The sequence below is a fragment of the Danio aesculapii genome, chromosome 21 (assembly GCF_903798145.1).
Source record: "Danio aesculapii chromosome 21, fDanAes4.1, whole genome shotgun sequence".
In the NCBI taxonomy this organism is placed as follows: Eukaryota; Metazoa; Chordata; class Actinopteri; order Cypriniformes; family Danionidae; genus Danio; species Danio aesculapii.
Genome location: NC_079455.1, coordinates 17,140,513 through 17,212,601, shown reverse-complemented (window position 1 = coordinate 17,212,601; position 72,089 = coordinate 17,140,513). Strand labels below are relative to the sequence as shown.

The window sequence follows — 72,089 nt, the reverse complement described above, 5'->3', positions numbered from 1 at the left end:
TCTTTGGTTACTCTTCTACTTGTCTTATCTGTTGGTTCCCACTTGCTCAATTTGTCATGTAAACAGAATGTTCATCCTTTGTCCCACTCAACAGCTAAGCCTGCCGTCAGTAATTATGCCTTAAAATCATTAATTTTCCATAATCCCCTCCCCTTTCACATTCATAATGAGACATAAAGTCCCGGACACTAATCTACCCCAAGTAGTGCTCGGCTCCTCACAGTAAGAACCCACCAGCGGGACACTGAACCAGCTTCAGGACTCAGAGGTTAGTGAAGGATTCCAGAGGCAGAACAACTTTATCTTTGCCTGGACTTCATGGAGCTGTAATCTACAGCAAACCTGTTGTGGTTTATTTCCACCCAAAAGCCTGAGGAATTTCAGAGCTGATTACACAACCGAGCATAACAGTTACTGTATTCATTTCTCTGAATGAGAATCATTTTGTAGCTCTGTTTTTTTTTTTTCTCAAGGGGAAAATCTCAGGACATCCTTCGAGCAGGTGTGTGTGTGCACTCGGTTATTTATGTCTTATTTTTATTACCTTTTTTTGCATTTTAGGCATAAGCCAAAAGTCATAGTGTATTTTTTAACAATTAATTGCCTATTAACAAAAACAAAAAGCAACACAGCGAATTAGACTAAAACAGCTTTTACTTGTGAAACTACAATACTTATAAAAAACATTGCTTATAATGCATAAAATGGTTATAGGCATTACATACAAATGACTGTTTTTAAATGTAGTTTAATGCAGTTTCATCTGGTATTCAATTTGCCTAACGTTTTAAGCTAATGTGCTGCATACACAAAAAATATGTAAAATAAATTTTTGCTCAGATATTACTAGTACCTTAAGAAATTATTCAAATAATGCAGTGAATTAAAGGTGAATGCTTGAAGTAGAAGGACTTAAATATTTTCCTTGTAAAACTACGTTGTAACTTGCTTGCAGCTTTGAAAAGCCCTTTTAAAATATACAGTACCTGTATAAAATCATCATGTTCTTTTGAATTAATTACTTTATTTGTCATACAGCCTCAAATCAAATCAAATTCTAAATAACTTTTCCTGCATTTGAAATGTTTTAGTAGCCTTCTTCTAACCTGTGCCAGCTTATCTATATTTATGCAAATTTTAGCTTTGAAAGCAGGCTGTTATGTGAGTAAAAGTGTAGATTTTCACAGGGTATGATGATTTTCTATAAGCACTGCACATTGAAAAACATTATTCAAAGATAATTCCTTGGATTTACTCAATTTTTTTACGTTAAGTGGTTGTAAACAATTTATTTGGGCTGAATTTAAACAAACAAATTAAGTTGAACATTATTAAATTTAATTTGTTTGTTTAAATTCAACACAAATAAATTGTTTGCAACAGTTTTGCATGCAACACTTTTTTTAGTGTACATAAAATCTCCATGTTTATAATTATATTTTAAAGCTAAAAAATATTAAGTTATATGTTTTATCCATTGTTGTATCTTTCTTTGTCTTATTTATTCAATGTAATGTAATGCATTATACATAATATAGCATATGGAATTAACATATTAATAATATATAATATAAAAATCTAAAATCTCTATTCAGTTGTATTGAATTTAAGGTATAATATCTTAATAAACTTATAAAACTTGAGTTTTGATATTGCTTTTAAATTAATGAGAAGTTTTTCCAGCGCAATATCACGGCAATTCGTAACTTTGATTTAGTGGCTAATTCATATGAACTCATGTGATCTCATTCATACAATTTAGTCCGATTTGCTCATCCCCAATGATGGTTGGGTTTAGGGGCGGGGTTGGGTACATTTTCGTACGACTGAACTACGAATTAACCACTAAACTGAAAGACTGAAATAGTATTTTCTTATAAAAATACTTATAAAGTAACGCCTTACAATAAGGTTGTGTTAGTCAATGTTAGGTAATGCATTTACTAACATGAACAAACAATGAACAATACATTTACTACAGTACTGGTTCAAGTTAGTTAACGTTAGTTAATGAAAATAGAGTTGTTCATCATCAGTTCATGTTAACTCACATTGCATTAACCAGTGTTAACTAGCAGGAATTTGGATGTTTATAATGCATTAGTAAATGTTGAATTATGATTAATAAATGCTGTACAAGTATTGTTCATACATAGTTCATATTAGTAAATGCATTAACTAATGAACCCTATTGTACAGTGTGACCAAATACTATAACAAACTCTGTCCTGTTTGCAAGTTTAAAAAAAAGATGTTATCCCCATTATGGTTACAAGCAAATATTGCCGAGCTTGTACACAGAAACTAATAACCACGCACACTGAATTAACTTTGACTGAGGCACTGGATGCGCCGCTCGAAGCCGCGACACGGCACACCAGACACTCTCTGTGGCACACCAGAAACATGAAGTGTCCCGAATTGTCGCGCCACGCATTTTTTAATTCTAAACATAGGTTTCTATCAGCCCAGCCGTCGACTTGAGTGTACCCTGATAGAAACCTATGTTTAGAATTCTAAAACGCATGCTAGTTAAGATCACAGGGAGCTTCTGTGATCGCGAGAAATGCAAAAGACTGAAGTATAAGGTAGACTCAATGAGAAGTACACATGTTTGCAAACCTACTTAAAGATACAACCAATAATTCCGATTAGAGCGATAATGTGGAGAATATTGCTCTTGTGTTGAGCCCAATGAGCCTTGCATCTAAAAATAGAGCTAGGGTGTTCCTTTAGTGATATCACTTCAACTCACGCTGAAAATGGCGGACGTGAATCAACAAACTGAGGATATGATGATGCACCTGTCAATCAATATTGGTGGGCGGGGGGACCGCACTCCTACGTAAAGATGCGGTCGGTTTGAAAACTGCTCCAATTGGTCCACTGTTTTTTATGTTGTTAAATTGAAAAAAAGCACTGGGTGTGCTTATAACACCCCAATATGACGGTCTATACACCATACATGCACATATGTCTGTCCAAACAGCTTGAAAAGTAGACTTTTTTACCATAGGTGCCCTTTAAATGATTATAAAAATAAATTATTCATCATTTCATTTGTTCATGCTGCAGCATAATTACTTTATGAACGCAATATAATTATATTTTGAGAACAAACAAATACAGGGCATTTGATAAATGTATCTTATCTTACTCCCACAGATTGTACGTTTTTACGACCGACTCGCTCCTCAAAGCAGAACATTAGGTTATAAAGCACACATTCGTCACGTGAGCCCTCATACCTGTGAAATCCCATGGCGTTCTCCGACCTGTTGGAGCAGGTAGGCAGCACGGGACGTTTCCAAGTCCTGCATGTGACCCTGTTGAGCATGCCAATCCTGATGATGGCCAGCCATAACCTGCTGCAGAACTTTGTGGCCGCTGTGCCCCCTCACCACTGCCAACCTCATGCCAACCTCTCCATGTCCTCCACTGATGCTGTGGATGTGCTACGGGCCACGGTGCCGCTGGGTCTAAATGGCAAACTGGAGCGGTGCAAACGCTATGCCACTCCTCAGTGGCAGATCCTGAGCCTCAACACTTCGGAGAGCCTGTGGGACGAGAGCATGACAGAGACAGAGACGCAGAGCTGTGAGGACGGATGGTTCTACAACATGACTGAAATGAGCAGTACTATTATTACTGAGGCAAGTAATTTATTAATAATTATTAACAAAAACAGCTTAAAGAAATAATGGGCCTGTCTGTGCAGTGATTCAATAAAAGTGCTTTGAGTCCAAATAATGTCATAGGACAATATTAGAAATAAAACAGCAGGATGTTTCTAGGGTTCACTTGAGGGCATCTTCACTCTCTCAAGGTGGTCTCAAATTACTTAAAATATGAAAAAAGGGCTTTAGAATAAGTTTCAATGGCTAAAACTCAAGATATAAGCTGATAACAACACCCAAATGGAGATGGGTCTGGATGCAGACCTGGTGCAGTGCAATCTGGGCTGCATACAATTCTTTTTAACGCGCTCACCTAACACCACCCCTAACCCTACCCCTCACAGTGACGTCGCTCGCTCCATTTAAGTGCATTGTGTCTGACATTGCATCGATGAATGATGCAATCTCAGCTTGCATCATAAAGGCTGCATCCGGATACTATTGCCCAAATGGGTGAAATGGCCTGAAATGGGTACGCACAAAAAGCAGGCAAAATGAGGATACACTGAAAAAAAGGTTCATTGCAAATTATTGCAAACAATTTATATAAGCTGAATTTAAACAAACCAAAGAAGTGAATTCAATACAAGTGCTTTGAGTCCAAATAATATTATAGCACAACATTAGAAATAAAACAGCAGGATGTTTCTAGGGTTCACTTGAGGGCATCTTCACACTCTCAAGGTGGTCTCAAATTACTTAAAATATGAAAAAAAGGCTTTAGAATAAGTTTCAATGGCTAAAACTCAAGACATAAGCTGATAACATAGTTTATTTCCGCCAAATGGGGGAAATGGCCTGAAATGGGTACGCACAAAAAGCAGACAAAATGAGGATACACTGAAAAAAAGTTTCATTGCAAATTATTGCAAACAATTTATATAAGCTGAATTTAATCAAACCAAAGAAGTTAATTCAATAAAAGTGCTTTGAGTCCAAATAATGTAACAGCATGTATTAGAAATAACAATCAGAATATTGGAAAAAACATAAAAAATATTAGAAATAAAATGTTAGAACTAAAACAATGTTTCCAGGGTTAACTAGATGGCATCTTCACATTCTCAAGGTGGTCTCAAATTACTTAACACATAAAAAAATGGGTAACACTTGATAATAACTACACGCTATGAATCATCTATTAAGCATTAGCAACTAGTGAATTCATCATTTGTTAAGCATTAACTCTACATTAATAAAGGTTAGTTTTATAACGTTAGGTTTATAAATACAGCTACAAATGCTGTATTCTTGACTTGCCAGCATATTTATAATGTGTTTAATAGTTGTAATTTCATACTTGTCTTACTTATAAATTGTTCATTGCTAAATTTAGTATAGCATTATTTACAACTCATTTGTATAAGAGTAGTTGGTGGCTTTTAGAATAATTCAGAATGAGTCAGTAAACGATTAATAAACTATTCAAATCAAGAAGCATATAGTAATAGTTACTATGTATGTCAATGGTTAATGAATGCTTTATTAACTCAATTTTATGCAGTTTTGTGACCTAATCTAAAGTGAGGACAATTTATGCTTTATAAATCACTGATAAATGCCAATTAAAGGCTTGGTATCAGATGAATAATTGTTTGCAATTGTATCTAAAAAAAATTAAATTACTGGAAACTTTAAACATTGCCAAATAACAGTAGTGTCAAAATACAATTAGAAATAAATACAATTAAATAAAATTGAATAAGACAACGACAATATATTAATTTAACGATATAGCATGATACAACATTCTTTTTTTCCAGTTTAGAATAAAACTGAGCCTTTAGTTCTCATTTATAAGGGATTTATAAAGTCCTCACTTTAGATTAGGTCACAAAAACTGCATGAAGTTGTGTTAATAAAGCATTTATTAACATACATAGTAACAATGAATATATGCCTGAATAATAAGACGTATGAACATTGATTTTAATAGTTTATTAATCATTTACTAACTCATTCTGAATGATCTTAAAATAGCACCAACTATTCTTAAATTACCAATTTGTAAATCATGTAATTTATTATGAAGTAATGAAAAAATCATCATTAACAACATATGAAAATACAATCATTAAGCACATTATAAACATTCTTATAAGTCAAGAATACAGCATTTGTAGCTGTATTTATAAACTGCTTACTAACGTGCGTAAATGTAGAGATAATGCTTAACCAAAGATGAATTTACTATTTGCTAATGCTTAATAAATGATTCATAGTGTGTAGTTATTATCAAGTGTTACCAAAAAAAGGCTTTAAAATAAGTTTCAACAGCTAAAACTCAAGATATAAGCTGATCATATTTTATCCCTCCAAATGGGGGGAAATTTACTAAAATGGATGTGCAGAAAAATCAGGCAAAACGAGCATACAGGGTGATGACAACATACCCGGCTGCAGAAAGCACCACATTTTCTTGTTCTTTTTTTTTTTTTACAAACCAGCTGCTTTGGATTTAGAAATTTGTTTAAAGACAAATCTAGCCTGCACCTGGTTCACACCAGCGCAATCTGTGTAAAAAGAAACCAATACTGCTGTGAAATGATATACAATGTTACAAAAAACTACAGTGATACAAAGAACATAGCAGTGTTGGGAAGTAGCTAGCTACAAGAAGCTCACCTACTAGCTTGTCCACACTCCATTTTGTGAACCTGCAATGTTCTGAAGCATTACAGCATCATTTTACAAGATTGCTACACTAGTGTTTACAGCCATCTTTTGGCACATCACGTCAAGGTTTTACGTTTATTTTTTATTATTTTATTACTGTTCATATCGTTCAGGGAACAAAAGTTGAAATTCAATACATAATGTACTCAAACAGCTGGCAATTAAACTGAAGTAGAGTGTTGTGCAAGGGCTTCAATAAAATCAACTCTGGCACTGGAGCCATGTCATTTTGTTTGGAGAAAATGCTACCATGTGCTTTATCGAAGTTAATTATTTTGCTATTGAAATTTAAGTTAATTATTTTGCTATTGCATTTGTGGCAGTTTTGCACTTTGAGTCTTGACACAGTCTGATATATTTGAAAACTGTGTAATAAAACATTAAGCTTTGGCATTAAAATTGTATTACACTGTGGCGCAGTGGGTAGCACAATCGTCTCACAGCAAGAAGGTCGCTGGTTCAGTTGGCATTTCTGTGTGGAGTTTGCATGTTCTCTCTGGATTTACTCCAGGTGCTCCGGTTTCCCCCACAAGTCCAAAGACATGCGCTATAGGTGAATTGGATAAGCAAAATTGGCCAGTGTATGTGTGAATGAGAGTGTATGGGTGTTTCCAAGTGATGGGTTGCAGCTGGAAGGGCATCCGCTGCGTAAAACATATGCTGGATAAGTTGGCGGTTCATTCCGCTCTGGTGACCCCTGATTAATAAAGGGACTAATCCGAAAAGAAAATTAATGTATGAATGAATCAATGTTATAAGTATATTTTTATATACAAATATTTTTATATGAATGTTTATTCATATTTTTGAAATATATTTTCCTTTATGAAAAAAAATTGATTCAGTGTAGCTAGCTTATTTTTTCAAGACTGTAGTCTGACAGTAGCCGCTTTTGCTGATGAGTAGCTTGTAGCTTATCTAGCTCCTGTTTAAGAGTAGCTTCCGTCACACTGAGAAATATAACTGTTTATTTGGGTCAGTCCTGATAGCTGAATGATTGCCAAGCAACAATCACAGGGGTATGTTTGTAGAGTAATTTACAAACGCTTGGAACACCAGCTCAACCAATCAGAATCGTTAGCCAGAACTCTTTTATAACATTAATTTTAAAGGTTATTTAACATTATGAAAATTAACCATGGTTTTACAACCAAAGAAACAAACTAATAAAAGGCTTAAGATAAGAGTGTAATACTTACCACTTTCCATTTGAAGCATTCTTACAAATTTCCCCCTCCTGCAGAACATAAAAGAAAAAATAATGAAGAACATCACAATGACTTCCATAGTACATTAATAGTGACAATAAACGTTTTGGTTACTGACATTCTTCAAATTATCTTCTTTTGAAACTCATCCAATTTGAGGCTGAAGTAAATCAGTAACTATTTTTATGAAGCACAGTAACCACAAATGACAGTTTCTACACTAACTTAACCATATGTATAGTAAAGCTATGGTTATACAAACGATAATCTATCTTTTAAAACACATGGCTAATACACGTTCTGCTATTATAAAACCAACTGCATGTGTAGAAGATCTGCATATTTACCAAGTGGAAGGTTATATGTAAGGAACAATTGACAACAAGCTGTTGAATTGTTATAAAATAATAGCAAGTGATGTGGCCAGCATCCAAAGCAAAGTGTGCATTATTTTATATTAACTCAACCTTCTCTTAATCCACTAAGGTTACGCCGCAAAAAGACATTGTTCTGATGTTGCATTTTAAAACAATTTTTAGTTTTTTTCCCTCTGACCACTCATATGTGTAATACTAGTTTCGTATGTATTTCATTCAAAGCACTTTAATTGGATTTGATGTTTGATTGTTGTAGGCTGTAATTGTGCATTCAAGCATTCAACAGCCTCAGAGTGCAAGTGTTTAAAAAAATCATTCTCTTTCAGTGGGATTTGGTTTGTGACTACCGTGCGCTCAAGCAAATGAGTCAAACTACCTATATGGGAGGTGTCCTTGTTGGAGCAATAGTTTTTGGAGGACTTTCTGACAGGTTCTGACACCTTTTTACACTTCAGTATAATAACAATACAGTAATAAACTTCAGGTTGAATCCAGAAATGCAGCAACACACTCATTAAATTTTCTGCTTCTGATGTAGATTTGGCCGGCGTGTTTTACTACTGATCTCTAACCTGATGATGGCGATTGGAGGAACGTGTGTTGCCTTCTCCACCTCCTTCACCATGTTTTGTATTTTCCGTGTGTGCTGTGGCATGGCTCTGTCCGGCCTGGTGCTCAACTCCTTCTCTCTTAGTGAGTATGAACTGAATATGGCAGTAACGTGCATCTAGAAATATAAATTTAGAGACTGTTTGCATACTACTATTTGGCTAATTCATCTACAAATACTTTTTTCATTAAGTCCAAGTGCAAATTGGCCACTACTGATTTTACTAGTGCTTATTTGTTATTTTCTATTAATCATTCATTGGATGGACAGTACTTAGCAACCGAATACTAGTTGTTTGTATTGTACTAGTACTTATTCATTAGATCAGGGGTCAGAAAGCTTTTTTTAGCAAAGTGTCATTTCCTATTTTTTTATCAAATGCGTTTTTTAAAGAGCCATACGTGTGTATATAACAATACCTTTATTTATTTATAAACAAATCCATTATTTATGTCCATGCACAACTCAAAAATAAACAAATATGACGCATCAGAATGTATAAAGAAAGGACAATTTACATTTTTTTGCCATTGCTTGAAATGTTTAACTTTACGTGTGTGAGGTTACAATAAAAATGTAAATTACCACAGCACCACATATGCGCATGGTTGAAACGTCCTTTTATTGTCAACAGAGTTCTTATTCATTTTGCTGTGGAAAATACAATATAAAGGGAATTGTAATTATATTTTCAATAGGAAACTGATTTCTAGTAACAGTTCTATTTTTAAAAAATCTGAAATATTATTGAAGAAAAACAGCTGGAGAGCCACATGTGGCTCCCGAGCCTTAGGTTCCCCACCCCTGGATTAGATGCTACTACTTTGAGTAGTGACTAGCAAATAAATATTTGTAATTAGTAATAAATGTAAAACAATTGCCCATGGCTTCTATGGAAATCTGTCATTGAGAAACCAGATATTCAATTTTGACTAGTATGTTTCCAACTTCTGATACATATTTCTATAGTAGTTTTTCTGTTTTTTACATTCTATTAATTTCTGACAAGTAATCTAAAATAATCTGCCAATGGGGTAAGCAAAATAATCTTATGTCAAAAGGAAAAACTAGATTATTTTGCTTGTTTTAAAGGCAATGTCAATTAATTTTGGCTAATCTTTTCTTAACAAGACGATAAGTTTTGCTTTTCCAAAATATTATTTTTGATTTAAGAATTTTTAGATATTTGGACTAGAAACAAGAAAAAAAAGTCCAAGTAAGAAAAGTATTTTGCAGTGTAATATTAAAAGATTGGTCTCAGTGATGGGTTGCAGCTGGAAATGCATCCGCTGCCTAAAAGATATGCTGGATAAGTTGGCGGTTCATTCCGCTGTGGTGACCCCAGATTAATAAAGGGACTAAGCCGAAAAGAAAATGAATTAATGAATGAATGCCCTACTGAAAAATCCAGCTTAAACCAGTCTAGGCAGGTTGGCTGGTTTTAGCTGGTCGACCAGCCTGGTTTTAGAGGGGTTTTGGCCATTTCCAGGCTGGTTTCCAGCCATTTCCAGCCTGGTCTTAGCTGGTCAGGCTGGAAAATGACCAGCTAAAACCAGCTCGACCAGCCAAAACCAACTATGTCCAGCTTAAATCAGGCTGGTCAAGCTGGTTTTAGCTGGATTTTGCTGGTCTTTTTCCAGCTTGACCAGCTAAGACCAGGCTGGAAATGGATGGAAACCAGCCTGGAAATGGCCAAAACCCCTCTAAAACCAGGCTGGTCGACCAGCTAAAACCAGCCTGCTGGTTTAAGCTGGATTTTTCAGCAGGGCATGGTTACTAGTCATTCATGAAATAAGCATTTGTATTTTAAATGAGTACTAGCAACACAAAGAGCATAGAAAACGAGTTAGTACCTAAAGGAACCGAATTAAAAAAGATATTTGTGTCAAAAAATAGATAGCCTACTTAGATTTATTAAATAATAGAACAGCTTGCCATACGCTGCCGTCTATTAAAGGAAATGCAGCTTTGACTCACACTGTATTTGGTGCCATCTGGTGTCCTGAAATGTGACTGCTGTCCTTCTCAGTTGTGGAGTGGATCCCCACACGTGTGCGGACAGTGGTGGGCACTGGAACGGGATACTGCTACACCACAGGTCAGCTGATCCTGGCAGCCGTGGCCTACTGCATCAGAGACTGGCGCTGGCTCACACTGGCCGTCTCTCTGCCTTTCTACATCTCCTTCCTCTACTCATGGTGCGTCCCACACTTTCTGTTGAACAAACTCGGATTTTATATCATGTCAAGTACTGTCAGTGTTTACCACTCGATTACAGATGTAAAGAACAAATACATTAGCGTTTCAACATATGTTTTACTATTAAGGCAGCATTTATTTGAAACATTAAAAACAGTAATACTTTGGAATATTATTACAATTCAAATGAACGTTTTTCCATTTTCCAACTTATAATCTAGTTTATGTTTGCGATTGTAAAAGTTAAGCTTCAGTGTTACATAATTATTATGAAATAATTATTATATACATATTAATTTGGTGGTCAAGAACCTATTATTATAATTGTTTATAATTTATTAGTATTAGTCTTTAAAAAACTGGGAATAAATATAGTTAGTATATGTATATATATGTTGTATATTAGTGTTACACAACATACTATTAAGTTATTAATTTGAATAATAAGTGTTACATGTACTTTATCATCAAATTTTTTCATAAAATATTGTTATTGTAAATGTGTACTGTTACGTTGTTGAGATACTATTGTCGCTTTCATTAATAGATGATTTTTTTATTGTTTATTAGTTGTTTTATTTTGTTTTCATTTTACTTTAGATTTTCTGTGATTTTATTGTGCATTTTTGCCATTTCAGTTTTAATTATTTTAGTACTTTAAGTAAACTTATATTAAAGAGTGAAATATTAATTGTATGATGAAGAAACTATTTATGCAAATTATTTCAGTTAATACTAATTCCAAGTTTTATGATTTTCGATGTAACAAAGAAATGAAAATTGTGTAGTAAAATTCCTGATATTTAGTAGTCAACAGTTTTCAAAATTAGACAAGGATGGTTGTTGTACGATAGTTTTAGGATAATTTTGATGATGAGGTTTTGACAAACTTCAAATGTTGACCACTGTATACAAATCAACATATAATCAACAATAACAATATATCATATATTGTAAGTATAATTCTGCTATATGTACTGGCAAGCACTTCAAAGTTTCTCTCATCCACAGGTGGTTCTTAGAGTCCGCTCGCTGGCTGGTCCTGACCAAAAAACCAGAGCAAGCAGTCAAAAACCTCAAAACTGTGGCTCGCATTAATGGACGGCATGCAGAGGCCGATAAAATTGACCTTGAGGTACTGCATTATAAGAATTTGCATGTTTACATGCACATTCTTTTACCAATTTAGCTTTAACTGACAATGTGCATGGTCATATGAACACTTTAACCTGTTTTCCATAAACCCGTAATCTGCTTAAAGGGATAGTTCACCCAGAATTCTGTTTTCATTTATCCTCCCTCATGTGGTTTTAAACCTGTATGAGTTTCTTTCTTCTGTTGAACAGTAAAGAATATCTTTTGAAGAATGTTGGTTGCTGGGACCAATTGACTTATACTACAGAAGAAAAAATACAACAGAAGTCAATCGGTACAAGCTACCAGCATTTTTCAGAATATCTTCTATTGTGTTTAACAGAAATGAGAAACTCAAACAGGTTTTGAACAAGTAAAGGGTAAGAAAATAACTGAATTTTCTGTTTTTTTTTTCTGAATTTTGGGTGAACTATACCTTTAAGCATAAACCTATTTTTCCCACTGATTTCACCAAGCATTTAAACACATTGACCTGCCCTCTGTCTGCTTATTGATGTAAGCAATATGTGATACTGCGGATTTAAAGACATTCAGGCAGAGGAAACATTTTGCACTAAGAAAGAAGGAAGTATATTTCAAACTCACGCACATTCTTGACCCAAAGAATCAAAAAAATTATGTTTTCATCTTGTGCAGTATAAATAGAAGTGCTCTTGAGATGATAATATATGAGCAATTCAGTTTATATGTATTTACTTAATATGACAACGGACATAAACACTCAATTTATACTATTTTGGCATCATTACCACCAACTAAACCGATTTAATAAAGGCATAGTTTGCCCAAAAAATTACAATTGTGACATCATGTATTCACCCTTCACTTGTTCCAAACCTGTTTTATCTGTTGAACACAAAGCAGGATATTTTGAAGGATGCTGAACGTGCTCCATGTCAGCATGCTCTGAATAAATTGTAATGCTTACTCTGTTATGGTGGTGCATGCAGATGTTACAGGAGTCCATGAAGAAGGAGATGGCCTGTTCAAAAGGCTCTTACAGCGCTCTAGACCTCATGCGCACATCCACCATGAGGACCATCACCATCTGCCTCAGTGCTGTCTGGTCAGTCCGCCCCACTCATAAATTAACTGCAATATATCGTGACAATGAACATGCATGATATTGTTAATGTGGGCACTTGTGAATAAGTATTTCACTACCGTGTTTATCATAGCACCAAATGCTTGAAATCTTATTTTCAAACAAACATTTTCATATGTTAATCAGGCATACGACGTGCCCGAGAAATTGATTGAAAACAATTCTTTATTGGTCTATGCCACTGTCAAGACTTTACTATAAGAATACATTTTTGAACATTGGTTAATTAAACAAAACTGACAATAAAATCAACTTGTATAGCATTTATTAATCTGTTCATTTCTTAGTTAGTTTAATAACTTAATAAAAGGATAGGGTTTCATTCGTTAAACGATATTTATTACACTATTTATTCATCTTTGTTAATGTTACTTAGTGAAAATTCAGTCAATCATTGTTAATTCATGATAAAAGCTAATTAGTTCCTGTTACGTGGTTCATTTTTAGCTCATATTAGTAAATACATTAACTATGGAACCTTATTGTAAAGTGTGACCATTATGGGCAAAAGTCAACTATTTTAATGTAACAAAAATAATGACTAATACAGTTCAGGGTTGTTTATTTTATATTAAAGAATTAGTTCACTTCTAGAATAACATTTTTCAGCCACACTTTATTTTAGGGTACAATTATTACTATTAAAAAACCATTACCTAAGACTTATTGCACAAAACAATTACTAAAATGCTGCTTATTAATAGTTAGTAAGGTAGAAGTTGGGTTGAGGTATTGGTTAGGATAAGGAATGTAGAATAAAATCATACTTGATAAGTACTACTAAACAGCTAGTATCTTAATAATAAGCAGGTAGTAAGACTGTACTTAAGCTCAAGGTTGTCAAAATTAAGGTTTTTGAAAAATAATTTCAGGATTTTTCTCCATACACAGCTTTATCATAAATAAAAAGTTACAAAACCTATTACGGGAGCAGTAGCTTTTCAAACGCTACATTTTATTTATTTTATTAGGTGCACACTGGTAACTTTTGGGCACATTTTTGTACCTTTAAGGTAATATGAGGTACATATTTGTACTTTTTACAGTATGTATCAATATGCACCTTTAAGGTATAAATGTCGACCTAATAGGTAAAAAAGGGTACCTTTTAAAAGGGTTTGTTGAAAAACAGTGCCAGGTTTTATACCTTTGTTTCTGCGCATGTTCAGTAGACCGGAAAGTTATTAATTTTATTATATATATATATATATATATATATATATATATATATATATATATATATATATATATATATATATATATATATATATATAAGTAAGTACAAAAGATCCTTATTTCTCAGCTAAAGATCTTTTAGAACCCTTTGAAGCTGCATTTAAACTGCATTATAAAAATTGAACCATTGAGCACAATAAAAGTCGACTATATAGAGAAAACTGTTGAAATGTTCTCTTCAAAAACCTTTAATCGTTTTTGATTGAAGAAAGAAAGAAAGAAACTCTCTTAAATGACAAGAAAATGATCAGGAAATGTTATTCTGGAAGTGAACAGTCCTTAAACACAATAAATTCTGTACCAATTCTAGCTACAGTCATTTCATTCAGCTTCTGAACACTAGCACTCTCTGACACTGAACTGTACAATCACAGGTTCTCTACCAGCTTCGCCTACTACGGCCTCTCCATGGATCTGCAGAAATTTGGGGTCAGCATTTACCTCATCCAGATCATCTTTGGAGCGGTGGATATCCCAGCCAAAATCATTGTTACGATATGCATGAGCATGTTAGGACGACGGCCATCTCAGTGCGGCGCTCTGGTCCTGGCTGGCATAATGATACTCATTAATCTTCTGGTGCCTTATGGTGAGAATCAGAGCCTGGCTGTGCATGGAGTGCAGGAATAATACTAAAACTGCAGTCTCATTGTTTCATGGACAGATACTGGATTCAATTTTACTTAATTAATTATAATTATCTGGTCGAAAATATATTCAAGTGAATTTTTTTTTATATAGCTTCAAATTGTATATAAGTATTTTAAAAAAGGAGCATCTTTTAGCAAAATTGAAGATTTGTAATATTTGATGAGTATATTGTTTTATTTGGCACAAATATTAATGGATTTCATTTGCACTCAATATTGTGCATTCTGCTAATATACTAAAAACACAGCTAATGAACATAAAGCTTTGGGGGGAAAATAGATCACTTGAAAAATTCAAAGTTTCTCCAAATGAACTGTATGTTTCAGATATTACTGGCAGCTAGCTCTCTGTAACTCTCACACGGTCGCCCACTAAAGCTAAGCAGGGCTGTGACCGGTCAGTTACACATGGAAAAGCTAGGTTGCTGCCAGAAGTGGTGTTAGTGAGGCCAGCAGGGGCAATCAACCTGCGGTCTGTGTGGGTCCTAACGCCCCAGTATATTGATGGGGACTCTATACTGCTCAGTGAGCGCCATCAATCAGATGAGATGTTAAACCAAGTTCCTGACTCTCTGTGGTCGTTAAAAATCCCAGGATGTCCTTCGAAAAAGAATAGGGGTTTAACCCCGGCATCCTGGCCCAATTTGCCCACTGGCCTCTGTCCATCATGGCCTCCTAACCATCCATATCATAATTGGCTTCATCACTCTGTCAATCAGCTGGTGTGTGGTGTGCGGTCTGGCACAATATGGCTGCCATCGTGTCATCTAGGTGGATGCTGCACACTGGTGGTGGATGAGGAGATTCCCCTAAAGAATGTGTTTTGATTGTCCAGAAAAGCGCTATATAAATATAAGGAATTATTAGTAATTATTATTACTATTATTATTATTAGATATTGGTTTGAGTAAAATGTTAATATTTGTTATATTCTATATTAAATTTCTTTAAATTTTCTAACAAAACTGTTGTCATTATAGCATTTTATCCTCAGAAAGTCAGTCCCTTTAGGAATTTGTAAGTCAAAAATAAAAAATAAATAAAAAAATGTACAAGATTGTCATGTATTTTCACAGCAAAACACAAGATTTGAGGCAAATAATGCCATAAGGTTTGTGAAAAGCAAATGTGAAATACTGGAAAATGTCAATCGGTAAAAATAAAAAATATTTTCTTTTGTATAGATTGAAAATCTGTGTTATTCCACCAAATATAGACTCTTAAAGATCCTCTTGAGTTAAAACACGCTTACTGTGTTGTCTAAAATTCAGTATAAATTTTGTACCTCTTTGCAATTCTATGTAATTAAAAAAACCTTTAAAAACTTTTGGAACACTTTGTAAAAACAACAAAATTGGAACAAATGTCATCAGCAGTTGAAATAAAAACAGAAGAAAAAAAAACTATAAATCATAAATCCTAAACACTGAGAATTTTCAAGTAATCTCTTTTTCATGGCTGCAATACCAGCTGAAACAATGCTGTAGCTGTTTTTCCAGTGAGATCTGGATGTTAGTCTGAGCTTCAGCATCATAATGAAGACCCTGACATTGTGACGTGTGTGAGTTTGACATTCACAGAGCTGATCAGGGAACTGTGTGTTCGTGACTCTTGTTTTTGTGTGCATGTGCAGACCTGCAGATGTTACGCACCAGTCTGGCGGTGATAGGGAAGGGCTGTCTGGCTGCGTCCTTCAACTGTTGTTACCTGTACTCAGGAGAGCTGTATCCTACAGTCATCCGGTAATTACTCTGGAGCCAGCATCATCCTAAAACAAAAAAAAAAAAAAACTGAAATGCTCTTGTGCAAATGGTTGTAACGCTTCTTGAACATTGGGATAGATCATTTCCCCATTCTCTTCTCTTAACTGTTTACTGATGAACAAAGAGTCATTTTTCTTATAAAAGAAACCACTGCACTGAACATCACATATGAGAAGGAAAAGCAACTACACTATACAATAAGATTACACCTACATAATACTATTTTTCTTATGCTATTTTGTTTTGTGTCCTCTTAGTCAGAGCGGGATGGGGTGGGTGTCCATGATGGCTCGGTTTGGAGCGATGGTGGCTCCGATGGTTCTTCTTCTGGGAGATGATTATCCATGGATCCCTGGTTTCATATACGGCGGGGCTCCAATAGTCAGTGGAATCTTTGCCTTCTTTCTCCCAGAAACCCTTTCGCAACCTCTGCCCGATACTATCCAGGATATAGATGAAAGGTAATCTATAGCTTTAACTTCATTCATTCATTTTCTTTTCGGCTTAGTCCCTTTATTAATCAGGGGTTGCCACAGCGGAATGAACCGCCAACCTATCAAGCATATGTTTTACGCAGCGGATGCCCTTCCAGCTGCAACCCATCACTGGGAAACATCCCTACACACTCATTCACACACAAACACTACGGACAATTTTAGCTTACCCAATTCACCTAAACCACGTCTTTGGACTAGTGAGGGAAACCGGAGCTCCCAGAGGAAACCCACGCAAACACGGGGAGAACATGCAAACTCCACACACAAATGTCAACTGACCCAGCCAGGGCTTGATACACATTACTGTTGGATCTGATCCATGATGATGCAACAGAGAATGTAGCACTTAAAGTTAAAATGTGGATGACATTAGTGAAATAAGCATAAATGGGTAACCATAATGTGTCTTGTGTTTCTTTTACCCATTACAGAGGTTTGGCTCGGACAAATTCCAAAAGATCGCCTGAAAAAATAGATTTGGCCATGAAGGATCCCAGCTGTGTCCTCCTGAAAGAGTCTGTTTGAGAGGAGCGCTTCAGTACATCTGGAATACACAAATAGAGATGATAGCTGAACTACTTAAGAGGACTTGAATGGTAATATGAAACCACCAAAAGCTGTGAAGGGTTTCATTGAATTTGAATGATACATAGCATGTGGTTTTTCAAATCTTTCTGACTGCAGTTAATATGTTAAAAGTATTATTTACTTGTACAAACTGTGAAATGGAGCTTTGTGCTCTTTAGAATATTGTACTGTTTTATATACAGAGTGTATGTATGTATGTGTGTGTGTGCGTGCAGTTTTTTTTTATTAAATGAATGATGAAAAAGCATTAAGAATACAAAACCTAATAAATGAGTGGGTTGTATATATTTTAGATCTTTTATTAGGAGTCTTATGTTCAAATGGGCATTCAAATTGAAAAGGCAAAAATAATAAACAATATTAAACAAGTCATTTGCTCTGTTGGTTCTTTGTACGATTTATTACAGCAGATCACAGGCAGATTGCATACATTTGTATTTAAGTATTAAAAGAGTAAATAAGGATGTGGGCAAATGTATATATGGAGACCAAAGCTTTGTCAATGTTTTTTTTTACTCGTTTTTGCACATATTTTATTACAAGCTATTACATCTCCAGCAAGTTGAATCACGGATACAAAGCAAATGAATGCCATCGCAAAAAAATAAAAATAAATCCCAATAATGTGCACAGATAAACCATTTAGAATAAAATATATACTATATCCGCTATATTTTTATAAGTTATATATATAAAAAAAGTGACAGATTTGATTTCAAAGCTTAAAATTTAAATCGTGTACCGGACTCTCTGAATGCTGATGAAGGCTCTGGTTTTAGTCCTTAATCATGTCCAAATTTAGGAACCATTAAAACAATAAATAAAAAGTAAACCATTTTAAAATCAATTATTAATATTTATCTGAATTAGCATTTCAATGACTAAACATATAGCACTAATGTCTATAAAAATCTAACAAATGCATCATATATGCATAGGTAGTCAGCATCAAGGAAAATAAAGATAATGCAAATATAAAAAGATTGTTTTATTTGTTTTAATCATTTGTTAAAAGTGGGAGTTAATGATGTTAGTTCAATTCCACAACATAAGGAAGACGAAAGTCAAGTCATGTCACCAGAGTGATTTTTATTCCAAAATAATAGATTTTTATTAAATGCACATTACATTTTATTAAATTAAATGGTAAGAGCTACTTTCATCATATATTCTATATCATTTACTTGCCATTCTATGTTTTATGTCATTTACATCATATATTTGATTAATATGAATACACTTGTATTTTGAATGGCAGAAAAAAAATCTATTTTGACCTCAAAATAAAGCACTTTCCCTCTGTAAGGATGCAGGACGAGCAGTTTTGTGGTGCTTGTAAATCTATTATACAACAATTATTGTCACAGTAATTACTCTAAACGGTGTAGTTGTTTCACCATAAAATATAAAGAAATTGTAAACCTAAAGAGTCCAAGTGTAATATTTTGGTTATTGCTTGAGACAAAAAAAACTAATATTTCAGAAGAATTAACATTTTTGTGGCGTCAAAACTTTATAATTAGTTGGTCAAACTACAAGAAAGATTTGTGACATATAGTGATATGCATTTATAAATAAAATTAAACAAACAGTTTAACAATTTCCAACAACTCAAAAATAAAAACAGGTCAATCTGACCTGGAACGTAACATCTGTTTAATACTTAAACAGTAAATTTATCCTTTACAGACAGTAATTACTTGGTCGTTTTACGTCAGTTGGCACAAGTTCTGCTAAACTCATCAGTTTCTACAAACTCAGACATTTATGTAAGATGTGAGTGACATTTATTCAGTCACTATTTAACTATTTATGTCAACACGAAGAAACACTGTCACTATTACATAACCACGCAGATGTAGTAAACAAACTAAATTATGTGTAACTAGTGACAGTGCATGATTTAAAGTTTATTTTTAACAGTCTAACACAGTGTTTCCCAACCCTGTTCCCCTGGGCGTTGCTAGACATAAAGCTCTACTGGGGCACGTACCCCCTTCCCCACATACACTATATACACTATATATATGTATATAAATACACTATATATATATATATATATATATATATATATATATATATATATATATATATATATATATATATATATATATATATATATATATATATATATATATATATATATATATATATACATACATACATACATACATACATACACACTATATATACATAAATACACTATTATTCACTATTATTTTGAAGAATAATTATATAATAATCTTAAATGTAACTGGAAAACAATGTTAAGACAACTGGAGTGATATGCTAAGATCATTTAAGAAATTACTTTTGCATAAATATTAATTTCATTTGAATAAAATTTTATTGACAATTAAAAAAAAAAAAAAAAAAAGATGTGTTATAGGATTATCTGTTGTAGACTTGACACATGGCAGATTTAGGTTTGTTAAGTCTTACCTCCCTGACTCGTCTTCCCTCCTTTTTGCTTCATACAAAATAAATCTATCAGGAGGCATGCTTAGTAAGATCACCATCATATTATTTAAACTTTAGTTTTGCCCACTTGCAAAACAAAAAAGGCTGTTACGCTGGTTTTACAACGCATGAGCGGCGCGTAACAAGCAGCCTGCTTTTTTGGCATGCATGTTCACTACCAGGACTTGCAGAGAAGTCCTGAAGAGCAGCGCGTGCGAGAGGCGCGCGTGTTCTCTGCGCACACGCGGAGATGCGTCAGTTTGCTTTTTGACTACATTGCTTTCACCAGCGTTGGTTCGGTTGCACATAGAGAATAACGTCATTATTTCGGAATTACCACTCTTAATAAATACACTTGCATATGAAGAAAATCATATCTCAATGCATTTACTGGGGCACTGGAGATTTTCACTGGGGCACGTGCCCCAGTGAATTGGGTCCAACGACGCCCCTGCCTGTTCCTAAAGGCACACGTATACGTTTTCCACCTTTTCCTAATCAAACACACCTGAATCAACTCATCAGAACATTAGAAGAGACTTCAATTCCTGAAGTTAATAGGTCAGATTAGGGAGAAATACAAAATATGTACTGTTGGTGTGCCTCAAGGAACAGGGTTGGGAAACACTGGTCTAACTACAGTACAAATGGCTCAGGCATTAAAAAACTACAACACCCACAAAACAAGCGGATGTTTCCCATGAGCGCTTGCTGCACTCTTGCCGCACATTCCGGTGTCACTTTCCTCTTCCTGGTCATCATTATATACTCGATTTGAGAGCAGCAAGATGTCTGGACTTCTGAGGGGAATCGCTCGCGTCCGCGCCGTTCCGGTTCTACGGGGATCCACGATCACCCAGCGAGCCAACCTCGTTACGCGACCCGCGAAGGAGGCGCTGGGGCCCGTTGTGAGTATCAGACGAGTGCCGCTGGTCTATGGAGCTTGTGAAGGGCAGGCCGTGATCTGCTTAGCCTTCATTTTTAGACTCACTGTGATTGCAACATAGCAAAACACGCAAATCAAATCTGTTAACTTTGAGTTTAGATGTTTATTGTGAATATGCTACGGTAAATGTTTGCATTGTTGTTTTGGCTTTAAAACTCTACGGAAAACCTCAACGACTGAAAGCGCTAGCGGTTATTCACAAGGTCGAGGTTCTGGCACGATAGATCACGGCACTCTATGCCAAATAGTTTGTAAACTACATATAATCGCTAAAATATACTAGCTTTGTTTTTATTTTATCTGTTCTAGTTTTTAGATACGAAAGAAATGTTTTCCATTTAACAGTTTTACTTATTTATTATTAGATAATAACGGAATACTTATTCTTTAGTAGTTAATACTCATTATTAGATATTAGTATTCTGTAGTTACTAACACCTTTTAAAAGACACTAGTATTTGATAAACTGATTTATTATATTGTCATACATATATAATAGATACTAAGAATAAATATAGTATTTATAGTAATACATACTATTATTTATAAATACTATAAATACTAGTAAAACAATAAATGGTTGCACTTTATTTTACAGTATGTACTTAATGTGTATTTACAGTGTACTTTCATTTAAAAAATATATATTTTGTATATGGTAACTACATAAGGTTAGGTAGCAAGTTTAGTACCTAGTAATTACCCAGTTATTGTAATGACTGCATGTGAAACACTTATTAGTACTATTAGTATTATACACTTATTATCTTATAAGTAAAATCTGTATATATTATAGATGTTTGTTGCTGTAAGTACTAGTGTGTATTAAAAAAAAGTATTTGCATCTAATAATTTCTAGGGGGTGCAAATCTTTAGGGGACTTCACGATCTAATCTGATTCTGGAGGACACGATTCGATTCCAAAAGCGATTCTTAACTTATATTTTTCCTATTTCTTCTGCTGTCCCATTATTATCTTTACAACTTTACATTTTAATCAGAAGTAGAGTTTCTATGCTTTTGTTTAACAATTGGAACCCCTGTATTACAGTACTGTCATCTTAAATATCATTTTAAGAATTATTGAGGATTAATAAGCTCTGAATGTAAATAAGCCAACTACAAAAATACAATTATGAAAAACATTCCATGAAAAATGAAATTCATTTACCCCCCAAAAAATCATTTTTTTTTACTTGTTTATAACATTAAGAAGATGTTAAACAACACAAGACCTGAGTTAGGGCTGGGTGATTAATCGAAACATTTAGAACCTATAATCAATCTTTTCAATTATTTTACCTACCGTGTGTGGACTCGCATGACCCCGCTCTATTAATCCATTATGTTTATACTTCTGCGTCAAACGCACGTGTATGGTCCGGTGCAGCCCTCACACAGTTGCCGTGGCTGACGCTGATGTGCACCTCCCAAAAAATGTAACTACACTTTATGACACCGGTTCCCACCACTGAACTAGCAAGTTTTAGCTCCTTGTACATTAAGATAGCATTCAGAAAAACAAAACACCCACAAAAAACTGGACACATAGTAACATAAAAACCCGCTGCCAGCTAGTGCTTTGGAAGAGTTATTGCAGAGCCGCACAAATCGCACGCAAAATTATAAATGCATGGCTATGTGCAAGGCATCACTCGACGCAGAAGTATAAACCAGCCAATATGTAAAGCCACTTTGCAGCCACATCTGACCTCTGGTCAAGTAGGGACGATGAACCCATTCTTTAGCCTTAGGGACCCCGTTCTTTAGCCTACTCACACTATGCTACCTGAATCATGCCCAGGCCCGTTTCCCGGATCATTTAAGAAGTGTGAGTGCTCTGAATCAGGCTCAGGCACGGTTCACTTGGCCAGCCCTTGCCTGGTTGAAAGAGGTGTGCCAGAGCCCAGATCACTTGGGCTTTGAAACTAAAAGTGAGACGTGACTTTTAAGGGACTGTTTCATATGCGTTTATTAATCATTCTTACTGTTTAATGAATGCAAACTGTCGTAGTTTATTGAAGACGCAAACCTCTCACTACACGAAAGCTCCGCACCTTCAGCAAACCTCCTAATACCTGCTGCATGAGGACTTTATGATTGTTTACGAGCGTCAAAAGTGGCTGATCTGTTCGACGAAATATTTGACTGCGTGTCACTGCATATCAAATGACTTAAACGACGATATAACTAAAGAAATCTTGACTGTGCTGAGCGAGAGCGCTTCTGACCTGCACATCATCGTTGACGTAAGCGTGCCCAGGCCCGAATGTAATGTGAGTGTGGGCCATCGGGGGAGACGGGAGGGGGGACAAGCGTGCTTTGGTCCGGTTCAAGGTAACTGTACATCGTGTGAGTACGCCCTTACTTTGCACTACATTGACGATGATTGGAAGCTGCGCCAGAAATGCCTTAAGACGGCATATTTTCCATTTCATAAGAAAAAAGTAACTGTTGGGCAATGTGTTTTAATTTCATCAACATTGAGGTTCACAAATTATTAAAGTATTTTGTGTTTCCTTCAAGTATTTTAAAATCAAGTCATTTCATTCAGAAATCTCTCACTTGTAATATATGAGCATATTTACTGTACAAAATTTGTCAGTGAGCTATGAAGGCAAAAAAATAAAACGAATAAATAAAACAACCGTTTATCAATTGTAATCGTGTTAAAATGTTGAATTAATCCAGTCTGCATCTTGTATCCTGTTCGCATCCTTTAGTGATTATAAAACCAATGGCATAACAGACAAGTAGCACAGCATGGCACCACTTTCAGAAGGAATGCGGCCACAAAACAGATCAGAAGCACTGTGTCTGCAATTATCCATCTGTGCAAATAAAGCAAACTCTGCAGCAAGCATATGTAGGCCTATTAGCCCTTTGTTTCTGTTTAGAGCAGGTGCCTGCGTAGGCCCAAATTGTTGCAACCAATCAACATAAAACACAACTAATTTGAATACAGAATCAATTCTGAACTCTTGAGAATTGATCCAGAATCATTGAGAATCAACTTTTTTTCCCCACAGTAATTGTCCCTCACCATGGAGGGAATCATTCATGCAAATATGTCTGATAATCTAATTATCCATATGTTTGCAAATATTTGAGAAATGTTGTGAAATTTCACCTAGCATCTTTATGTTCCTTGACTTTTTACTTGCTACATTACTTAAAGGGGTGGTCCACGACAATATCAGATTTTAAACTTTAGTTGATGTATAATGTAGCTGTGTGAACATAAACAACATCTCTGAATGTAATACGCTCAAAGCTGAATGCAAAGCGAGACATGGGCTTTTACAGAGTTAGCTTAGCAAAGCCTACAGCGAACGAAGTTTGGGGACTACAAAAAAAATACATAGGGGCTAGTGAGATCATAAACCTTTCAGGTTACGCACATTCACCACACACAGCAAAGGGGCATGACCAGATGTGCTGTAATGATTTAACAGAGATGCTTACTAGTGATGTAGAGCCAATCCGCGATTCATAACACATGTTGAGGGCGGGCCTTTTGGAGGAACTAGGAAATATGACAGTCGTTTTCATGTTAGCTGAGTAGCTGTACATAATCAAAGTAAGATATATGAAAAAATAACATTATTTTCTGCAAATAAAGCATGAGCACACATTGCTGTGCATCTTATAAACACAAGCCTTAAAAATACACTCTGGATCACCCCTTTAAGTTTTCGATCTGGTGCTCTGGTTCTTGCTGAATAATAACAACCATGGCACTCTCTTCAAGTTGGCCCGATTCAACATGTAGAATTGGCTGATCCAACATTTAACCCGACAAGAGGTGACGTGTGAAACAAACCAAACCACCTGCTGGCCTGACAAAGTCCAGCGGCCGACTGTCGGCTTGTGTGTCCCAGCCTTAACACACACATAGTATCATCACAGTTTTCAACAATTCCCTTATTGGGTGTTTACACAGAAAAGATAATAGCAGCGTTTTTAAAAGCACTCTTTGAAACCCATTATAAGTCCTTGAAATACCGTTGCTGTGTAAAAGAATGGACAAAACTAGGACTGAACAATATATATCAACACATTTGCAATTTAGCAAAAGCTGCGAATGTCTTGCACATCATGTGAGGAAAGTATGGTGATGTGATCAGTAGAAAATGTACTCCAAAGGCGCGATCTCCCTCTTGAGTTACACTGAACAACCAAATACTCTATGGTAAATCTTTGTAGCGCAGGATAAACAAAAGGTTAAACTGCTTTCATTTGATTCAACGAGATTGACCACATCATATGGTTTAGAACAGGGGTGGGCAAACTCGGTCCTGGAGGGCCGGTGTCCTGCACAGTTTAGCTCCAACACTAATCAAACACACCTGAACAAGCTAATCAGTATCTGCAAGATCACTAGAAAACTATAAGCAGGTGTGTTTGATTGGAGCTAAACTGTGCAGGACACCGGCCCTCCAGGACCGAGTTTGCCCACCCCTGGTTTAGAATATGCAGCATCTGCTTCGAATGCTATTACGAAAAATGTTGCGCTTTATTCTGTGTAAGAAGCCGCATCATTTCACAGAATGACTTCTTTCAGAACTTGACTGAAGCTATGAAGTTTGCTAAAAGTGTTGACATATTTGTTAAATATTAATCACCAAGTACCACAGTTTCAGTTAAAAATCTTGTCAAATATTCTTTTGACAAAATAGTATTAGATGGTCTGAAGGCGATTAAAAAAAAAATCTATTAAAGTTTTGGGGGTGAATTTCACGCGGTTTCCAGCCTTTACAGAATAAATGTTCAATATATAAATGACAGCTCTATTCTGTAAACTTACCTAGCGTATAAGTAATAATCTTATATGAATTCTATACTGCAAATTACAGTGAAAAGATTAAAAACCAACATGTACCAACCTAACACCCACATTTATTGTGTCTGTTTCTACAGGAGACAACAGCCGCTCTGGCCATATTCACTCTGGCCATCCTGGGACCGGCCGGGTGGGTTCTGTCCAACCTGGAGAACTACAAGAAGAGGGACTCGGCCGGGTCTGAGTGATCCATCTGTCATGGACTGAAAGCAGTTTGTCTGGTTTTATCGCTTTTAACATGTCGGGACCACCATCGCACAGATTTACCTGAACAACTTCTCTCCTGTGAGGCACCCAGCTACCTCTCCATTCTTCCAGTTTGCTCCTTGTTGTCAACTGTTCAATAACATAGAATAATGGGTGCGTCAATTCTCTTAACCTGAAGCTGTTACATCTGAAATAAACCATTATTTAAATCTTACAATATCTTTGGTTCTGTTTTTGCTTTTACTATTGACAGTAGTGGAACTAAACACAATATAATGCTGTTTTACTTTTGAAAATCTTGTTTAGAAGCTATTTAATTAACTTATATTTGCAAGGCTTGTACATCAAATATAATATTACTGTCAGAAATCGCCAACAAAATTATGGAATCTTTTATCTGGCATGCTCACAGTATTTTTACATTTAATAAAATAATGTTAATTATTTAGTGATTGCTTTTAAAGTCCCAATGAACCGGAAGCTGCGATCCTTATTTATTTTTTTCATATTGTTTTTTTTTTACTGCAAGCTGATTGGATGTAATAAAGTAGGTATTTCATTCAGAAAGATCGGGAAAGGAGTTTTAGAAGAGATATTACAACCTAACATACCCCTCCTGCTCACCATTTCTGCTTGTTGTCAAGGCTAACAGTTGTAGGGGCGTGGTTAAGTATGTTAGCCAAGCCCACATATACCTCAAAATCACATAATCTGATCATTTAACTGAAAACAAACAGCATTTTCAGATTTCAATTAAAATCCCCGTGAACTGTAAGCTGCGATCATTATGCTTTTCGGAATGTGACGCAGTTCCTAGAAAAATGGAATATTAAATGACAAAACAGTGGCCGTGATTTGTTTGTTTGTTTGTTTTTTACTGCGAGCTGATTGAATGTAGTAAATAGGCATTTCATCAAAAAAGTTTTGGAGGGGTTTTATAACAACCTAATAGACTTCTCCTGCTCACCATTTATGTTTGTTGTCAAGACTGACAGTTTGAGGGCTGTGCTTAAGTATGTTAGCCACACCCGTTACCGCAAAATCACTTTAATCACAAATAAGATGTTTTCTTGCATGTTTATATTCACTTTTGGACAACACAAGAAGAGTTCAGTAATCAGTATTTGGTAGACACTAGGCATGGGCCGGTATAAGATTCTAATGGTATGAAAACCTTGGATGAAATATCACAGTTTTACTCTATTGTGATTACTGCTCTGAAATGTTTTCTTTTTAAATGTCTGGGCAAAAAATAAAAACCTTTCCCCTTTTACCACAATATATTTTATTTTGAGAAACATTTCAAATATTTTGGAGCAGTAAACATGTCAGGCTGAATAATTCAAATGAATCACTGACTTCTGCTGTCTTCATTAGTTTCAAAAACACTTTCATTATAATTTAAAAGGCCAACTTTGGACATATTTTCTGCTAGAGATACTGTTGTCCTAAAGAACTTAAAACAAAATGTAAAAAAAAGACCTAACATTTATCGTAGGAACAGTAGCAGGTAATTTTGGCTGTTTTAAAACATTGACTTTTACATGCCTAGTAGACACCAAATCACAATAAATGTAATTTTTTTGTTATTCTGACCAATTATTTTTAAAATGCTCCACATCTATGAATGTTTTGTAAACTACATGTTGAAAAACAATATTAAATAATATTCTGAGTTTAATGTTTTGTACGCTTTATTTTAAGACGTTTAGAAAATGACGAGTTTTATTCTAGAGCCTTGTTTACTTGGTGGAGTCATTCTAAACTATTTGTAACAATGTCGAGAAATGTACTCACTTGTAGCTTTCACAAGAAAAACCAATGTTCGAAACGTAAATTCAGGTAAAGTTTGTCGACCGGAAGTCGATTCATCTCTCAAGCGGAAATGACTGTTCAGCTGGAACATGGCGGAGGAGCAACAGCAGGAAATCTCTCAAAGGAGGCTGATGGTGAGAATATTAAATAAGATTTAATTGCGTTCTGGCAAGAGTTGATTTTGGTTTGCGTCGACTTGCACATGCTAGTGTTATTTTAAGCTGGCGGAGGCACGTAAGCTAAGAGACGAGCAGCTAGCGCATTGCTAACCTGCTAATAACAATAGCAGAGAGTTCATTGTTTACGTTTCAAAGCAGTTGTTTTTGCTAGCTCAGTATTACTGTTTAACAAACGAATGTGTTTTTCTCGTGTGACACAAAAATACTGATCACATGGACATGGACAAAAAGAAGAAACACAATTAAACTAATATTAACAGCAATACAAATATTTGTTTGCCAGTTTTGTAAAGTGATCGATATATTTGTTAATAGCGTCCGCTTTATATGTTTTCTGTTTTCTTAACAGGGCTGAATTGTCTTGCATATGATGAAGCCATTATTGCACAGCAAGATAAAATTCAACAAGAGGTACTCGTGGTGTTAAATTCTCTTATACAATTTGACATGTTTTTAATGTAACGTTATTACTAATGGGTTTGTTTTGGTACAGTTGAATTTGTTTTAGTTCTAAAAAAATATATCTCACAATAAACTTCAGGATACAACAGGATTTATATATTTCAGGAATTTGCCAGGGCAACATTTCTTGTCTTGAAGTAAGACTGAAATAAAAATGTGTAAAAACGATATAGAGGCATTTAACACATGATAAAAATAAAATTATTATGAATACATGTAATAGTATTTTAGTTATGCTAAAATAAATAAAACGAAACATATTTTTAGATTATGCTTTGGGGTCTGTTCTTTGTACATGGATTACTCAATTAGCCGGATTTGGTTATTGATAATTTGACATGATCCAGGATCGTTTTGCTCATTAAAACTCATCCGAGAGTTGTTGTCGTAGCAACAGGTCTGGTAGCTCAAACCTGCTGGGGAGCAAGTTAATTTCATGTAAACAGGATTATATTGGGTCTTTTCAACAAATGTAACACTGAAAGTATGTACCGAATGCTGATGTTTTCTTACAGTAGCAACCTATAAGCACTCTGAAATAAAAGTACAAAATCTGTCACGGGGTGTTCTCTCCCCAAGGGGTTCAAAGAGAACATCAATGTGAAACTTTTACATACAAACGGATACTATTTTAAGGTACCGATCCAGCTTTAGTAGAACAATTGCACAATAGAACAACATGCACAATAATAAACAGTTTTTGTTGTTGTTGTTTGTTTGTTTTTATAAAGGAATAATAATATATGTAGTAATTCATATTTTTAGACAGATAATATGCAGATGATTTGATGCTTCGCAAACGTTTCAGGCACCTTCACCAATATCAAAATGCTTTTAATTTAAACAGCCAGTTATTACGCCGATTAATCCGCTCTAAATATAAGACTAAATAAATTGCTAGAAACTCTTGACACATGAAAGTGTAAAGCCTGCAGCCCACAACAAATGTGGAGTTATTGCGTGTCATATTTAACAAAAGCTTTACTAGAAAATGTTATGCCATTTTGATCAGATGGATAATTGAATATTAATCAGATGATGTCATTACGCTGATGTGCCATCAGCCAGTCATTGCATTGCTGATCATGATTTTGAGGATTGATAGATCTGTCCTTGACAACAAACGCAGTAATCTCAGATCAGTTCATCCAGACTTTCTAATCGTCATTCACGAGCTTGTTTGAAGATCCAAATTAGCCAGGGATCAGTTACCAAGATTAAAAGATTCTGGATCTGCCAAATCATCTTAGATCATTTAAGCAAGGTACGAAGAACGAACGAAACTGAAATAAAATGTGTAAAAACGATATCGAGGCATGATAAAAATGAAACTATTATTAATACGTATAATAGTATTTTAGATATACCAAAATGAATCAAACGTAATGTATTTTAAGACTTTGCCTTGAAGAAAAACTGAAGTAAAGATGTGTAAAAACAATATCGCGACATTTTAAAACATGATAAAGATGAAAATATTAAAACATGTAATATTATTTTAGTTATACCTATTGTCCTCCTAAGAAATTAAACAATTTTTAAGACTATGACTTGAAGTAAAACTGAAATAAAGATGTTTGAAAATGATATTGAGACATTTTAACACATGATAAAAAATATATATATATTATTAATTTATTTGAATGTTTATTGCTGGAAAAAAGAGAGATAAATTCTAGTTATTTGTAATGAAGTCAATTTTAACTATTGCTAATCTATTAATATCTATTAATTGCTCCTATCTATCTATCTATCTATCTATCTATCTATCTATCTATCTATCTATCTATCTATCTATCTATCTATCTATCTATCTATCTATCTAATCACAAAAAGAAAGGAATCTAAAGTATTTGAAACCCTGCTTATTTCTTTAATTTTAGCCCATATACACTTTCTTATTTGTGATACATATGTTGCTTATTCATTAAAAAGGGTGTTTTAAACTGTAACTCATCGGGAATATCATTGCAGATAGCAACCAGCATTTCTCTGGTGTCAGAAAGACAGGAGCTATCTGTGCTTAAGCGAGAATATGCTGACGATGACACCATTTACCAGCAGAAGATAAGAGTAAGTCCAGCTTCCATTCAGAATCAATGCTCATAGGATGTTATGCTTAAACTATACTTTTTGTCTTATCTTATACACTGAAGCTAAAGTGTTTAATGCACAAATATATTTAATCTGTTATCTGTTATACTGTTGCTGTCAACAGGATTTGCAGGAGAAGTACGCTTCTGTACGCAAAACACGACCCGATGGGAACTGTTTCTACAGAGCCTTTGGTTTCTCACATCTGGAGTCCTTACTCGAAGACAGTAAAGAATTACACCGGTAATCTTTTGATAGTCTACATTTAGATCAATGAACATCAGCTGTTCATGTGGCTATGTGAATATGAATGGATATTGCTTCATAAAGCTGGATGCTAATAGGATAGTTCAGCTTAAAAACAGCATTTTCAGAACTTTACTCAACCTCAAGTGGTTAAAAGTATTTATGACTTCTAGAAAAAAAAAATAAATAAATAAATAAAAATAAATATATATATGTAAGAATTTTGTAAACTAGTAGTCATTTAGATCCTTAGTTGGAAGTCGATTTTTTCCATCAAAATATCCTGTGTTTAACAGAAGAAAGTTAAGCTTAGAATAATAAAAGCATTATTAAATGATGTTAGCATTTAAATTTTCGGTTAATACTGCCCTTTAATTCAATCCACAATGAAAAATTTAGCCATCATTTAATCACCTTCATGTTGTTCCAAATGCACAAGACTTTTGCTTATTTTCAGAACACAATTCTGAATTTCTGTTCCTCCACTGACAACTTATTTACTTAAAACTTGCTTACAAATATAAAAAAAATGGAAAAATGAAGTGATTAAATTTAGTATTTTATTCTTTCTTTTCAAATCACTGATGTTTCAAGCATCTTGGATGAATAGAAATTAAATCGGGGAACATAAATCTTACTGATAATTACAACTCGCTTCAAATTATATTCTGAAGATAAACAAAAGTCTTTCACACTTTCTGGATTGTCATTAATGTGAGTAAACAGTGACAGAATTTAGTTTATCAATGAAGTGGTCCTTTAAGATGGTAAATGCTTTATAATTGGCAGCCAGTGTCACATCATCTTTAGTCGGCTATGTTTACTTGTGCCCAAATTATTAGTTTGTTGTCCGATTCACAATTTAATTGGATTTAAAACACTTAATATATCCGAATAAGCTCAACCCGTATGAAATTTTAATTAAAAGCCTAATCCAGTAGCAAAAAAAGACCTTGTAAAAGCTTGAATCTGACTGCCTTTCTTAAGTCTCTGCACTGCGCATGTGTCCCAATGTTGACATGAATTAACCTTTGCATATTTAGTTCGATTCATGATAAAACATGCAAAACGGCTGTATGTTTTTCTTTATGTTGCTTTTTTTTTTAAATTATGCACTTGAACCTCAATAGAAGTTTAAATTAAAATAAAATAAATAGTAGAATTAAATGTTAGAAATTGGTATTAAGAATTAAAGAACATCTGGAAAAAATATTAAAGTAGCTAATGCCAAAAAGAGAGAGAATAATACATAAATGAATGAATATATATATATATATATATATATATATATATATATATATATATATATATATATATATATATATATATATATATATATATATATATATATATATATATATATATATAGCATGCAAAATAAGTTCATATTTACTAAATATTTGTCCATATTGTGTATATCTTTGTGTAAATAAATTATGCATGACTATATTGTGTAAAGTGCTTGTTTATATGTATATATTAGTGCTGTCAAACGATTAATCTCAAAAGATACACGTTTGTATTTACATAATATACGTGTAATTAAAGTATAATTAAAACTAATATTTTTATTTTCAGACACCTGTAGCTTGCTTAAAAAATATTCAATTTTTAATCTACATTGAACCTAATTATTCTTAAACACAAACAATTTAATCGGAATTTATATAAAACATGCATAAACGGATATTTGAATCAGATTACAATGTTTAGAGTACATGTAAGCAGATCTACGATCAGATTCAATTCATTGGGATTGACGGTAATGGGTGCATGTAAACATAGCCATTGTGGTCAGACAAGCTGCTTGTTATGTCAAGCCTGTTAAGATCATTTACGTGAACGTATGAATGCTCTCAGGTAGCTCCTGTAAACTAGCACAGATTCTGTTTGGTTTTGTTCATTTGGCAGGTTCAAGGCAATCGCTGCCAAGAGTAAACTGGATCTGGTCAGCCAGGGTTTTACAGAGTTCACCATTGAAGACTTTCACAACACGGTAAGTCTTTGGAGGAATATGAACTAAACATTCTGTGTTATTCTAGAAGATCCATGTTGTTAATTAAAATTGAGTTCATCCTAAAATAAAAAGGTTGTCTTTCTCATCCTCGTGTCGTTTTTCACTTCGATGAAAGATTTGTCCCTCAACAGGCAGTCTATTCACTCAAAATTCTGATGCTTTGAAGCATTTTGTAAAATGATTAGAATATAACTATATGAACTGAACAATGCAGGTTTTCTGTAGAGATGCAATTGTTTTAGCATTTTGATTTAGCATGTTCACTTGACACATGGAAACCAGTAAAGTTGAATCTGGTTTGCTTGAAATTCTGTTTGTTCACTGATACAGTTTAAATGCAAATGCAGGATATATTATATCTGTTCATCATAGCATTAACGTGTGTTCTATTAAACTGCTCAGATTAAATGGATTATACCTTTTTATGGGGCGTCATGGTGGCGCAGTGGGTAGCACAATCGCCTCACAGCAAGAAGGTCACTGGTTCGAGCCTCGCCTGGGTCAGTTGGCGTTTCTGTGTGGAGTTTGCATGTTCTCTGCCTGTTTGCGTTGGTTTCCTCCGGGTGCTTAGGTTTCCCCCACAAGTCCAAAGACATGTGCTATATGTGAATTGGGTAAGCTAAATTGTCCATAGTGTATGTGTGTGAATGAGTGTGTATGGATGTTTCCCAGCGATGGGTTGCAGCTGGAAGAGCATATGCTGCGTAAAACATATACTGGATAAGTTGGCGGTTCATTCCGCTGTGGCGACTGCAAATTAATAGGGACTAAGCTGAAAAGAGAATGAACAAATAAATAAATACCTTTCTATGAACATTCTGAAGCGTCAGAAGGGATTTAAAAGAGTCACAGAAATAACTCTGGTGGAAAATAAAATGTAGTTTGGGTTCTAAAGATGAACAAAAGTCCTAAGGTTTAGAATGAATTGAGGGTGAGTGAAGTCGAAGGTTTTAAAGGGATAGTTCATCAAAAAAGTGTACTCACCTACAAGTGATTCCATACTTTTAAAAAAGTTCGAGACCATAACAAAACATTTGAAGCGCTCAATTTCTAGTGTGAACACGGGTCAATTTTAGATATTTCATCTACAACATTTCAGCTATATTACACTTAAATAACATCTAATATTAATAGTTTCAGTCCTGCTTTTTTATATTTATATATATTTAACATTATATTTATGAATGTAGCAGATTTTCTGCCTCTAAAAATGGCTTTATCCGTATTTGGCCAGAAGAAAAAAATATGCAAACCAAAAATATATGCCACCTTTCCCCTCTGATGCAGTCTTACTCTTTCGATTATGATTTAACTTTGGATGCTATGTAAATGTGCTTTCACTACATCTCTACTCTGCACCAATCTCAGGTTAACGCCCAGTTAATGTTATGAAGCGGACAGGAGACAGAGGTAAGGAAACGTTAGGGTGTTTATTGAATGACAACAAGGAGCACATGAAGGATAGCCAGGAGGATCTGGAATGATGTTGGGGTCTTTTCCTCCGTGGCTGGGTAACAGGAATACACGAGGATGGACAGCACACACCAGATGCAGCTGACAGAGGATGACACAGACTTGGAAGGACTGGAAGACAGGACGATTCGGGAGGACCAGGAAGACTAGGAGGAATACAAAGAGAACAGGTAAGTAAATCGTTTGTTTAGCTGAGGATGACTACGCTGAGTGGTCGCTCAGTTGTCCGCTTTCGTCGAGACGAGCCCGGACAATGAGCGACTGGAGTGCTGTGCTTTTATCTGGTGCTCGTGAATGTGATGCAGCTGTGTGCTCATTAGAAGTCAGGTGATGGTGATCTTCGTGAGTGGGGGTCGTGAGAGCCTGACCAATCCATGACAGTACCCCCCTCCCCAGGGCCCGCTCCTGAGGGCCGACACCTCCGACGCCGTGGTGGTCTCCCTCTGCCTCTAGGCGCTGGGAACTCAGGGTGGCTCTCATGAAACTCCACCATGAGACTAGGATCGAGAATATCAGCTCTGGGAACCCATGTCCTTTCTTCGGGGCCGTACCCTTCCCAGTCCACCAGGTACTCCAACTGGCCACCACGACGTCGGGAACGCAAGATCTCCTTCACTGCGTAGACGGCTCCTTCTTCTAGGAGCAGTGGAGGAGGGGGTTCCTCTTCGTGGTCAGGCTCTGTGGAGGGAAGAACAGGATCGTGATAGGGTTTCAGGAGTGATACGTGGAATGTAGGGTGAATACGGTAGTGAGAGGGTAATTGTAGTTTGTAGGTGACGGGGTTAACCTGTTCCACGATGGTGAAGGGACCAACAAATCGGGGACTTAACTTGCGAGAGGGCAGTCGCATGCGTATGTCCCGGGTGGATAGCCACACCTTTTGTCCGGGTGTGTATCTGGGTTCTTCAGACCTTCTTCTATCGGCGGTTACCTTGCTTCGACGGACTGCCCTCTGCAGATGTTGATGAGCCTCGTCCCAGACTCTCTCGCTCTCCCGGAACCAGTGATCCACTGCGGGGACATCAGATGGTTCGCCATCCCAGGGAAAGAGCGGTGGTTGGAAGCCCAGGACGCACTGGAATGGCGTGAGTCCGGTGGAGGGTTGCCGCAGTGAATTTTGGGCATATTCTGCCCAGCCCAAATACTGGCTCCAGGAGCTCTGGTGACCACTGCAGAAGGTCCTCAGGAACCGTCCCACCTCCTGAATCTTCCTCTCTGTCTGCCCGTTGGTTTGGGGATGATATCCAGAAGAGAGGCTGACGGCCACACCTAGGAGCTTGAAGAAGGCTTTCCATAGACGTGAGATGAACTGTGGACCTCTGTCCGACACAATATCTTCTGGAATACCAAATGACCTGAAGACTTGATTAAAGATATTGTCGGCTGTTTCAAAGGCTGTGGGAAGACCTTTCAGAGGGATTAGTTTGACAAACTTTGAGAATCTATCTACTATGACTAGAATACAGGTATTACCTTCTGACGAAGGGAGATCAGTGATAAAGTCCACTCCTAGGTGTGACCAGGGACGGTTCGGAATCGGCAAGGGATGGAGCTTTCCAGCGGGTAGATGACGTGGGCTCTTGGATTGGGCACAGTCCTTACAGCCCTGAAACATATTGCCTCACATCCCTTGCCATGTTTGGCCACCAGAATCGTTGGGATACTAGCGAGAGAGTATTGTTGATCCCTGGATGTCCAGTGCCTAGCGAGGTATGTAAGGAGTGGATCAGATCTACCCGGTGTTCAGGTGGTATGAACTGCCGATGAGGAGGGCATCCCGGCGGAGCAGGGGCTTCCGGAGTGGCAACGACTGGAGGAGCGTTCCAGGTGATCGGACAAATGGAGATGTGTTCGGGAAGAATCTTCGTTGGGAGTTCTTCATGATCGTGATGCTCGTGTAAACGAGAGAGAGCGTCTGCTCTTAGATTCTTGGGTCCTGGACGATAGGAAATGGAGAAATCAAAACGTGAGAAGAAAAGTGACCATCTGGCTTGACGTGGACATAGTCTCTTGGCCTCTTTGATATATTGGAGGTTTTTGTGATCTGTGATCACCTGGAACGGATGTTTGGCTCCCTCCAACCAGTGACGCCACTCCTCCAAGGCTAGCTTGATTGCTAGCAGCTCCCTGTCTCCTATGCTGTAATTCTGCTCCGCCGGGCTCAACTTCCGAGAGAAATAGGCACAGGGATGCAGTCGGGGCGGTGTATCATGATGTTGAGATAATACTGCCCCGACGCCGGTGGTGGATGCGTCCACTTCCACCACGAAAGGAAGATTTGGGTCAGGATGAGTCAGGAGTGGGGCCCTTGTGAACTCCTTCTTAAGAAGGCGGAAGGCTGCGGCTGCTTCTTTGGTCCACTCCAGTCCTTTGGGTTTACCCTTGAGGAGATTAGTGAGAGGTGATGTAATCCTGCTGTAGTCCTTGATAAACCGTCTATAAAAGTTAGCAAACCCAAGAAACCTCTGGAGCTCCTTAATGGAAGTGGGTTCTGACCAGGATAGAACAGCCTCAATTTTCTTCCCATCCATACGTATACCGGTTTGATCAATGATGTATCCCAAGAAATGAATCGACTTCTGGTGGAATGAGCATTTCTCCGCTTTGAGGTAGAGGTGATGTTCTCTCAATGTGTGTAGGACCTCCGCAACGTGTTGGCGATGTTCGGCCTCACTCCGGGAGTAAATGAGGATGTCATCTATGTACACTATTACAAAGTGGTGAAGAAACTCCCGGAGGACTTCATGAATGAAGTTTTGGAATACGGAGGGGGCGTTGACCAGACCGTAAGGCATGACCTCATATTCATAGTGGCCAGTAGGGGTCACGAATGCTGTCTTCCATTGGTCCCCCTCACGTATTCTTATCAGATTATACGCGCTGCGGAGGTCCAATTTAGTGAAGACTTTAGCTTCTCGGAGCTGTTCCAAAGCGGCTGGTACCAGAGGAAGGGGATATCGGTATTTTACTGTACCGTTATTTAGGACCCTGTAGTCGATGCATGGACGCAGCCCTCCGTCCTTCTTGGCCACAAAGAAGAAGCTTGAGGCGGCTGGTGATTTTGAGTGACGTATGTACCCCTGACTCAGAGCCTCCCTTATGTAATCTTCCATTGCCTGATTCTCTGGAAGCGAGAGCGGGTAGATCCTACCTCTTGGCAACTGGGCATCTGGAACTAGGTCGATCGCGCAGTCCCATGGCCGATGCGGCGGTAGCTGGGAAGCTCTCTTGGGGCAGAAGACATCATGAAAGGAGCTGTACTCCTTAGGAATGTGGATAGACTGCTTCTCAGGAGGGCTCTCGACCGATGTTGCAAACAAAGAAATGGGGTTCCGACCTTGAAGAGGGAGATTTGGAAAACAGGTAGGTGTACATCCAGATCCCCATTTCTTTATCTCTCCTGTGCCCCAAGAGATGATGGGATCGTGCTTCACCAGCCACGGGCGCCCTAGAATGATGTCCATATTTGCACCCTCCAGAACCAGAAATTGAATCCTCTCTTGATGTAACAGCCCCACTTGAAGAAGGATGTCTTCGCATTGTCGATGGATACGGGTCGAAGATCGAGTGCACTGGGTTATCGGTTGTATCTGGTATATATGCGAGGACGCCTCAGTACGGAGGTGGAGTTGACGACAGAGGGATTGGGAGATGAAGTTCCCTGCTGACCCGGAGTCGATGAGGGCTGTGACAAGGAGAGAAATAGAGGCAGTAGTTATTTGTACGGTGGTAGTAAGTGGTTTACATTGTTCAATATTCGTACTGAATACACTCACTGAAGTCCGAATGGGACGAAGGGGACACTCCATACGGGTGTGTCCACTGACACCGCAGTATAGACACAGACCCCGGGTCAGCCTCCTCTGTCGTTCCGCTGATGTCAGTCTTCCAGACTCTATTATCATGGGTTCTGGTTCTGGAGAGGCTGTTGACTCAGGCGATTGGAGGAGTGCAGACGAGGGGGTGATGGTGTCCTGTTGATAGGAACGGAGACGATCGGAACATCGGAGAGAATGTTGGATGAATCTCTCCAGACCCATTGTATCATCTAATGTGGCCAGCTGGATTCGGAGAGTGGGTTCCAAGCCGAGCCGGTACGTGGTCAACAACGATCTCTCATTCCATCCACTTGCAGCTGCTAGAGTGCGAAACCGGAGAGCATATTCCTGTGTAGATAGAGTACCTTGCTTTAGATGATACAGCTGCTCTCCAGCGGCTACTTCCCCATCAGAACGTCCAAACACCTCTTTGAAATACTCCGTGAAGGTAGTGATGGAATTCATGACCGGCCCGGCTTGGTTCCAGATCGTCTCAGCCCATTTAAGTGCAGGTCCAGAGAGTAGTGATACGATGTAGGCGATCTTTGACTTATCTGTGGGATATAGAGAAGGTTGCATTTCGAATATGAGGGAACATTGTAACAGAAAACCATTGCACTCCCCCGCTCCGCCTGAGTAGGGCGCTGGTCGGGCCATGGGACTGGAAGGAAGGGCCGAAGAAGAAACTGTGGAGGCGGAAGTGCTCGGTGCTGGTGGTGCGTTGGAAAGTGGAGCTGGTGGCTGTAGAATCCGCTTCAACTGGTCCACCAGCTCTTGAAAGTGATCGAGGGTGCTCATGTTGTCGTCGTTATGGGTCCGGGCTTCTGTTATGAAGCGGACAGGAGACAGAGGTAAGGAAACGTTAGGGTGTTTATTGAATGACAACAAGGAGCACATGAAGGATAGCCAGGAGGATCTGGAATGATGTTGGGGTCTTTTCCTCCGTGGCTGGGTAACAGGAATACACGAGGATGGACAGCACACACCAGATGCAGCTGACAGAGGATGACACAGACTTGGAAGGACTGGAAGACAGGACGATTCGGGAGGACCAGGAAGACTAGGAGGAATACAAAGAGAACAGGTAAGTAAATCGTTTGTTTAGCTGAGGATGACTACGCTGAGTGGTCGCTCAGTTGTCCGCTTTCGTCGAGACGAGCCCGGACAATGAGCGACTGGAGTGCTGTGCTTTTATCTGGTGCTCGTGAATGTGATGCAGCTGTGTGCTCATTAGAAGTCAGGTGATGGTGATCTTCGTGAGTGGGGGTCGTGAGAGCCTGACCAATCCATGACAGTTAACTTGTTAAAACCCAGTTAAATTTAATTTGAAAGGCTGAGATGTCAGGTAGTTTCTGTCCATTTTGATACTTTCAACAAATTCAGCATGATTTAAATAATAAAACAATATAATTTAATATCATTTTAATACAGTAAAATGTATGTAAAATAAAACAAACTATTTGTTTAATTTTTGGCTAATTGCATCCTAACTTTTTTTTTTAATTTGCCCTAAAATTAGTTTCAGAGCATCACCTAATTATTATTATTATTAATTCCATACTATAATTGATACATTTGGGATGTAAAAAAAACTAGATTTTTTTTCCTTTTCGTTATGTCCTTTCTCTCAGTACACTATTTCTTGGATGATGAATTTCCTCTTGTCTGTTTTCTGCAGTTCATGGACCTGATTGAGGCCTGTGATAAGCAAACGTCTGTAGGTGAGCTGCTCACCTCCTTTAATAAGCAGAGTGTGTCGGATTATCTGGTCGTCTACCTGCGGCTGGTGACCTCCGGGTACCTGCAGAGAGAGGAAGACTTTTTCCAGCACTTCATCGAGGGCGGACGCACCGTTCGAGAGTTCTGCCAACAGGTAACGCTCAACTAAATGACAACAGGATTCATTTTCACCCAGCTCCACCACAATGTTGACATTGACTAATACTATCTCAATATTAAGACAATACATTGATAAACAACAGTCTCTTTTAATTAGTTTGCCCAAAACTAAAAATTCTGTTATTAATTATTCACCCTCATGTCGTTTCAAACTCCTAAAGCCTTCATTTATCATTGGAACACAAGATATTTTAGATGAAATCCAGGAGCTCTCTAACCATATATAGACAGCAAGAGTACTGAGATATTCAAAGTACAGCCTAGTCAAGTTTCCTAATCGGCATAAAGAATAACTGGCGGTTTAAATAAATTTTGCATCAAAAAACATTTTGATATTGGAAAAGGTGTCTGCAACTTTTGCGAAACATTAATCACCATCATGTTAGCTGTCAAAGCATGTGCAGGAATCCCATAAATTATTACTTCTTTAAAAAAAGAAGAAAAAAAAGTCGAATATTGAGCATGTCTATAATCATACACAAATTGTACTAAAGCTGGTACATTAAAATATTACGGGTTTGTGTCTAAAAAGTCCATATTAATAAATGTTCTCTTTGAATACCTTGGGGAGAACCACTCCATGACAGTCTTTATGCTTTTATTTCAGAGTAAAGATTGCATAAGTTTTATTTATATATTTTTTTTAAGTTTTATTTAATATATATATATTTTATATTTTTTTTACCATATTTACTATTTTTCCAAGTGTATACAACTACTACTGTAAGAAAATATCAGCATTCGGTACATACTTTCAGTATTACCTTTGCTTGAAAAGACCTGATCTGATCCTGTTTATATGAAATAAACCTGCTCACTAGCAGGTTTGACCTACCAGACCTGTTGCTATGACAACAACTCTCGGTTGAGTTTTGAAGAGCGAAACAATCCTGGATCATGTCAAATCATCAATAACCAAATCGAGCTAATTGAGTAATCCACTTACAAAGAATGGACTCCAGAAAAGGACCAAACCAAAAATGTTCTTTGTGACTTCAGTGGTTGAAATGTTGTCATACAAAGATGCTCCAAAAAACTTTTTGTATGCCAGTAACACTTTAAATACAGCTTTGTTTGTCACAAGTGTCAAACTCTGCTCCTGGAGAACCACAGCTCTGCACAGTTTAGTTGAAACCTTAATTAAACACACCTGATCAAACTAATTGAGTGCTTTAGGCTTGTTTGATACCTAAGGATAGGTGTGTTGAAGCAGGGTTGGAACTAAACTCTGCAGGGCTGCGCGGCCCTCCAGGAATTGAGTTTGACACCCCCGGCCCACAGTGCTCAGCTAATATAAGTACACCCCCCACAAATCTATCTTTTAAATTCATATTTTTAATAGGAAGCTATACAATATTATAACTGCATTTACATTAGATTAGTCAGTACTGAAGCCAAATCTGGAGCTTATCTAACAAAATAACTGACGATAATGGTCCAAAAAGTAGTACAGCCAAATTTATGTTATAGAAAAATATTAAATACACTTTAAAAAGTGTAAAATTTAGTTAATTTTGTAGGTTGTAATTTTTTTTTTTTACAATATTTAGCTTGAATTTAATTGTATTATCTTTCAATTTATCAATATGTTTGGTGACTAAAATATTATTTTATTAAATATATCTGTTTAATAAATCTGTTTTGTATAAATCCACCAAAATACATTGCCTATATTCACTGAGAAATGGATAACAATGTTCATTTTCAAAATGGGGTGTACTCAATTAGGCTGAGACCTGCTGTATGTAATTAACATCAGATTAGAGTGTGCGTTTAATACAAGCAATATGACACTTACATGTTACCCTGCTGACTCTAATGGAAAAATACATTTATATTATTCATATTAAACGCACACACCCTGACCTGACATGGAAGAGAAAACATTGGGAAACAACTCTAACACACAAAAGTGTTCTTGGAGCTTTATACAATTAAAGTTAAGCAACTGAATTGCCATTGAATGTTTTGAAATAAAAAGATTGACTTTTTTGCTGTTTATGGAGGGTCAGAGAGCTCTTGGATTTCATCTAAAATAACTTAATTTGTCTTCCAAAGATGTATGAAAGTCTTTGGGCATTGGAACAACATGAGGATGAGTAATTAATAACAGAATATAACTTTTTGGATGAAGTAATCCTTAAATCCGACTAAAGTCATAGTCAAAGTAAACACAAGTAATCACATTATCCAAGCGCAGTATATTCAGTACATTTAGATGGACAACAATATTACCCTGTTAAGACAATAGGGTATATGCCAAGCTTGTGTTTTTCCCATACTGATAAACTTCCGGTGACCTATTATTGTGAGTTGTTTCTCATTTTATACGGTTCCTTTTACAGCATCGATGTTGTAATGTAATGCAAATACAATCAGTTAAACAGACTTTGGCATTCATTTAGTAGTTCAAGTGTAAAACTAGACCAAAAGCCGCTTACTCGCACGCACCCGTAAAAATCTGCAGGCTCGCGCAGAAGCTCCACTGAATATACTGGGGTAAATGAATGCTCATATTATAAAGACATGGCGGGGGTAATGTTAGTTAATGCAGTGCTTCTTGTACAATCTGAGACCCACTTTATATCAGATATCACTCAGCTAGTGGAGATCGCTGATTTTTAAAGAAAACAGACCTTAAATGCGCGGATTTTGCATTGGCATACAATTCACCGGAAACGATTAACCCAGGTTACTGGCAAATTAAAAGTCCTATTAGCATGCTTCGGCATGTACCCTATACTCTGATATCTACTATGAGATTTCTGATTACTTTAATCTGGCTGATACTGAAAGTAAACACAAATTGAATGAATATGTGGACTCTTCCTATTTTAGTCGCATTATTGAAGTGCAGTAGAGACATGCACACACCTGTTACCATTGTGTTGGACTTTTATCCCTGCATTTTTGTGACTGCATCTGCACACTGGAGTGAACAAAAAGAGCATTATGGCTTTTGTATCTGCTGCCATCTTCACGTTTAGCGTGACAAACATTTGAATGCTGCCTTAATGAAGAAGAACTGTAAGATAAAATGTGAAATTCAAGAGGGAACGTTGAATGGCTTTGTATTAACGTATTAATTAATCAGTGTAAACGCCATGAATCATAATATAGTCTTATTCCGATTGAGTAAGGTAAATAATTCAATTACTGATGTCCATGTAAATGTACCCTCAATGACTTTGCAACATTTTCAAACTAGCCTGTGCTTCTGTTTTGGACCAGGAGGTGGAGCCCATGTCCAAAGAGAGCGACCACATCCACATCATAGCCCTGGCTCAGGCTCTAAGCGTCTGCATCCAGGTGGAGTACATGGACCGTGGAGAAGGAGGAACGGTCAATCACCACATCTTCCCTGAAGGCGGTGAGCCCAAGATTTTCCTCCTTTACCGACCAGGTCATTACGACATACTGTACAAGTAGCGGAAGCAGCAGGCCTCTGTGCTGTGGGTTTGACTCCAAACCTGTGAAATGTGAACACCAACACTGCAAACCTTCCTGACTACCCTCCCACTCGCCCTAAAGACTCTTTTTGGAGAATCTGCTCTATATCATCAGGCACTGGACATTGTACAGTTTTTCCTTTGAATAACCTGCATCTTTTTTGTTCTTCAGTTGTATATGGTTACTTCATTTAGGGTTTGTTTGATTGATTCTTGTAGTTGAAAATCTCCCTGTCGTTTATGATAGGAGCGCGATTGCTTTATCATCTGTATTTGACTTTCGTGAGAATAAAAAGAACTTGCAGTAGTCTCTGTGTGCATGTTGTTTAATGTAGGTTTTATAACAGACATTTAAACCACAGATGGTGGCTGTACGTGCCGTCAGCACAAACACGCAGGTATTCCTCTCACAGAACAGGGATGAAAGAGCTCGATGCACTTTTCCTGGGTGGCAGCACTTCCACAGAGTCACAGAATGAAGGAGGGATGAAGACGTCAGGGTTCTCAATTCCCTCCACTAGGTCGAAGAAGCTGTGAAAAAAAGAAATCTGCAATTTCAGAAGTGTTTCTCATCGCAGTTTCCTCATCACTGTCATTTTATTTTGATATTGAGAAGACGACGCATATACTATGTACTAAATATATACTGTACACATTTACACACACCGGTCACTTTATTAGGTACACCTGTCCAACTGCTCAACGCAAATTTCTAATCAGCCAATCACATGGCAGCAACTTAATGCATCTAGGCATGTAGACATGGTCAAGACGATCTGCTGTTGTTCAAACGGAGCTTCAGATTGGGGAAGAAAGGTGATTTAAGTGACTTGGTTGTTGATGCCAGACAGGCTGGTCTGAGTAAGGTTTACAGAGAATGGTCCCAAAAACAGAAAGTATCCAGTGAGTGGCAGTTCTGAGGGCGCAAATGCCTTGTTGATGTCAGAGAATGGCCAGACTGGTTCGCGCTGATAGAAAGGCAACAGTAACTCAAATAACCACTTGTTACAACCGAGGTATGTAGAAGAGCATCTCTGAAAGCACAACGTGTCAAACCTTGAGGCGGATAGGCTACAGCAGCAGAAGATCCCACCAGGTGACATTCCTGTCAGCTAAAAACTGTAAACAGAGGGTACAATTCGCAGGGGCTCACCAAAACTGGACAACAGAACATTGGAAAAATGTTGACTGATCTGAGTCTCGATCTAATGATTTCTGCTGCAATCGTGTCAATGCCACAGCCTTCCTGAGTATTGTTACTGACCATGACCATGGTTACTGACATCTCTTTATGACCACAGTGTACCCATATTCTGATGGCTACTTCCAGCAGGATAACACGCCAAGTCATAAAGCGTGAATCATCTCAGACTGGTTTCTTGAAAATGATAATGAGTTCACTGTACTCAAATGGCCTCCACAGTCACCAGAGCTCAATCCAATAGAGCAACTTTGGGATGTGGTGGAAGGGGAGATTCGCATTATGGATGTGCAAAGTTGCCGCAGCTGCTTGATGCTATCATGTCAATATGGATCAAAATCTCCTGGAATATTTCCAGTACCTTGTTGAATCTACGCCATGAAGAATTAAGGCAGTTCTGAAGGCAAAAAGGGGGTCCAACCTGGTACTAGTAAGGTGTACCTAATAAAGTGGCCAGTGAGTGTATAAATCTGTCTAAATGTCATTCTTTTAACCCTTTAAATGTGCTTTTATTTCAGTTTAACATGGATTGTGACACAGATTGAGCTTTTGTTGATAGTTTATCATTATCATGACGAAGACATTGGTCAATTTTTCTTTGAGTTACAGTTACAGCGTAAATCATCAGGATGTTCATTAATATTATACTCATGCAGATAAAGTTCTTTTTACCCCTAAAAAAGCACTTTGCTGTTAGTTTGCTGTTGCGTAGTCACATAGTTTCTCTGAGGTGATTATGGTGTAAAAGAAGCACAATATTGTTTTTTCAGGAAAATGACAGCTAGGCAGAATAAGAGATTGCAAAAAGAAGGAATTTTTTGCATATTTTTGTAAATGAACTGTTCCATTCGTCACCTTAGAATTTAAGGTTCTGTCTGACATTTTTGTCAAAATTGAGTTCTTGACATTCTTATTAAATGGCAACTTATTTACATTATGGGATGTTGTTTACCTTTTAGGACTTTTTATTTTAAAAAAACAAATGTTACACACACACACACACTGTTTGCTATATGGAATGCAAAAACTTTGAAGCTCAATATCTCAAAATCATTCAGAACGCAGATAAAAACCTTAGAATTCCAAGGTGATGAATTCACAATAAATAAATATAATTTATTACAATTTTGTTTTTCAAATGAACATTTGTTGTGAAAATTAGGAATATTATTGATTCCTTAATTTGGTTAAACTTTATTTTAAGGTGTCCTTGTTACACTTTTCCTATTTATTTAACTGCTGAGTGATGTTAATTAACATATACCGTTGAAGTCAGAATTATTAGCCCTCCCTTGTTTATTTTTTTCCCCAATTTCTGTTTAATAGAAATATTTGCCATGATGACAGTAAATAATATTTGACAAGATGTTTTTCAAGTCACTTCTATACAGCCTAAAGTGACATTTAAAGGCTTAAATAGGTTAATTAGGTTAACTAGGCAGGTTAGGGTAATTAGGCAAGTTATTGTATGACGATGGTTTTTTCTGTAGACTATCAAAAAAAAAAACAGCTTAATGGAGCTAATAATTTTGATGTTTAAAATGGTTTTTAAAAAATTAAAAACCGCTTTTATTCTAGCTGAACTAAAACAAATAAGAGTTTCTCCAGAAGAAAAAATATTATCAGACATACTGTGAAAATTCGGGAAATATTTAATAAAGAAAAAAAGTTCAAAGGGGGGTTAATAGTTCTGACTTCAACTGTACATGTAATTACATACTTTAGTAATTACATTTATCTCATTCATTCATTTTCTTTTCGGCTTAGTCCCTTTATTATTCTGGGGTCGCCACAGCAGAATGAACCGCCAACTTATCCAGCAAATGTCTTACGCAGCGGATGCCCTTCCAGCCGCAACCCATCTCTAGGAAACATCCATACACACTCACTCACACTCCTACACAACGGACAATTTAGCCTTCCCAATTCACCTGTACCACATGTCTTTGGATTGTGGGGGAAACCGGAGCACCCGGAGAAACCCACGCAAACGCAGGGAGAACATGCCAACTCCACACAGAAACGCCAACTGACCCAGCCAAGCTCGAACCAGCGAGCCTTTTGCTGTGAGGCGACAGCACTACCTACTGCGCCATTACATTTATCGTCACCATTACATTTATCTACTATAGTATATTGTTATGGTCAGGATGAAGTTATTCAGAATTATCATATCTGCATGCTGTTATACAGAATTAATTGCAATTACTATAGTAAGTACATGAAACAAGTTTAATAACACACATTATGTTATAAGATATAACACGTGTAAATAAGTACCCTTAATCCTTCTGAAGCTAAATCATTGGTATTGTGTTCTCAGAAAACATGGCAGAAATTTTAACAGTAATTATTTTTCATAAATGTACTGAGGCAATTTCTTACAGTATTTCTTCTTTTATTCTGGGGAATGACTATTTATTTTATTTTAGCTAGAATGAAAGTAGTTTAAAAAAATGTCATTAGTTTTCACGGTCAATATTATTAACCCCCTTAAGATTTTTTTTTCGATTTTCAGTTGGTTAAAAAACAAGCCACTGTTGTCCAATGGCATGCCTAATTACTAGCCTAGTTAACCTAATTAAGCCTTTAAATGGCTTTTATACTAGTATCAAAAATAACTAGTGAAATCTCATGTACTGTCATCATGGCGAAGACAAAACATCATTAGAAACGAGTTCTTCAACTAATATCTTTAAAAATCTGTTCAAAATATTCCGCCTGCATCTGATTTCTGTGATTATAATTATGTCCACACTCAATTGTTTACTTTCGCTGCGTTCATGAAACACACATTTTGTTTTGTTTTATTTATGTGCGTGTTGTCCTTGCATGAAGAAGGGCCTTGATCACAGGAAGAGGAAAGGCAAAGTAAACACGTGTAATTGGTTAAAAGGGACACCGTTGCATAATCTCCTGTTGTTCATCAGAGAGCTACAAGTGTGCTTAAGTAAAAGACAAGATTGCAGACTTGATTACAGTATTATTTGTGGGTCCCGGCTTTTAATGAAAAGCACAGACTCTGTACGGGACAGGCCAGCAGAAGTTTGAACACTTACTTTGTCAATTCGCCTAACTCCGCTTTCTGTGTGAAATCAGCGATGGAGATGGGAATGCAACCAAACTCAGTGAAGCTCATCAGGTAATGGCCTGCAGAGGACAGTACAGAGAACACACACATTACATACATTTGTACAGCTATTACTTTATCTGGCATAACCTTCCATTGTTATTATACTGACCAAGTAATAGTTTTAATTCAATTAACCTAATCTGCATAGAAACATTTAGCCTTTTTTACATTTTTAAATAAATATCAATTAATTTTTAAACAATTTATTTCACACAAACACACACACACACACACACACACACACACACATAAAATGACCTACTTTTTATAAAGATCAAACCTTTTGATGTGTTCATTATAGTATTATTCTGAATGTTAAAAGCCTGACTAAGAATCTTTATTTACTTTTTGTTTCCTCCCATGTCCCATTCCAGACATTAACCAGCAGTCCTTGTCCTGGTAGAGAGCTGCTGCCCAAAACCATCTGACTCAGGAAATGGGCGTTATGGGGAACACCAAGATGTCTGAATGGCTCCTTCAATGCTTGCTTAATGCAAGTCTGGTTTCTGTAGTGGATCTCATAACTGACCCCCTGTTTAGAGGAGAGCAAACCCTCAGTCATCAACAACACAAACACTACTGATGATTTTTTTAAAAATAATTTATTCTTAAATGAACATTTTACATGTCACAGTTGAGTTCCTTTTAACTGATCTCAGTGTTTGGTCAGAGTACTTTTAGCTTAGCTTAGCATAAATAATTGAATCGGATTAGACCATTAGCATTTCACTCAAAAAAAAAAAAAAAAATCACAGTTTAGATAATTTTTTCCTAATAAAAGCTTGACTTCTGTACTCCTCAGAAAACAAGAAGTCTAGGTCTAGAAACTATACTCTCATTCTGGCTTAATCAAGTAACTTTGCTTCTATACCATTGCTGCAGCAGGCATAATGACATTATGAATTATAGTTCCTATAAATCTAGATGAAATAAATTCCTATAAATAGAAAATAGCAACTTTTGTGGGTCGTAGTACATGATGTAACCAGTGTAAAGCTTTAAATAGAAAAATTATTTAAATACTTTGGTCATTTTTGAGTGAGATGCTAATGGTCTAATCCGATTTAATGATCTATGCTATGCTAAGCTAAAAGTGATCCTGCCAGATCTGAATATCGGCTTAAATGAATTCAAAAAATTTCAAAAACTCAACTGTTTAACTGTAGGTGAGTTGTAAAATGAGCTTATTTCCCAAAAAGTGGAGTGTTCCTTTGAATCCAGTCATTTTACCTCTCTGTAAAGCAGAAGCAAGTCAGTTAAAAAGGTCTGGTTTCCATCTGTGCCAGCAGCGAGAACTCGGACATTCTGCCCAATGGCATCATAGGAGAACTTCTCAAACACACGCCAGTGCTGGCTTGGGAGTAACTTTGTGAGAAAGGAAGGTAAAATTAGCAAGAACAGTTGAGGAGAGATTTTATACAGGTTCACTCAATGCAGAATGACATCATTTGTAATAAAGGTGCTGTATGTAAGTTTTTCACTCTTCTAAAGCATAGAACTACCATAATATGTTTGCAGATATTTAAGTAACATGCTAGGTGAACATTCTTGTTGATCTGAAAAACAATACTGAAGTCAGATATTCTGCTTTGAAAATGTGTTTCCGTGCCGGAACATCTGTCTTTGTTTTGATTCTTCTAACCTGCCCAATGCCAGTTTAGCAGTTATATTTAAGCAGACAGTCTACTAATACTCAAATGGATCATCAAAATAAAGTGGTACCGAAGCCGTTTCTAATATATCAATTCTAGGAGTTGGTTAAAACAAAATCTTTTAATATGTTACATATTCCCTCTATCAGTGCCATTGCTTTAATTTAGAACACGACTAAAGTCAGACTCGATCCTCAATCTGGCAACCTGCGCTTGCGTTTGTTTTAATCCAGTAATATAATACCTAGTTCAACCACAGGGTGTCAAACTTACATACTACGCCTTTGAAGTATTAAAAATAGGCTACTATAAACTGCCAAGTAACTTTAACAATGAATGCTTTGATTTTATAAAAAAAAAATGTGTGAAATTACATTTGGAAGAGTTTATTTTAAGTTGATATTTGTTTGAGAATTATATAGTAAATGATACTTTGTACTGAGGTATGTAGTACAAAACCCATGAAAAAAATCCACATTATATTTGGAGTGAAGTGTGTGACATCAAACACTGTTTAACAATTCATTTAAACCTAAATAAAAGCGACAGACAGTAGACTGTTTTTTTTTCTGTAAAGGAATCTGGGCAGTTTTGCTGGATTATAAATGGCAACGTTTACACACACTCCTGAAGAGCAGTCATATAAAATTCAGTGCTAGTCATATAATGATTTACAAGCGCTAGTCATATAATAATTTACAGAGAAAAACAAGATCAGCTGATAACATTCAAACACTAAAATATGTTGTTGTATTGAACAAAAACAAAATCTGATAGCTCTCTGTATCTGCTACAAAATCATCTTCAACTTGCCTAAGCAGGTTTGCTGGTTTCTCGGGATGTTTTTGGTATGCTAGTTTTTAATGGGTTTTTGGGTAACTGACAAGATGGGAGACCAATTTAACAGCTATGAACAGTATCTCTTTTTCAGTGGGAAATTTTTGAAGTCGTACGTAAAACAAAAATAAACAAGAGAGTACTGTTCAGATCTTGATTATTTAAAGGGTAGTTCATCCAAAAATGAAGATTCTGTCATTATTCATGCATTCACTTGTTTTAAACCTGTTTGAGATTGTTGAACACTGAAGAAGATATTTTAAAGAAATCTGAAAACCTGTAACCTTTGACATTCTAGTATAGATGTCAATGACAATAGCTTCTTTCACACATACAGCCCTTTATGGAAAATTATTGGTAACAAACAAAGGGATCATGTGTGAACAGGCCCTTTTTGAAAATATCTGTAAATTTGTTCCGGCAATTTTCTGGAAAGAGAAGTCGTAACATTACCGGTAATTTGCCAGAATGCTGTTCTGTGTGAACGCAGAAGGAAAATTACCCGAAAGAGCGCAATCACGTCTACTCCAGCCAGTCAGAACATTTAGACGACTTCACATCTGTTCTGTTTATTAAATAAAAGCCTTTGAATATTTTTCCTGACAGGTTTAGCTGCTAGATGTTAGTCAGATAATGTTTCTATGTTCCTTCTTAATGCCAACTGTGTAAAAAGTGATCGATAAAATGCTAATGATGAACCGCTTTTTGTTTACCTTCAGGCTTTGCTTCAGTTGCTTGCAGTGTTGCCAGATTGGGCGGTTTTCCACCCAATTGGGCGGTTTTGAATTTATTTTTGCGGGTAAAAAAATACACAGGCAGGTAGTGAAAATTTGGGCGGTTTTGCAGCCCCGGTCTGCCCTTATAAACCTGTTTTGATCTCCCAACATGATGCCATAGCCCCCGTTCTTCGCATAAAAACACTTAAAAGAGTGTAGAAATGCGTGAGCTCTCCCTCCCCTCTCAATCACCCCCCTGCTCCTCAGCCACACGACAGGTTATTATAGTCTACTGATTGTATGGCGGCGCTTTTTGGTTTTCAGCGGTTTTTCGACATTTTTGGGCTGGAATCAGTCAGCTACATCTGGCAACACTGGTTGCTTGATGCGTGTGCACGTGAAGCAGCCAGTGAGCACCAGTATACACACACACACACACACACACACACATTATGTACATCTAAACTTGTAGAAGTCTTCCTCCATATGTTTAATCGCAGTTGTTCACAATACTTATTCATCCACATAATTTGTAATGTAGTCAAATGTGAAAACATTTAGTTGTGGTTTGCACTTCTGCCTTTGGATGTCTCTGGGACAAAGCAGCTGCATGAATGCTAAAGCTTTAGATAAAAGTGAAACTATCAACAAAATTCTGACCCCTTCTATGCTGACAAATACAAGCGCAGCTGTTTAGAGCTCATTTCTGGTTAATGATGTCAGAATTAGCCAGTATTTTGGAATGGATATGTGAATGGTCTTTTCTGGAAACATTCCGAAACGTCCTTGCGTGTGTGAACAGCGCTTTTTTGAATCTACTGGTACAGTCATTCTGGTAATTTATTCGGATATTTACTGGTATTGCTGTTGTGAAAGGGGCTAATGTCAATGGTTACAGGTTTTCATCTTTCTTCTAAATATATTCTTTTGTGTTCAAGAGAAGAAAGAATGTCATAAACCACTTCATAACCACTTGAGGGTGAGTAAATAGTCAATTTTCATTTGGGTGAACTATCCATTTAATCATTTCAAATAAGTAATCTTGTTGAATTTTATGCAGAAATGTTTCATACATAGACTTTTTATTTCCAGCTAATAAATACAAACTTCCCAGGAATATTTGAGCACATCATTTTAACTTTTACTTAAACTAAATCAACAACAAACTTAAACTTAAACTAAATCAACAACAAATACAGCCCACTTACCACTGTCAGTGCGCCCTCAAGCAAAGGTGGAGACTCTGGAAATCAAGAAACAGGGAAACAAAATCTGTTTAGACTTTTTGAAGAATCCAAATCAAGAGTTAAATTTTAGTTGTATATTGTGCGGGAAAAAGACGACAGGTCAGAAGGTCTTACTGCAGGGTTCAGGCTTCTGTGCGTGGATGCTGAGAGTCAGACAAACTACAGCCAGAATGAAGATCTTCATCTTTACTGTGGAGTGTTGGCAAACAGGAGTCAAAAGAACTAGCAGCAGTGTTTCAAGTCCACCTCTTCTTATATAGTCAGCTCTGGATCATCTCTCCATGTTTATAGTCTCACTCTCAATAAGCCACATGCATAATTAGACTGTGATCCAGTTCATTAGAAACTTTAAATATGTTAAAAATAACTTCATTTTGTGTAATAATTAGAGAAAATAAATTATAATATGCAAAAACAGTAAAAGGATTTTATATATTACAAGTTCTGATAATCAAAAATATTGATGAAGGGGGTAAAACCCGGACTGGAGTAAAAATTCCCATTAGTCATATTGTAAAGACTCAGCAAATTATGGCCAGAGATTTGCTTGCCACAGGTCAATGTTCAAGAATAGGTTGTAAAATAGCTTACTGATAATACAAGATCATGTGATGACATTCAAACACTAAACAAGCTTGTCATTTTGACACATTCGATTGATTATAACTGTCCAAAAAGTAAACTTAAAATTATCTTTAAGTGGCTGAAACAAGTTTCTCAGGCTGGTTCTTTAATGGTTTTAAGTAATAGAAGACTATCTACACAAGCTTAAACTTGATTTTCTTTTTCAGATGTTTCACTCACAAAATGGATAGTTCTGGTCCCTGATTTTGATTCAAAGCTGTTGAATCAGAATCAAGCAAACACATACCCATGGCCTCTTTATATTAGTATTACCGAGTCATTGCTTCTCTGTCTTACTGCAGTTTCGGCATTTCACCACAAGTAACTGTTCATTATTTATTAATGAAGTATGGTTGACCCATGCTGAAATTAAGACTTGCGGATTCATCTTTAATTTAGAAACCTGGCCTTTCCCTGACCAACAAACAAACAAATATACAAAGAAAAAAGTATTCCCCTGTGTTAGAGTGATAAAATCGCAAATGGCACCTTAAAACCTTGAGGTATTCCTCGGATTAAAGCCACTTTTGCTGTCAAGTAGATGTTAGTTTGAAGCTTTGTCTCAAGCACAATCAAGGGCACACAGTGGCCACAAATGGGGCACTTGTGAGCACCCTACTCAACACCCTAAACACATGATACATGACCATTTGTGTAATGGTTATATGAGAATGGCTTGACGAACATATGATACACAATATTCCAAAAGCTCAGTCAGAGACCAATTCTGAATTCCCCTGTCCTTGTTTCAATCGCCTCACATCAAGAAGGTTGCTGGTTCGAGCTGGGTCAGTTGGAATTTCTGTGTAGAGCTTGCATGTTCTCCCGTGTTCGCGTGGGGTTTCCTCCGGGTGCTCCGGTTTCCCCCACAATACAAAGACATGCGTTATAGGTGAATTGGGTAAGCTAAATTGTCCATAGTGTATGTGTGTGAATGAGAGTGTATGGGTGTTTCCCAGTACTGGGCTGCAGCTGGAAGGGCATCCGCTGCGTAAAACATAGGCTGGATAAGTTGGCGGTTCATTCTGCTGTGGCGACCCCTGATTAATAAAGGGACTAACCCGAAAAGAAAATGAATGAATGAACAAAACCCTGTAAGTTCTGAAAGAGATCAAGCCACAGCCAGGTTAGAAATGCAAAAGTAACTCAAAAATAATGTAGCATATTACTTACCATAAAAAAGTAACTAAGTATCGCAACTAGTTACTTTATTGAGGGAGTAATTCAATATTATAATGCATTACATTCAAAAGTAACTTTCCCCAACATTGCTGAAACAGATCACCAAACTAAAATGGGGTCTTCAGACACTTGCACTCAGAGGCCACTACACTGTACATTTTGCTGTGTTGAATAAACTCTTTAAGAGTGAGTGGATTTGGTCTCACTCAGAATTGGTGATAAATTAACACTTTTTATTGTGCTATATTGTCAGAGAAAAATTAACTCAGTTTTGAGTTAAAATTTAACACTGGTCAACACTGAAAATTGTTAAGCTGTTTTATTCTAAAGGGAAATTAACTCTTGACTGGAGTCCCTTAATTTAACACTACACCGAAATTTACTCAATGGTAATATATCACTAACACAGTCGATTTACAACCCATATGGCGTTGCTTTAACTGTCATTATTTCACTCTGGTGCAAGTAATTTTTTAATGGTAAGTCCATGCTTTTATGACTTCTAGGCTGGACTACTGTAATGCACTGTTTGCTGGCTGCCCAGCATCCGCTATTAACAAACTTCAATTAGTACAAAATGCAGCTGCCAGAGTTCTTACCAGGTCTAGAAAATTTGATCACATCACCCCAATTTTATCCTCCTTACACTGGCTGCCTGTTAAGTTTCGTATTGAATTTAAAATATTGCTTCTTACATATAAAGCTTTAAATAATCTAGCTCCTGTTTATCTAACCAATCTTCTGTCTCGCTACAATCCAACTCGCTCTTTAAGGTTCCAAAACTTAGGGCTTCTGGTAGTACCTAGAATAGCAAAGTCGAGTAAAGGAGGTCGAGCCTTCTCATTTATAGCTCCTAAACTCTGGAATAGCCTTCCTGATAACGTCCGAGGCTCAGACACACTCTCCCAATTCAAAACTAGATTAAAGACCTATCTGTTCAGTAAAGCATACACTTAGTGCACCACTTAGGGGGCTTCCACACAGGTTTTGCATCTTGTTGATATACACTGTGAACATCAGCTACGCTAATTATTTTCTTTATTCTCCATTTCCACCTGGGGATACTCTTCCCGAGGCCCTCAGACTATGCAGAGTCACTGATTCGATCCAAGACCAACGACGAGATGATCCCAAGGTTTCCATATCCTGGACCAGGCCGAATCCTGAGCAGCTACTGTGATGGTCATGGAAGAGTGGAGAACATGAGACTGATTCCTGTGACGCTCCAGAGACAGATGAGTCTTCGCTGAGGCCAGCTTCCAGCCTCCGCCACTGAGACTGCAGCTCTGCACAAGACGTTTGGCCAGCAGAGAAATTAAAATGGTCGTGCCCAACTGAGCCTGGTTTCTCTCAAGGTTTTTTTTCTTCACTTCCGCCATTAGTGAAGTTTTTTTTTTTTTTCTCTCTCTTCGCTGTCGCCACTGGCTTGCATGGTTCGGGATCTGTAGAGCTGCGCATCATTGGATTTGCCCTTCAATATTTGGACTCTCAGTAGTGATTATTAAACCACACTGAACTGAGCTCAACTGAACTGAACTTAAACACTACAAACTGAACTACACTGTTTTTATTTACTGTGACCTTTTATGTGAAGCTGCTTTGACACAATCTACATTGTATAAGCGCTATACAAATAAAGGTGAATTGAATTGAAAAAAAAAATTAATTGAAACTGTAACTGACCCTAAACAAATCTCTCCAAAGCAACAAAGCAACTCCACACTTTCATAATTTAATGCTACTTTGACTGTCAGGTTGGAGCTTGTGCTCAGTGTGTTCTCAGTTAAACTGTGGCAAATTGGCCATTCTGAAAGCTAAAATGATTAATTGAGTACCTCATGGTCTCCTGGACTGAATCTACATGCACAGAGATGTCATCGTAAGTCCACGAGGTCGCAAGTGCACATAAAGTGTCCCACTGTCCCAATCCCAATTGGAATCCTTAACCCTTCCTCACACTTTTCTGATGTAATGTCACTTTGACTGTAGGATGGTGCCAAATATCGTCAAAATATCGGTAATTTCATAAATATGATTGGGTGGCACAGTTGGTAGCACTGTCACTTGCTGGTTTGAGCCCCAGCTGGACCAGACAGCATTTCTGTGTGGAGTTTGCATGTTCTTCCCATGTTCGCATGGGTTTCCCTGGGTGCTCTGGTTTCCCCCACAAGTTCAAAGTCCTGCGATATAGGTGAATTGGGTGAGCTAAATTGTCCGTAGTGTATGTGTGTATGTCCTGGTCCTTCAGGTTGGGGGTTGAGCGCTGGGCTAATTACCCACCTCATTAAAATTAAATGTTATGAAACACCAACATGGTGTGGCTAAATATCAACTTCGATAAATGGCCCTGGAAGTACGTAGGTAAGTATTAGTTTTGGTTGAGAAGGTTTGTGGTTTGAGGCAAATGAACAAGAACACGAACATGCAAGCGTTGCTTCAGAGCAGCGCTAACCAGATGGCTAATTTAGAAGGCTAATTTTAAACAGCTAATATAGCAAACCTTTTTTTGTGAAGTTGATAACTGCTTCCATTTCAATAACACTGATTTATTAAATAAGACAAGTTAAGTGTTGTTGATATGTGTGTTGTCACTTTTCTTGCCATTTAAATCTTTAAAGTTAATATAGGTAATCTCCTTCAAAGTTATTGCGGTTTTAGCTGTCTGAAATATAATGACTTGGGTACTGTTGTGATAAACAGTGTGATGCAATATTCAAAATTCAGTCATTTCCCCTCAAGATGTTTCAGCGAGCAGATCAATGCCCACACATGCCCACAGTGCTACGGTAAACAAGGAAATGTAAGATGCATTAATTAAATGTGAAATAAATGTCAAAAAAGAAAAAATAAACTCATATGAATGTAAATGTATTATCAATTCACAAACGAGTAATATGCAATAGATCTGCTGAAATATTTATGAATGTTTGTTAATATTAGTTAATAAAAAATATAAATGTCCACGTTAGCTCTTGTACATTTAACAATATGAATTAATAATATCAATATAACACTTTTGTTATTATATTCATATTTTTATATTGTTATTTTATTTTTCAGAAAATAAGATACGATTGGATAAGACTGCACTGATTTTTGATGTCTTTACTAGTACTGACTGTAAGACTGCACAGATTTTTGATGTCTTTACTAGTACTAACTGTAAGACTGCACTGATTTTTGATGTCTTTACTAGTACTGACTGTAAGACTGCACTGATTTTTGATGTCTTTACTAGTACTGACTGTAAGACTGCACTGATTCTGTCTTTTTAGACCTTTTTAGGACTGCTGACATACTTGGTATATTATTTAATTTTTCATGAAAATACAAACGACTGTATATTGTTTGACAACTGTTAGCAGGTTTGGCATGCTGTCCCGGGAGAGAACCCTGAGCTCGGAGATAGTTGAGCCCAGGGCTCCCGCCTGGTCCATAGAGCATGTGAGGGGAGTATGAGATCAGGTGGTTCTCGAGAGCTTCTCGTGGTAAAGGAAGAAAGGAGGAGAAGGGGTGGATGGGGGGTTTCTTCGGAAAATGAAGATAAGAGAGTAGTTCTAGCTAGGCTACTTATAGTGAGTTAGGGTTAATCTGATTGGCTAACTAGTGAATGTAGATGAGTGGCCAGCTGCAGTCAATCATATCACGTGCTCCTCTCGAAATTAGTTTGTGAAACTTCACTTTAAGACACTTTATTGCATTTTGAATGTCACAATCACCAAATGTTTTTTGCACTAAGTGCGCTACCACAAGATGCTTTTGTTTAGGGATGCACCGATCCGATACATAGATCGGATATCGATTCGATACCGCGTTATTTTGCTGCATCGGGTATCAGCCAGCTGGTACCAATTCAAATCCGATCTTGCTTAGTCTTTTTTTTCTTAGTCTCTTTATTCATCAAGGGTCGCCACAGAGGAATAAACCAACTTATCCAGCATATGTTTTACACAGCGGATGCCCTTCCAGCTGCAACCCAGTACTGGGAAAGCACATGGGTTATATTCTGTGTAATTTATAAGCCAACAAAAGCTTTGAAAGTAGCCTTTTATAAGGCACTAGAAAGTTGTCATGTATGCCTACTATATCCCAAATGTTCTGAAGCCATTCCATAGTTCAATGTGAAGTACAGTTGAATATTCAAGTGCCTAAATTCATGTTTAGTTCAGTTCAGAGTTTAGTTTCCTCCACTGCACCTGTCAATCATTTTTCATTCATTCACAATTCAAACTGCGTCTCGCATTCGTTTATGACAACACGAAAAACTGTCTTCAAGACTATTTGTTCCTAGTTTAAATAATCAGAGGAGCAATGCATTTAGATTTGCATTAAATGGGTTCATTTTGTTGATGTAAAATATACCTCATTCTCATATTCTAGCCTTGCTTATCTTTCTGTGGAATATTTCCCTCGCAGTATTTGAAATGGATAGTGTTTAAAGGACAGCTATTATGCAAAAATCACTTTTGTAAAGGGTTTAAAAACACTGTGGCAACAGTGTGTGAATATAACCAGCTTCTAATAGTTAAAATGTATTATTTTTTAATCATGTATTAATGATGTATTAATTACTTTTTAAGTCTGCATAATCACTTTGATTGACATTCTCCCATTGTATGTGTCAACAGAAGAGTAAAGCCCCGCCCATTAGTGACACGCTCCTTTATTACCATAGAACAGTAGTCTTGTTTCTGAATCTGCCACTTACTGACATGCAGGCATTCATAGCTCTGCCCTCTTTTGAAAATAGAGTTGGGAACACAATCAAATTTGATTTTAAACTGACAGGCACCAAAATTAGGATCAAAGCCTAAAAGGGGCAGTTTCAAAGAGTCTTGTTGGGGGGTATTTTGAGCTGAAACATCCCAGGTTCATTCTGAAAAGTATACATTACTGGAGAGCGCCTAATGCATCCCAGGCAGTTTTTGTTTTCCTGAATCCACCACTTCGAGGCCACTGTGTATGCTTTTTCAGATCTCAAATTTCTCTCATGAGTGCCATTCACACCTGCTGTTCTCACATAAATTCATCAGAGGCCACTGTTGACTGACTGACCGACTGAATGACTGACTGACTGATCGACTGACCCACCCTCCTCCTTCTCTAAACCCAACCAATAGTGTTTTCAAAAGCATCGATAGATGTGCCCACTCACTTCCCTAAACTCAACTGACAATTTTAAAAAGCAATCCAGAAAAAGAAAAGGCCTCGTCTTTATTTTTACCAGATTTTTACCACGTTTACCACATTCTCACTCTATTAGTTATTTAGCTGTTTATTTCGTTTTTTTGGCTTCTGTTTCGTCTTACCCACTTTTTGGAACCGTTCCTCACCAGACTCAAACCCCAACATTTCGGCCAACTCATCTCTGCGTCTCAAGTCCGCCGACGTACATAATAAGCTAACTGAACAAACTGGTAACATCTGGAAAGCCGTCCACATGGAGGTAAATGGTCAAACGGCGTCATACCAACGCATATCATTTGTTTTAAAGACGAAATGGCTACATAATTTGCGATCTCCAGAAATGTATATAGGGCTACGTTTTCAGAATGAGCCTATGTTGCAACCAACCATCACATAAACACTGTAAGGACAGCAGGGACTTAACTTACATTTTGTAAAATGGAGCCCTTTAAGGCATACATATCGAAGTTAGAAATTCCAGTATCATGACAGCACTAGTACGCTGCAGATCTAGATAAAGAAAGTAAACAAAACAGTCCGACTTCTTGAATCCTGATGTAACAACCAGTTGCGCAACTCTCCTGCTGATATAAAACAAATCATCTGACTGCTGTCCATCTGAAGTTTAGTGGGTTAAGCTAGGATGAAGCAAGCCTCAGCGTGTTGAACACATTTTAGCGACTGCACAAGGCCACATCAAAGCAAACGTTTACGGGTTAAGTGCTTCATTTACAGAGTTCTCGTGTTCTCATGCACACACCTTTCCCTTTGACATACAGATTTATACAGTCTGGATTACTATTTTGATTACTTCTTTACTGCAGCCAAAGTACGACAAACACGGCTCCGCTGTCAGGAGATCCATGCGACTCATATGACCCACAGTGGAGTCTCTTTGATCACAGAAGCTGTAGACGGTTACTTATTGTTGGGTTCAAGAATACACACATAGTGCGTTGAACGGTTGAACATAATTTAATGCGATATTATTTTCTTCACTCAGTCGTCTTTTGCATTAAATGACCTGTAATTATAGCTGATCTGAATTCTTGGCAGGATCAAAGCATTATATTAAAGTGTTTTAAAGCTGGACTCACCAAACTGGTGATTTAGACTGATTTAGAACAGATGAATCCCACATATTTGATTTCATATACCGTTTTATTATCATAGAGCTTTGAAGCTGGAGTAAGCGCCACACTCTTTTTTACGCTGTTGACCTCTTAGTGCACTATTGTGAACTCGGTGAGTGCTTTAGAGTCCATGAAGAAGTCATCAAACCCGGAACTAGCCCTTTAAAGTAATTCTTAAACAATAATAATAATAACTGAGTCTTAAAACTGTCTAACAGTCGTTTGAGGTGGGACTACTTTATGAGGATGAAGATTGTCTGGATATAATTTCTGTGGGTGGACTACAAAATTGAAGCACCATATAAACAGCAATTAACATCTAATTAGTCATTAAAGGAGATTTAAACTGCATTTAAATAATTTACATTATTTGACCTACATATATGTGGGTCACCGTCATAGCACATCTAGCTTATATCAATAAAGGTGATTATTTTATCAGCATACATAGCAAATATGGATAAACTTTGAACTTATGGAAAATTCCTGGAATCCCAACACAACCTAAAGGCAGTTCGTAACTTTTTGATTTAGTGGCTAATTTGTATAAATTCGTATGATCTCATTTGTACAATTCAGTACGATTTGCTCATCCCCCAATGACAGTTGGGTTTAGGGGCAGGGTTGGGTGCCACGCCTCTTTTTTTTAAATCGTACATTTTCGTACATGTAACTTGTATGAATTTGTACAAATTAGCCACTTAACTGACAAAACTTAAAATAGTTTCCTTGTAAAATAAGGCTGGTAATTCTCACAAAGAGAGTTCAATATAGTGAGAGATTATTCATCTTCAGACCAATAAAAGACATATTTTTCATCTATGCAGTTCTTATTAGTATGAAAGCGGTTTACAAATTAAAAATCACTGTGACTTTTTATCTTACCGTTACTTTTCTGATTAATTCATTGTCAGAATTGTGTAAATCTGAGATTGCGAGATTTAATTTCAGAATTGTGCAAATAAAGAATTGCCAATTGTTAAGCTGAATTTCTGAGGAAGAAATGCATAACCTGAAATTGTGAGATACATGGTCGCTATTTTGAAATAGAATGGTAATTATTCAATTTAAATTTCTAGACCAGAATTTGCTGCAGATATGATGCAGGTATGTGCACAGGAATGGCTCTCGGAAGTGCCCGCTTAACCTCCTAGGGCTTGAGTGTCCACATACAGCACATTTTAGCTCTTAAGTGGCTATTTAAAATACTTTGAAGGTTTTATATTTTGTTACAGACATACAGTGTCATCCTGCAACTGTTTTGCAGCATATTAAATGTCCCAAACACTATTTTTAACTGTCCAAAATGGGGGAAAATTAGTTTTGAACTCTCTGATAGTCAAAGCAAGTTCAAAAAAAAATTTCTTGTTAAATATGCTTTAAAAAAATTCAGGAAAAAGTGTTTTATGTAAATTCGGACTACATAAATGGACATATTTTTTCTCTGAAAGTATATTGTTTCAAAAGATAATTCTTAGGTTTTTATTCTAATTAGGTTCTAACAAGCCCAAAGCCAAAGAGAAATAAAAATTGCATGTAAAAAAACACATTGGGCCTTCACGATCGCAACCCCCCCCCCCCACCCCTAATCCCCACTTCCCAGTTTGTACTTCACGATTGACCCCACCCCAGTCTTCACTTCGCAATTGCCATCAACCTAACTCCGCCCCCAACCCCTTCCCCCCGTCTTCACTTCATAACCGCCCAACCCCTCAACCACCCCCCTCCCACTCCTCTCATCTTTCACTTGCAGCAAACTACTGGTTGGAAGGACGTGGCTAAGCACACCTCGCACAAGACATCAAAATGACATCACCAGAGAAGGACTGCCATTGCAGAATTTAAGCAAATAGTCAGAGTTTGATTAAAGATTACCAAAACACTGGTATTTTAAGCGGAGTAACTTGAAAAGATTAACTGTTCACCTTAACACTAGCAAAGGGCTCTAGCAAAATAATCATTGCAAAATTGACTTTTAACTCTTATGTTTTGTTTTAGGGCAGCATGGTGGCGCCTCACAGCAAGAAGGTCGCTGGTTCGAGCCTCGGCTGAGTCAGTCGGTGTTTCTGTGTGGAGTTTGCATGTTCTCCCCATGTTTGCGTGGGTTTCCTCCGGGTGCTCCGGTTCCCCCCACAAGTCCAAAGACATGTGGTATAGGGGAATTAGGTAAGCTAAATTGTCCATAGTATATGTGTGTGAATGGAAGTGTATGCGTGTTTCCCAGTGATGGGTTGCAGCTGGAAGGGCATCCGCTGTGTAAAACATATGCTGGATAAGTTGGCGGTTCATTCCGCTGTGGCAACCCCTGATTAATAAAGGCACTAAGCCGAAAAGAAAGTGAATGAATGAATGAATGAATGAATGAATGAATGAATGAATGTTTTGTTTTACATTAAATGTTTTTATGCCATAAATCTTGGATTTCTCACAATTTGCCACTTTTTTCAAAAGATTTCCACTTTATTTCTCACAATTGAGTGTTCATAGACATTATTTAGAGACTTTTATTCTGTAAAAATCTGAATCTCTAGGCAAAAAAGCTAGAATATACAATATTTCTATAAGATTGTCACAATTAGGTCTGAATAAGAAGCAAACTCGAAAATGTGAGAAATAGTCAGAATTTCAGCTCTTATCTTTCCTCCATAGATCTCCCAGTTTAGACTTGCGAATAAGGGTTTAAAGGCTTTCTTGCAACTCTGCCTTCATTTCAAACATTTGCTCCAAATTGTAAGAAAAAAAGGCAGAATTGTGAGATTTAAATGATTTAATATTGGGTGAAAAATATCAGAATTCATTCATTCATTCATTCATTTAATTTTTGGCTTAGCCTTTTTATTAATCAGGGGAATGAACCACCAATTTATCCAGCATATGTTTTACGCAGTAGATGCGCTTCCAGCAACCCAACACTGGGAAAATCAGAATTGTCAGATGTTAATTTACAATCATCTATTAAATTTTAAGGTTAAACTGATTGGTACAGCTTGTTCTACAAAAACCCATTTAACGCAAACAACCCAGAATATTCAGCAAGCTATAAATGATATAAATGGCTGTTATGTTGCACTTGGCTTTGACACCAGATTTTTTTCGCTCAAGTGTTGAAACAACCTGCTCAAGAAGAGATTGATGTGTGCATTGCTTCATCACGGAGACACATGTGAACCATCAGATGCTGCACATCACATTTTCACATGCGTACAGTGCATTCGCAAAACATTCATCATGTGATGCCATGGATCAATGGAGAAATGATGACTTGTTGAAGCAGATCGTGTGAAGCTCAGACTGAACATCATAAGGATCAGTAGCAGAGATCACAACTCATACAACAAGGACACATTTCTAGTAATTGTGCTTTTGTTTGTATTTGGAACGTACAGTAGACTCCATTCATCCTTTGAGTCACGATGAAGAGCAGCACAGGCAATTAAACACAGAGGTAGTAAACTAATGGCCATTAGGCTTTTTTTGCATGGAAACATGCATCATCCTGTCATGTTTTCTTCGCCTTGCAATCAGCGAGCGTGATTATGACAGTTCATGTGTGGGAAAGTCCAAGGTGTGTAATTAACACGCACGTCTTGAACTGGGAAAGAAGCGTTTTTAAAGCGTTTCCAGCTGTCTGAGCACAAGATTGATCACAGAGACACACCTGCTTCTCCCATCCTAAAAGATGAGTTAATGACTAATCACAGTGTCCACGATAGAGAAAGGGAAAAGCTTTTAAAAGTCGTTACTGTCTACGAGTTCTTAGAAAAGTGCTTGTTTGATGTTGGTTTTCACATGGTTTAAAATAATAAACCATTGTCAAGGAAAGTTTTATTTTGGGACACATTTTAAACCTGTTGATCGTGAAATGGAAGTTAAGATTGTCCTTTATTTCCCTGTCATGAAATGCACTTTTTCATCAAATGAGAAAACATTGTGGGGTGATCCTTGATATTATCCTTTGGGAACCATTTGGAACCAATAACATGAAGGAAGAATTGATGCCAGTTTGCATTTTGAGTTGTGGAGGTTTACTGTCCATCAGAATCGAGAGAGCAGCACGCAAAAAGAGGACAAAGCTCTCATGAACGTGCACCTTATACTGACACAGAAGAGAAGAACCTGTTGAATAAAGTTATTTTAGTTTATGTGTGCACATAACGATTCATCTTGATAATACACTGCCTGACAAAAGTTTTAGGAAAAACAAACAATAACTTGACTTCTTGTTGATCCTTTGGTATCTGAAGTGGCTTATATGATAGGCAAAAGCCTCTAGATTATGCTTATTATACCAAAATAAAATAAGATCACGCCTTGATTTTTAATGATTTAATTAGGACAGTAAGATCTGACTTTATTAAGACAAAAGTCTTGTCACTTAACAGAAATAATGTACAGTATAGAATATAAAGTCATGGTGCAGTGGAGAAAGACTGAATATTGTGTATGACTCTCTTGAGCTTGGAGGACTGCATCCATACATCTCTGCAATGACTCAAATAACTTATTAATAAAGTCATCTGGAAAGGCAAAGGAAGAGTTCTTGCAGGACTCCCAGAGTTCATCAAGATTCTTTGGATCTTCAATGCCTCCTTCTTTATCTTACCTCAGACATGCCCAACAATGTTCATGTCTGGTGACTGGGCTGGCCAATCCTGGAGCCCTTTGACCTTCTTTGCTTTCAGAACCTTTGATGTTGATGCTTAAGTATGAGAAGGAGCGCTATTCTGTTAAAGAATTTGCTCTCGCCTGTGGTTTGTAATGTAATGGGCAGCACAAATGTCTTGAGACCTTAGGCTGTTGATGTTGCCATCCACTCTGCAGATATCTCACACACCCACATACTGAATGTAACCCCAAACCATGAATTTTCCTTCACCAAACTTGACCAATTTCTGTGAGAATCTTGGGTCCATGTGGGTTCCAATAGGGTTTCTGCAGTATTTCTGATGATTGGGATGCAGTTCAACAAAAATCTACCTTCTGCCACTTTTCCAAATAATCAATTAGAAGTCAAGTTACTACTTTTTGCTGGGATAGTTATTACTTTTTGCTTTAACTGGGATAGACGACAAGACTTTTAGGTAGTGTTTTCTTATTGAACCACTGAAGGCATATGTTCTGTTTGAGAATTTTTTTTGCTAGTTTTCTGGACTTTGAATGTTTTTCAAGAATTTAAATCTGTTAACAAGATTTTTATCCCTTTAGTTGCATATCTGGATGGATGATTGACCCTGATGAATTGTTATTGTAATTAACTCCAGAATCATAAAAACATAATTAATTTACTTGACTAAAAATAAATGTTAACTGAAAAATAGAAAAACGTTCAAGTTATTTTCGCTTGATATAAGCTGCAGCTGCAACCCAGTACTGGGAAACACCCATACACTCTCACATTCACAGACACGCTCATACTCTACGGACAATTTAGTTCATTCAATTCACTGGTATCGCATATCTTTGGACTGTGGGGGAAACCGGAGCACCCGGAGGAACATAGGGAGAATGTAAACATAAACTCCACACAGAAATGTCAACTGGCCCAGCCGGGGATCAAACCAGCAACCTCCTTGCTGTGAGGCGACAGTGCTAACCACTGAGCCACCGTGCCACCATATTTCTGTTTCATTTAGCCTAAATAAATTTTAAATATTATTTTTAAAACATATATTACATTTTTTATACAATAAATACTTGAATAAACAAATCCAGACAAAATTCAAACGAGTGTCACGCCACTGACCCAAATCCTGGTTTCCCCAAAAGAGCCTACAAACTGCCTGTCAACAGGAGAGGTCAAGAGGAAAGCATGTGTGTGGTCTGCTGTTAAACTTTGCGAGAGCCGCCCGACGCTTCACAAGCACCGAGATGTGTCTTGTTTTCATTCTGAGCTCAGGTTAGAACGAAGTTGCCAGGCCCGGTTCACAGATTTTGTTGACCTTAGTCTATTTTGGAAGCATCATGTCTGTGCCTGTTGCGACATTTACACATTTTCAGTCATTTTCTGCCGGACTATTTCCTCATTTTATATAATTGGATGTTTTGTTCGTCTCTTTTTCCACGTCAAGTCTAGTCACGTTAACTTTGTATTTCCAGTTCTGGATCAATAGTATCAAGTTTTCAGGTTCGGAATGCTTCATGAAAGTATTTACACATCCACATACTGTAGTGTTGCATTTGACATTCATGTAGTGCATAGAGAAAAAGTTCAAACCAGCCTAAGCAGGTTCACTGGTCTTAACTGAATTGATATGTTTTAAGTAGATTACAAGTGTTCTTACTTTTCACAACCTTAAAGAGCCCCTATTATGGGTTTTTGAAAATGCCCTTCCATGTAGTGTGTAACACAGCTCTAAGTGAAGTGAAATCTCCAGCTAAGGCTTAAATCTGTAAGTGTACAGTGTTTAAAACTATTGATTCATCTATAAAAGAGTCGACTCGTAGTGCTTTAAACGAGTCATCCTGATAACGAGTCATTAGGTGTTTCGTGATGACGAGGCTACGAAACACAAGTAGTTGCGCGCGCAAACCCAGGAGATTTGAAACCTGCGGCCCCGCCCACTAACAGAAAAAAAGTCACACACACACACACACTGTGACTACTTTTATATTGATGATTAGCAGCTGGGCATTTCACTCTGTCTCGTGCTGAAGCCTTGTCCATGTCGACCAATCGCAGCAGGCTGTCATTGGTCCAATCAGCGCAGATTAGCTTCGCGCTGAGGAGGGGTTTGGGAACAAATGAATCGCTGAACGATTCATATGGGAGTCGCCGGGATAATTAGGTAAAACTAAATGCAGATTATAAGACCATCAAAGTGTTTTTTGACCTTGCATGCATATTAGACTGTTGTTGGAGACCCTTACAACCGAAATATGACCCTATTTTATGTATAATATGGGCTCTTTAAAGATCAGGATTGCTTTATTAATAGAGCATTCAAACTGATACTAGCCGATTGATCATGAATGTTTTATACAAGCAAATTAGCTCGTAATGACGGAAAAGTTCAACTGTTTTGATTTGGTTGTTTGAATTAATTATAGCATTTCATTTGATTCATAGTCTCTTGACGCATGTTCTGCTAAACCACAATGACATTGTAGTGTTGATTCAGTTTGTTCTGATTATAAAGCCATAAATGAAATCTAAGCACATTCCTCAAATCTGCACCGCCAGTTGCGTTGTGAAGTAAATATCCCAATTAATGTGAGTGAAATGTTTTGTAATAATCCACAATTAATGAGATCATCCTCTGGCTATCTGGCGTTTGGCAGCGGATGGGACCAGACAATGATGCCGAATCATCTGGGAACCGATTAGCACATATTGAAGGTGAAGCAACATTTTGGAGAGTTTTATGACCCAAACGTCTCTCATATCAGGTTATCATCTGGAGACTAATATTCCCTTTTCCACACCTTCATCTTGAAATCAGAGCTCACCAGAGAGGAGAAATACCACAGCGGTCCGATCCAAACATGCACAGGCTGTTCTTTCACTCCTTTGAATGATTAGACAGAGGAACCACATCACCTTCTTAAATAAAACTCAGAGGCTGTAGCGTTTATCACTAAGATTTATACTTTTTCCCTGACATGAACGATGAAGGAATGGAGCTCATGCCAACAACAGTCTATTTCAGTGATTCACTGTCCATGCAGGTAGTGAGAGATGTTGCCAAGAACACATAACCAGATTTCCAATGTTTCTTCTGTGACGGATAAAAGACAGATATGTATAAAATTTGATAACTGCCTTTGGCTCCGAAAACAAGGCGATGTGTTTCCTCCAGTCAATATATATCATTCACTTCTTCCAACGTTCAACTGCTCAGAAATGCACTAAAACCAAACTCTCCTGACAATTTGTGTACAATTTGGTGCTTTTTTACGATCTGTAGTCTTTGGTTACCTACAAATCATTTGAATTATACAGAGCCACCAAACAATGCATTCATGAATATGTTTGTTCTCATTTTCATCCCTGTAATTCACTTATTAATTTCCCATCTCTTCAAAACATTGTCAAAATGCAATGTCAAGAAAACGAAAATAGCTGTAGGTGGCATTATTGAGGGTGGAACTCCTCATATGGATGATAAATTGATTTGAAGCTGCAATCCCAAAATGGATGTCAAGTGTTCTCCAGCCTCCGGCACCTAGACTGCAGCTCTGCAGTTTCCCCACAGGAGAAATGGTCGTGCTCAACTGAGCCTGGTTTCTCTCAAGGTTTTTTCCTTCACTTTCGTCAATTGGTAAAGTTTGTTCCTCGCCACTGTCGCCACTGGCTTGCTTGTTTTGGGACTTGTGGAGCTGCGCATTGAAAGATTTGCTCTTCAGTGTTTGGACTTTACACTATTAGATTAAACCGCACTGAACTGAACCAAACTGAACTCCAACTCTGAAAACACAGTTTCAGTTTACTAGAACTTCTATGTTAAGCTGCTTTGACACAAGCTACATTGTTGAAGCGGTATATAAATAAACATGAATTGAATTTGAGCAAATCTGCTATTGTCATACACATCTTGTCAGGGAAGCATGGTGTGATCAGTATTAAATTTTGTCCAAAAGACAGAGGGAGCTTTCATGAAAAACCACAACCCCCCACCCCCCACCCCCGCCAAAAAAAAACAACAACAAAAAAAAAAAACCAGAGAAAAACCCTATAGCGGTTGCTGAAAAGTCTGAAAATGTAACCGCTTTCATTGATTCAATGTGACTAATAACTATAACTGTGACTTATGACTATGGAATCATTCAATCATACATTCAGTTCAAATACTGGAGTTAGACGGTCAATTTGGAGTAAAACCATGTTATTATAAGTGGTAATTTCACTTGCAGCATTTACTACACAGAACCATAGTTCACTGAATAGCTGAGAGGGGTCTGGATGCCGACTTGGTGCAGTGCAATCTGAGCTGCATCCAATGCTTTTTAACGCACTCACCTAACCCCACGCCTAACCCGACTCGTCACTGTGACATCATTCACTCCATTGAGTGCATTGTGTCTGACAGTGCATCGCTGAGTGATGCGATCTCAGCTTGCATCATAAAGGCTGCATCCAGATACTATTGGAAAAGCTTACCAAACCATTATCCCAGAAAGATAATCTTGATGTCATTATCAGTTATAATAAACTCTATTATAAAAATGATTTTGGCATAGTTTACCAGTGTATTACGGCTCTGTGAAGTTGAGCTGCTCCACCTGAAAATATTTGCTGAAGCTTTACTAACTGGCTCATCGGAAAAAATGCACATGAACATTTGCTTTGATTAATCACCCAGCCCTACCTCATATAACCCCTTCTCGCGTGTACAGTGACACACAATGGCAGGAGTGAGAGTGGCCCATCACCCAAATTTACTCAAAATGAAATGAAAATTATGACATGATACTCACCCTTGTCTTTCCAAACCTCTTAGACCTTTGTTTGTCTTCATACCACAAATTAAGATATCTTGGTGAACTCTGAGAGCTCCCTCATCCTCCAGACTCAGCAAGGTTCCTGACTTGTGCAGAAAAATACCAGAAAGCATTCTCAAAACAGTCCATGTTTCTTCAGTGTTACAATCTGAATACTAGTATTGATATGAGAATACTTTTGCGTGCACATTGAACAAAAATAACGATCTTCTCCTCAGCGTCAGTATAGGGTGCACCCAGCAGGCACACAATGTCATAAGACATTAATATGATGTGATGTCGGGTGACCAAAATTCAATGTGTAGCCAGCGTCTAAGGACAATGTTATTTTGATGTCCGATAACGACGTCAAATGACGTTGATATTTGGTTGATTTTATGTTGTGTTGGAAAGTGATCAAAATCCAACGTCAAGCCAACATCTTAAACTAATATCATGTTGATGCCAAATACTGGCATTTATTCGTCAAGTATGCCAACAAAAATCCAATGTCTGATAGACGTCATAGTGGTAACGTCCACACAACGTCAAGCTGTAACATCGTTAGACATTGATATTTGGTTGTTTTTAGGTTGTGTTGGAAAGTGATCAAAATTCAATGTCTGTCCAACGTTGGACACTGATGTTGGTTTGATATTGGGTTCTGATGTCAACCCGGTTTTCATTTCCACCCAAAATGCAACGTCCCCCAACATTACGACATCAATCTTTATGTTGACGTCCTGTGCCTGCTGGGCACATTCCAGCCTGATCTCACGAGAAAACGTAAGTATTTTACGTTTTGTCAGTTTAGTGGCTAATTCATATGAATTCGTACGAGTTTATTCGTACGAAATTGTACGATTTTAAAAAGGAGGCGTAGCACCTAACCCCACCCCTAAACCCAACCGTCATTGGGGGATGAGCAAATTGTATTAAATCATATGAATTAGATTGTACGAATTCATACGAATTAGCCACTAATCAAAAAGTTACGAATTGCCGTGAGATTGTGTTGGCATATTCACACATTTTGCTGCTCTGATGAACAACTAATCAGAATTTTGTGGCGGCTGACGCCAATTCTACATGCTAAATTGGTCCAAGTAGCACCAAAATTAACCTGATGAGACGATGAGATGTCATCTAGCCTCCGATGGTCCGATGCGGCCCAATGGCTAATATGTATGGCACATTTTTAGCTGCATGCGGTCCAAAATCAAAAACTGATGGTTAAACCTTGAGTTAAACAGAGAAAGGTTATACCAAGTGTTGTGAAACAAGCTAACTTGATCTTAACCATAGTTTAGACAGAGCCAACTTAACCAACTTATTTTGTGCAACAGGCCTCCGATATCAAATTAATCCAAATTGTGGCACTCACAAAAAAACAAACAAACAAACAAAACAAAAAAACAACAACAACAACAAAAAACATCAAGTTATCTGTAAAAAATGTTTTCTCGAATCCTGCTAAATGCTGGATATAAATTCCGAAGGCGGTTCATTCCTCTGTGGAGACCCCAGATTAATATAGGGACTAAGCTGAAAAGAAAATGAATGAACGAATGAATAAATTCAGCAATCTGCATTAGAAAGAAAGATGTCAGAAGCAAAATCCAGATTGCAGTCAGTTTTTCACATTCTAGTCTTACAGTTTTAGTTCTAAAATTAAGACTGAATTCCCATTGAGCATATTGTAAAATATTAGTTTACACTTCACAATTCTAAACTACTTGAAGATCTCCACATATGTGACGGTTAGAGATAACATACTCAGTCTGTTTTACAGCATTTGAGGTACATAATCGAGCAAGTAATTACCTCTTAAAATTCTAAGCATGAAACTTAAAACAGGTAGGCTGCAGTCCACCAACAATTAAGTTACCATAGCCTGGTGTATTCAAGTGTACTTGGCAGCTACTCAGCAACACAGTGAAGCATATGTTTCATGTTTAGGCATGTCAGGATTGACCAGAGACTGCAGAAACACATAAAATGAGAGCTGATCAGGGTCATGGAGGGGAAAGCAAAGTGTTGGCGATGATGAGCCCCAGATGAATGTTTTGGAAATGTCTTACAAGACACAACGAATCGCCTTTAATGCACTG

At 37.2% G+C, this 72,089-nt stretch overlaps 4 protein-coding genes across 5 annotated transcripts; 3 read left to right on the top strand and 1 right to left on the bottom strand.

Annotated features, from left to right (window-relative positions):
• Positions 1 to 186: 186 nt before the first annotated feature.
• On the top strand, positions 187 to 18,109 carry slc22a6l (solute carrier family 22 member 6, like). 2 transcript variants are annotated; one of them, XM_056447134.1, is made up of 11 exons: positions 187 to 268; positions 3,166 to 3,653; positions 8,265 to 8,368; positions 8,477 to 8,631; positions 10,578 to 10,746; positions 11,759 to 11,882; positions 12,853 to 12,968; positions 14,618 to 14,832; positions 16,527 to 16,635; positions 16,914 to 17,117; positions 17,585 to 18,109. In XM_056447134.1, exons 2-11 carry the CDS (start codon positions 3,261 to 3,263, stop codon positions 17,676 to 17,678), a joined length of 1,683 nt encoding a protein of 560 aa, XP_056303109.1. In that variant the 5' UTR covers positions 187 to 268; positions 3,166 to 3,260; the 3' UTR covers positions 17,679 to 18,109. The 2 variants fall into 2 exon arrangements, with proteins under 2 accessions (XP_056303109.1, XP_056303108.1); XM_056447133.1 differs by having other exon boundaries at positions 209 to 502.
• A 2,820-nt stretch (positions 18,110 to 20,929) lies between these two features.
• Positions 20,930 to 26,414, top strand: LOC130215278 (cytochrome c oxidase subunit 8A, mitochondrial). The gene is made up of 2 exons (XM_056447200.1): positions 20,930 to 21,109; positions 26,068 to 26,414. The coding sequence occupies exons 1-2, from the start codon at positions 20,990 to 20,992 to the stop codon at positions 26,176 to 26,178; spliced, it is 231 nt and encodes a 76-aa protein (XP_056303175.1). The 5' UTR covers positions 20,930 to 20,989; the 3' UTR covers positions 26,179 to 26,414.
• Positions 26,415 to 28,086: 1,672 nt separating this feature from the next.
• otub1a (OTU deubiquitinase, ubiquitin aldehyde binding 1a) lies at positions 28,087 to 43,955 on the top strand. Its single transcript, XM_056446454.1, is given in 8 exon segments — positions 28,087 to 28,126; positions 28,129 to 28,146; positions 28,541 to 28,602; positions 30,628 to 30,726; positions 30,872 to 30,990; positions 32,905 to 32,989; positions 39,980 to 40,174; positions 43,432 to 43,955. Coding segments are annotated over 8 exon segments (801 nt in total). The 5' UTR covers positions 28,087 to 28,101; the 3' UTR covers positions 43,630 to 43,955.
• A 4-nt stretch (positions 43,956 to 43,959) lies between these two features.
• On the bottom strand, positions 43,960 to 52,676 carry epdl2 (ependymin-like 2). Its single transcript, XM_056446456.1, has 6 exons — positions 52,550 to 52,676; positions 52,397 to 52,431; positions 49,214 to 49,348; positions 48,329 to 48,515; positions 47,910 to 48,000; positions 43,960 to 44,180 (listed from the first exon to the last, which is right to left on the bottom strand). Exons 1-6 carry the CDS (start codon positions 52,617 to 52,619, stop codon positions 44,057 to 44,059), a joined length of 642 nt encoding a protein of 213 aa, XP_056302431.1. The 5' UTR covers positions 52,620 to 52,676; the 3' UTR covers positions 43,960 to 44,056.
• Between the last annotated feature and the right edge of the window lie 19,413 nt (positions 52,677 to 72,089).

What these genes read in the sequence shown, in the direction of transcription:
- LOC130215278 (XM_056447200.1), top strand. Translation starts at nt 20,990, where the DNA reads ATGTCTGGACTTCTGAGGGGAATCGCTCGCGTCCGCGCCGTTCCGGTT. An exon ending in AGGAGGCGCTGGGGCCCGTT is followed by an intron (nt 21,110 to 26,067) that starts GTGAGTATCAGA and finishes CTGTTTCTACAG; the next exon opens with GAGACAACAGCCGCTCTGGC.
- slc22a6l (XM_056447134.1), top strand. Translation starts at nt 3,261, where the DNA reads ATGGCGTTCTCCGACCTGTTGGAGCAGGTAGGCAGCACGGGACGTTTC. An exon ending in TAATCTTCTGGTGCCTTATG is followed by an intron (nt 14,833 to 16,526) that starts GTGAGAATCAGA and finishes GTGCATGTGCAG; the next exon opens with ACCTGCAGATGTTACGCACC. An exon ending in CTGTATCCTACAGTCATCCG is followed by an intron (nt 16,636 to 16,913) that starts GTAATTACTCTG and finishes GTGTCCTCTTAG; the next exon opens with TCAGAGCGGGATGGGGTGGG.
- epdl2 (XM_056446456.1), bottom strand. Translation starts at nt 52,619, where the DNA reads ATGAAGATCTTCATTCTGGCTGTAGTTTGTCTGACTCTCAGCATCCAC. An exon ending in ACAGAAGCCTGAACCCTGCA is followed by an intron (nt 52,432 to 52,549) that starts GTAAGACCTTCT and finishes CTTGATTTCCAG; the next exon opens with AGTCTCCACCTTTGCTTGAG. An exon ending in GAGTTAGGCGAATTGACAAA is followed by an intron (nt 44,181 to 47,909) that starts GTAAGTGTTCAA and finishes TTTTTTTCACAG; the next exon opens with CTTCTTCGACCTAGTGGAGG.